General features: G+C 42.8%; 2 protein-coding genes and 1 non-coding gene across 3 annotated transcripts in view; 1 reads left to right on the forward strand and 2 right to left on the reverse strand.

Annotated features, from left to right (window-relative positions):
* Positions 1-4,398: 4,398 nt before the first annotated feature.
* On the reverse strand, positions 4,399-58,415 carry LOC145414385 (long-chain specific acyl-CoA dehydrogenase, mitochondrial-like). The gene is made up of 9 exons (XM_080283923.1): positions 58,265-58,415; positions 46,681-46,863; positions 36,990-37,127; positions 34,351-34,515; positions 33,781-34,012; positions 29,378-29,479; positions 26,953-27,066; positions 12,674-12,801; positions 4,399-6,571 (listed from the first exon to the last, which is right to left on the reverse strand). The coding sequence occupies exons 1-9, from the start codon at positions 58,369-58,371 to the stop codon at positions 6,385-6,387; spliced, it is 1,356 nt and encodes a 451-aa protein (XP_080140049.1). The 5' UTR covers positions 58,372-58,415; the 3' UTR covers positions 4,399-6,384.
* LOC145414466 (5S ribosomal RNA) lies at positions 50,736-50,855 on the forward strand. Its single transcript, XR_013899885.1, has one exon. It is a non-coding gene; the product is annotated as a 5S ribosomal RNA (ribosomal RNA).
* Positions 58,416-62,808: 4,393 nt separating the features above from the next.
* Positions 62,809-72,089, reverse strand: part of LOC145414443 (carbohydrate sulfotransferase 13-like) — a 36,803-nt gene continuing 27,522 nt past the window's right edge. The window contains exons 5-10 of the mRNA XM_080283999.1: positions 71,822-71,932; positions 70,899-71,023; positions 70,404-70,479; positions 68,814-68,945; positions 64,410-64,544; positions 62,809-62,988 (exon numbers count right to left, since the gene is read on the reverse strand). Coding sequence (XP_080140125.1) covers positions 62,809-62,988; positions 64,410-64,544; positions 68,814-68,945; positions 70,404-70,479; positions 70,899-71,023; positions 71,822-71,932 — 759 coding nt within the window. The remainder of the gene's footprint in view (positions 62,989-64,409; positions 64,545-68,813; positions 68,946-70,403; positions 70,480-70,898; positions 71,024-71,821; positions 71,933-72,089) is intronic.

Here is a 72,089-nt window from a genome sequence, read left to right on the forward strand (position 1 = left end):
CACGAGAGAATACTAAGATGTACTGTACAGGTTTTGGAAATTATGGATGAATTATACATACGCCATAGGAAAAAGTTATATGAACAGACGATACAACAGTGTGGGTACAAGTCAGGCCAAAACTGTTGGCCTTAATAATCAGCTTTCTTCATAGCATATGGGTAAATTTTTTTAAAGTTATGACCCTGTTAAATCAATCAGCTTAGGGGTCATTTAGCACCCGTATATTTCTACACGTGGAACGTTAATATTCTCTTGTATGATAATGATGCAAATATGTCAATATTAAAATGTATGGAGAATAATAAGGTGCAATATTCAAGATATATCGCTTAGAGGTGCTAGAATAGCAAAGCTCGCGTGAATACCACCTCAACACACAAGGGGAGAATGCACAGATCTAATTCATAACTTAGACTTGAATTCTGAAAGGAAAACTGCTTCACTAACGAAAAGGAACTGCAATAGTAGTGACGAGGGAGTGAAATGTGGATGTGGATGACGACGAGGGAGTGAGAGGCAGAAAGGGAACAGAAAACGAAACCTGCCTTACTGAATCTGGGGAAAGCTCAGGGTAAACTGAGAAAGAATATCCATCACCATCCAGTCTCCCTGCTTGGCCTTCAGGGACAGTGTTCCCCACAGTGTTAGGGCTTGTACTGAATGGTAAAAAAAAAAAAAAAAAAAAAAAAAAATCCAGCCTACTATTGCCCCATCAGAAGACGGGGCTATGTTACTCTGTCTAGACATTTATAGGACGGGTGACCAGTTGCTCATCCCTGAATGGCATGAGGAGCTGTAAACTTCGGCCATCCTTCAGAATTAGACCCTTAAGAGTCACCAGTTAGAGCTCCTAAACACTCTAGCCACCTGGCACCTAAAAACTGTATGAGGGCGACAGGGCTATTGTACTACATGAATAACCATCACAAAGGTCCACTCTTGATCTCTCTCTGTGTGCACCAAAAAAATGTACCAAAGAAAAATACCCACAAGCGACATGGGGAATGAATTTTTTTTTATTCCTGCATGGCCTTCAATGACAATGTTCCCCAGAGTGTTGAGGCTTTTACATGTACTGAATAATAAATATATTAATTGGCCCTGTATTAATCAATAAGACATCCTACGCTTTAAGGGGCTAAAAAAAAACATACAAGGTGAGGTTGAGTAAGCTGTGGGCAGAAACAGCAGGGTAGGGACTTGCAAAGTATCCTGTTGGTGTGTAATATGAATTTATACTGGGTGTTTGGAGCCAACCTTACAGTGTCCTTGATTAGAAGGTGAGTTAGCCCTTTCAAACCAGTGACATCTTTTAAGTTTACTTTTGCAGTCACCAGTTACCAGAGTATTTAATCCAATTTAAAAATGCACCCTAGTAGGTGTTGCTGCTGCTGGGTTACCCCAGTTTGTTTTGTTGAGCAAATCAATCAACTGCAGGCAAGCAACCTTCCCTGTAGGGCCATCCTGTGCAATGAATAGGTGTTCCCTTGCAGCAGACAGCACCTCGCCAAGGTAGGGCGCAGGGAAGAACAAGGAGGTTTGGTTCCCAGATGAATGCTGTATTTATATTACTCCAACTAAAAGGGGCACCACAGTAGGCTGCACATCACCCCATTATTTGGTTATATGGTTAACAACCAACATTGTACTGTAAATGGTTTCCTGGGTTACAGGAAACCATTAGGCTTGTCACTCTGTGTGGTCATCTGAAGAGTAAAGAAGAGTTATAAGAAGTAACAGGATGGGTAGGTGAAAATAGGAAGAGAGGAGGGCACACAGAAAGAGAATAAATGTGAAGGAAGAAGTGGGCAGCACTACATTGAGTGGACGATGGGCACCTTCACCTACCACTGGAAGTGGAGTGGTAAATACAGAAATATTTGCTTACAAAGTGGTGCTAACACAACAGTACTTGTGTAACCATATACAGTACATGACAAGAAATAAAAAAAAAAAATGTATTGGAATCATCCTCGACAAATGTCTGGAATGTCATATCGTTTCATTTACAAAGGCTCCAACATGCTTGCAAGCATCAGCCTTGGTCACCTAATGGCAGTGCTCCACACTGCTCAATCTCCAGCAGCCTCCCTGTTCAGTCCCTTATCCCTGACGGCACACTCTACGAGCCCATCCCAGGTCTTTTTCTGTTTGTCTCTTGCAACGCTACCCCTGAAGTTCACACTTCTCACCTTCTGCACTCAACTGTCAATCTTCATTCTCTTAACATGCCTAAACCATCTCAATCTACCCCTCCATCACTACATTGCAGTCCCATCTTTCTCTCAATTCTTCAGTTGTAATCCCAGTCACCACAGGCCTTGCATTCAAGGCCCCTAATCATTGTAATTTCTGTACATTTGAGCCTATGAATATCCTCTTCCTTTACTGCCCAGGTCTCACTACCATATAGCACTACATTCCTAACACATGCTACATACAAAGATCCCTTTAACACTCAGGGGGAGCCCTCTCAGTGACAAAAGAGGCAACAGCTCCTTGAACCTCCTCCAACCACTCTATACTCTAGTCACAGAGCTAGCTCCAGCCCCACCTCCAGCATATATCATGTCCCTCAAATAACAAACCTCTTCCACACACACAAGAGAATCTCCAGTATGATCAATCCTTTCACGACTGACAATCTTTAAATGCCCTCTCCGACACACTGCACACACAAAATGTGTGTTATTTTGCGGTCTACCTCTAATACCACATTTCTTAAGCAATCACCTATCACAAACACTGCACAATATAAGAATTACTTCCCACACCTTTTTGGCAAACTGTCAATGACCTGTCCCTCTGCTTTGACAGTACTGCCACCAGCCCTAGATATCACCACTTTTGTTTTAGTCACATTTACTCTTAAGCCCTTGTGCCCCATACCATCACTCCACTTCTAAATCTTTCCTCCAACCCCCTTTCATTTTCTACAATCATCATCATCAGCATACATGTCCCATGACAGTTCATTTCTGAAGTCTCATGAGAGCTTCAGGCATCATGACAAACAAAAGGGAACTCAAGACTGACCCTGATGCACGACAACATTTACGGAACTCATCACTCAAATCTCCATTCACTCCCACCCGGGTGTGAGTATTCACATACATAACCATAACCAGTCTAACCAGCCACTACCTAATCCCAGTGTTTCTCAATGCCCACTTCATTACCTCCCTAGGGAGTCTGTCAAAGGCCTTCTCCAAATCAACAAGGTACAACTCTATTTCTTTCCTATAAATTTTTTCCCTGAAGCTGGTGGAGAATGAATATGGCATCAGTGGTCCCTCTGCCTGACATAAACCCAAACCACATCTCACCAATACTCATTCTTTCCCACATCATACATTCCAGGCTTCGCTCCATTTCCTTCATTACCTGGTCCAAAAGTTTTGTGCCTCTATAATTTCCTCTTTCCAGGGCATCACCTTTCCCTCTTGTACATAATTTACAATCACATTCTTAAACCAGTCATCTCGGACAATACACTCATACAAGTGCATTTATCAAATCAGTAGCTAAATCCATTCCTCTGTCTCCCGAGACCTTCAATATTTCAGCAGCCAACCCAAACACACCTGATATTTTCCCCGGCTGCATCCAGCCTATTGCCCTGCTCACAGTAGCAGCATCAAAGGCCATGATTCAAACAATGGATTCACTATCTTAAAGCCTCCCCTCTTTCAGACAAATGCCTCATTCAGCAACCACTTATAATGCTCTTTCCAGGCATCTTAATCTCCTTACTGATTACTACTAACTTTCCTTCACCATTCTTTACAGTGTTCACCTGCGATAACCCTGTTTTCCCTCTTCATCTTATCTGCCACCTCAAATACCATATTCTTCATTTCAGCGCTATTTAGGTTATCCAGTAAATGTTTCTGAGACTCAGATTTTGCCCGATATACTTCCTTTCTATCCCTGTGCTTGACAGCCAAGTATTCCTCTCTGTTACCACTCCCTTTCTATTCCTGGGAAAGTCTTCTTTTCTCCTTAACTGTGGTTCTACACCCTCATCCCACCACTATGTTACCTTATGTCTTTGATGTCCCCTTGTCCATCCACACACTGAATCAGCAACTCTCAAGTTAATGCAATTTTCTCATGACTGGTGCTGTAAATTAAAGAAATCAGTAAGTTAGCTTCTGAAGTAGTAACAAAAGTGGTAATCACTGTGTAACTTATGACGGCAATCTTTTGTAACTTATTATATACTGGGGGGGGGGGGAAGGACAAAGAAAACAACGACACATAATGAGGTAATACTGTATATGCACATAATTCAGTGGTGAAAGGTATCTTAAGATTATTAACTGAGTAGAACTTTAAAAATAAATTGCACTGACTGTTACAGATAGGACAAGGAACTCATGAATGAATAAGATCTTGTAGTATTGATTTATTTCCCTATGCTGCTCACTAACAATTACAAAGGGCCATTTACAATAGCAGTATTGAACAAAAGATAAGTTTTTAACCATGAACTCTTATCTTCACGAAGGTCTAAGGCATTGCCCCATTCAGAGGACTTGTTGAAGCGCACAGCACTCTCATAATCTACGTGGGTTTGGGGACTACATCTTTTCCTTGGCAATTCATTCAGCATATTACACCTCAATATATTGTTACATGTTATTGGTGCAAGCCAATATTAAGACAATACCCATAACATGCATGGGAAAATTAAGGTACATGCTGAATGTGCTGCTAAGAAAGAGGTGCTAATGTCCTATGCCACTTATCGAGTATAGCCCTCCGTCGCTGGACACCCTTCCTGACAGTAACCAGTAGCCCTTGGATGGAACTGAATGCTTGACCAACCCTGTAACTGATAGCATGTGCTCTAATCCACTACATCATGCTAGCTACAGCACTGAACACAAAGTTACCATACTCTTTTCACCTTAACCTGGCCCAGATTTTTTTTCTTTTGTAGCTTATTTCACATAGCTCAATGGCGGAAAGAAGACAGTGCTACGGTTCTGCATCCATTCCATACTATTGCCCTGTGACTGGCATCATATTCTGGTGTTAACCTATTGTTACAGCTGAGCATTCAAGGTGGAAAGCTGGCAATTTTATGCCAAATTAGAGTAAAATGCAGTTAAGGACTGTATTGAAAGTGGCATTGCAAGTTTTGTCGCACCTCCTATGCAATTTATTCTGTCAGTTACACCTTGATATTCTCCTCTATTTTATCTATATACACGCACTTTTAGAAACAACATATATTGCCTCAGTAATGTACAACATGATGAAAAGGCGTCAAAAACTAAATAAGTTGCTAAGGAAAAGATGTTACGAGGTCTATCAAGCCACCTACAATATGCCTGCAACACTCTTATCCAATCACGTTAACTGCACTGTATAATTACGCAATTTACAAGACAAAATGCATGATAATTATAAAGTATCATACTGTCTATGTCCTTTTCCCCAACACCACTTATCACAGAGAAACTTTACAACAAAACTAAACCCTCTTGCATTGTTATCATTGGCTGATTGGTGCTGGTTTTGCTCCTTTCTGATGATGTATCTATTACCTTTTTTTTCTTACCACCACCAAATAGATTAAAAATTAACATACACCTCCTGTAGTGAGGGGATTAATAAATGATAATGTATAACTAACCCTTCCGTTTAGTAAGTCCCTCCAAAGCTGAATAAAATTTCTGGTAAGAGCAAGAATAAAATCAAAATTAAACCCTGAAATCTGTTGAAATATTATAGTAAATTCCAGCTGCCTCCACACTATTCTATTCAGCTACTGGGAGACTTTTTAATATGGAAGAGGTAAATACAGCTTTTATTACCCTCTTTACTACCAGAGTCATTCTTCACTTGAATAAATTTAAAGATAGGCTGTGTAAGATTAAAAACACAGGGTGGTCCATGTGCCACATATCTCAATTCCTGTGTGCTGCAGATAGCTCAGTCAGCATTACCAGTATCTAGTGTTTTCCGTATAATTTACTAACTCCTATAACCCTTTTCACTTCTTTACATCCACTGATTGTGTGGTTGATTATACACTTTTAACATTAATTTGACCCACATTTTTGTCCTTTTCCAGCTTATTTCAAGTAGATGAGTGACAGAAAATGACATTGCTTTAACTATATATCCTCTCCATACCACTTTCTCATGACTGGCATCCTAATCCAGTGTTAATATACTGACACAACCCAGAGTTCAAGGAGAGATGGCAATATCAGGCCAAGTTAAAGCATACCCTAGTAATTTCAAGAAGCAACCCAAACATACTTACTCCTAAAATCAGCAGACTAAACAGTCCTCACAGTACACAAGAACTGAGTGGACCACCCTCTATATCATCGTAGTGGAGTTAAGTCACCATACTTAAGGGATTTAAATCCTCTTGTCTCCAACAATCTGGCGGGCAATGAGCTCCTTCATGATCTCATTGGAGCCACCGTAAATGGTCTGCACTTTGGCATCGACGTAGGCCTTGCTGATTGGGTACTCCCACATGTAGCCCCATCCACCATGCAACTGAACACATTCGTATCCAACCTTGTTTTGCATATCAGTCATCCTGGAATGAATGTGGTATAATGAACTTTGGTGGAAAATAAGGTTAATATGGTGATGATGATGATGATGTTAACTAACACTTATTAATCTATCATTCATAACCTCTAGCCAAAACCAAACAACTTCTCTTAATACTGAAGGGATAGTCACTAACAAATATCCCTCCATCCTACACCACCCTCAGTAATATATATATCCACTGACTGTCAAACCAAAAACATCTGTATATTGGACACTCCCACAAGTAGCCCCACCCACCACGCAGCTTGAAGAAAATCAATCACAGTAATACCAGTGACTGCAAAAGCGGTACACAGTAGGACATTGTGTTAGAGGCACCTCAACCAGTCCTCAGAATCTTAAACAAGTATGACAGCAAACTACACCAAATATGCCTTGGGAAAATTTAGAAAAAGCCTAATATTACAGCATTTCTATTCCTCATGCAATATACTTATGCATTTTATACTTCCTGCTGTTGTGCATCAACCTATGTCTGTCTGGCTGAGCAGACCCATTAACCAATGGCAAACAACTGCCCCTCCAGTGAACTGATGTTTCCTTGCAGTTGATCCTGCATTTGCTTCTCTCCACCCAGTTAGCGGGGACACCACAGTAGGTTCCTCATCACCTCATTAATCGGTTATATGGTTACCACCCAGCGTTGTGAATGGTTTCCCGGGTTACAGGAAACAAACAGGCTTGTCACTCAGTGTAGAGCCTCATGAAGTGGAAAGAAGAGTAACAGAGACAGTATAGAAAGGGATAAGTGGGAAGCAAGGAGGACAGACACAGAAAAAGAATAACTGAAGTGAGGAAGAAGCAAGCAGTTCTATATTAAGTTAGTGGATGATGGCTTGTACTTGGAGTATGGCATAGCAGCAGTGCACTGACATCTAGCACCCAGCATAGACCTGCTGATAAGGGTGTGCTTATCACCCTTTGTCCATCCTTCGACCCATACTCGAAAACTCAACCTAATTTCAAATTCACCGAGCATGTTTATCCATCCATCATCCAATCCTATGTTGCCCCATGAGCAGTGTAGGAGCCCGGGGATAGGCAAGTTGCTCCTGACATTTAAGATGAGAGTGACCGACCTCACTCATCCCTGAGTGGCATTAGGTGAGCAAAAAACCCCAACCACCTTTTCGATATAAACCATCACTGACTCAATCCGACTGGAGCGCTCTAATTACCCACTAAACCACCAGGCACCAAAATATGGTTATATGGTTACCATCTAGCGTGGTAAATGGTCTCCTGAAGACTTTCCTGGTGTACGGGAAACCATTTGGCTTGTCACTCAGTGTAGTCATTCAGGCAGAAGGAAGAGGAAATAATGAAGAAATGAAAGACAGAGGAGAGAGTGTAAAGTCACCTGCAGGCAGAAGGACAAGAAAAGAATGAAGGAAAGAAAGACGGACGAGGATGGAAGGAAAGAATGATGGAGGAGGGGAATGGGCAGACACCCGTGAGCAGCAGTACATCGAGTGAGTGGATGATGAGCACTCCCACCTACCACTAGAACATGTTTAACATGTTATAATGAAGCCCAAACATGTTTAACCCTTTAAACGCGGATCATTGTGTTTGCGACGCTTGGTGAAAAGGACATGACGGCGGATCGTCGCGTTTGCGATTCTAGTAAATTTTGAATAACTGCAGGCAAGCAGGCTCCAGCTGGTATTGTCTATCAGTACCACCACCCTTTAGCTACAATTAGCATACTTTACCTTTGTACTACTGACCTCCGTTGTTGCCAAGTATCGCGTTTTTCCCCCGTCCCCCCCCCCACCACGGCCCGGCCAGCCTGGCTGTGATACATAGCAGCGCTCTGAGTGCTCAGAACTGTAAATCTGCACTCTCCTCTCACAAGCAGTTTATGCCAATAGGAAATGCTTGTTTCCCCAGTTGTAACACTAGCTTTTTTTTGCACGATTTGCCCCTGTTTAGCGTCAGTTTCCTGCAGGCTTTCAAAGTGACATTATGGCGAGTTCTAGCTCTTCCGAGTCAGTGCAAGCGGCCGACATGAACGAGAATAAAGTGACGGGCGTAAGGCAGAATAAAAAGCGCGCCGCGGTGATCTTTTGGGAAGTAATATGATTGAAAATAATGTAGTATACATGTTTTTAGCTGTGAAAATGGAAATGTTTGTTGAGTGACGGGAAGACTGCCGCCGTGCTGCATGTCGGCCGTACGCTTCGTTGATTTTAGCCTTATTTTCAGTGTTTATTGTACAAATACGGATTCCAAACTACCTTTACGTTGTAGTATAAAGTTTACTGTGACAGAATGGGGCTGTGGTAGAGGGGAAACCGGGTAGCTGGAGGTGTGAAAGTGAAGATTTGGTTACCCAACTTTGCAAGTCTCCACAAGTCCTTGGGTAGTCCACGAAGGCTCAACACCTGTCTCTGGAGAAAGCTGAATGTACGTACTATCTGCCATACCAAGTATAATGTTCTAGGGTTAATCTCTGATTTTTGGCTAATATTTTCCTACAGGTACTCAGACCGCGATACAACCCCGCCACTCGGGGGGGGTCGACTGTTCACGGCCGCGTTTAAGGGGTTAACATGTTATAATAAAGCCCAAACATATTCTTGGTATATATAATTACCTATTCCATTGACTTCAGCTACCAAATAGCCCATAAGACAAAAATATTTCAATAAACCAATATTTAAATGCCCAAACCTTTAAACTGTTTTTTCTTCTCCCAGTAACCCTAGTAGACCCTAGTGGCGCTTCACAATATTCACCTATAAAACATTATACATCGAAAAACACTCAACAGATACAATGCCAAGGACAAAGTATTAGGCAATATACAGACTCTGTAACTAATACAGTATTTCCAATTCCAGTAATGACCTGAATATTATTTATAAAAAAAAAAAAAAAAAAAAAAAAAAAAAAAAATTCTTTTTTCTTCATCCAAACACATATATCCTATTCTACTATGGAATAAAGAACAAATGAATGCATAAAGTGATATATCAAGGCCTTACTGTTATGTACATTTTCTTGTCATTGCCTGAGGTATGTCTATATTTCATCCATCACAAACACTGCTGGGCACCTGTCCTACCATTTCATCCAGCTGATCCTAGAACCTGTCCTTTTCTGCCTCAACCCTATCACAGGACACACACACAACAATTACTACCACTATCGCCTTTTCAAACTGGAAACTGACATATTAACATCTTGAGCTCACACACTTCTAATCTTTCATTCCCCTCTCTCACTCAACATTTATCAACAATGCAACACCCTCCTTGCACCATTCATGTGCAACCATGGCCAACCTTACATATATCACACTCTCCCACTCCACCACTTCACACCCTTCATCTCAGCACTATACTACCATGGCAAATCTTGCACTTTTACACACAATCACCACTTCCACCCTCTTACATTCCCCATTCTTGCCTCTCACATTCCACATGGCGATATGAACCTGCTCACTTTTCCCCATGTCCTGGGCAAGTACTTGACCCTCTAAGGCTCTCAAAAGTTTTGCAAACAAATAGAAATAACACGCAGTGGAACCCCTACCAACCCTCTTCCTATTCTAAAGGCCTGCAGGGAATACAGGATTATAAGGTTACCACCCAGCATTGTAAATGGCTTCCTGGGTTCCATGAAACCATCTGGCTTGCCACTCTGTATAGATTCACCCATAAATAACTGTACAGGTACAGTCACCCCAAGAAGTGATGGCAGAGTTTCAGACTGCTTTGGTCACTCTGCAATGAAGTACATTCAATGAAAACAGTGAATATAAGGTAAACATTCAATGCCTTCATCAGGTCATATAAAATAAATTATATATTATATTGCACTAAGAATGATGTAAAATGAATAACAGGAGGCAGTGATATTAGAAGTTAACACTTAGTTACCTTTCCCGATTTGAATGAATGTGAAATGTATTACTCCGCACGCGGTGGGCAGTAGGCCTGTAACTCCGTGTTCCTGATTTAAATGTTTCCCAAGATTACAAATACAGATGTTGTAGTTTTGAAGACCAGTTAAGGAAAATTATAGTGACTGCAATACACTGCTTTATTTTCAAATGCTATGGTGATGATCCAGCAACAATAAGGATGCCATAATGAAATTATTCTTCGTAATGATGACCCACCTGCAGTAGCAGCAAGACCATACTCTCTTTTATTCCATCTTCCTCTCTCCAATAATAATTATAATTAGCAACTTTATTCTCAATTGATGCAAAATTATTATTAGCTGTAAGGTGGTATGACAGATTCTGCCTTTTTCTCTTCCACTAAACAATAAACAGGACCAAAACATGAGTTCATAAACTCTTGCAATGCAAAACCACGCACTCTTTACTCCATTTTTTAATCTTAAAATCTGTCTTTTTAAATAAACTGTAATGTCCTGCTGAACAGAAAATGCTGATTTGGAAGTTTTGAATTCAATTATTTGTTTATGAACCTCTGCATTTTACTACTCTTGCTAATCGATTATGCACTGAGGATATCAGACTATGACAGAAGTTAGCATTCTGAATGGAGCTCCGACTCTAGGCAAACATCGGTTCTTTTTTTATACTTCTTTTGTCATATAAGACTTTGTAACTCCTTTGTGGTTACTTGTAGTTGAGTTATATATATATTAGACTTGTGGACGAGCGGTTGTTATACTTGAGTAGCTTCGTGAGTAGCTAATCTTCTTTCCCATTTGTCATGTAGTGACAGGAGAGGTAAAGAATAGTATGGGACTATTTTTATTTGTCTTGGAAATATTAACAAGTCTCTCACACAGAGCGACGTATAAAGTAGAGTCCTGCTAGCTATCTCTTTGTCTCTCTCTCAAGTTGCTAAGACCTTCTCCCTGCGACCTGTCTGTTCTATGGCTAGCTTCTTTCTGCCCTCTCTTTCCTAAAATCTGGTGAAACAGGAGACGTATCACGTGTGTTCCTTGTGAGTGGAAAGTTCAAGAAGCCTGTGTGTGAGTATGTGTGTATGTGTGTGTATGGTCACTAAGGCTTTGTTCACCGGTGGATTGCTGACAACTAACTGCATCATCTCCTTACTGGCCACTTCGTAATCTGTCGTCAGCTTTCCTCAGTGTAATTTGCAAGATCATTTCCCATTCCCAGGCTCGCATAGAGCTGTCTATCTATCTATTTATCTACCTATCTATTATGATTTGTAATTATAATATGGAGTCCTAACATATTGCTCGGTCACGCGAAAATGGCGTACCATCGACAGTTAATAGCCCTAACACTTTCACCAACAGCCCTCTGGCTTATATTAAATAATCCTGAGATTTTTCTTAATGGAAAACTGGCCAAAGGCAGTGTAATAACTGCATGTCTTTGAGTAATTGTTCTCTTTTCATGCTTGTTGATCGAAACATTTAAAATAGCTGACTGGCTACGCCGTCTTCCTGCTTTCTGTCGTCGTCCATGGAGACACTGGAAACTGAAAAAACAACTTTAAATCATTCCCTGATATTGTAACGTAAATTATTTTATAAGTAATAATTACTAACTTTTATTGTTTATTGAAGCTCCCTTTTGTTCAGTCTTATGCTACTAAAAAAATATTGCATGTTACCATACTAGACCTGAACTCCGCAATATTCCTGACTGTCCCTGAGCGATAGTTGTGAAATTTCAATTAGTTCCGTTTAGGATCTCCTATTATCGTAACTAACGAACTGCTTCCTACAATTTTGAAATATACAGGTATTTTGGCATTGCTTTATTGTTTTTTGTAACAGTTTTACGTCTTAGGATTCACCTCGTACAGATATAAGGAAGAGTATGTGCACTGTCGCTGACCGAAAATTTATGGATACTCCACCTTCACTTCTTAGGCCGACTGTACACTGCATGGGTGGATGATGGGCACCCCAATCTGCCAGATACTAATTATGTTTTTACAACAGTTACATCACCTTTATTATTTAAATTTTTACATGATTGTACAATAGAAACATAAGAACATATGAAAAAAAGATAACTGTAATATATGGCTGGGTCATGCTAAGTATATACTATACTGTAAAAGATGATCGGACAACAGTAAGACAAAGATAACAAAGAAGTGTCACTTACCAATATTTATTCATGGATGCCATGCTGCCATCAAGTTTGCCTACATTATGCAGGTCAATACACTGGTCCGTAAAGGCTCGACCAACACAGATTTCAGTTTTTAGTTCTGCCAGTTTGTGTTGAATTGTCTGAAGAAGAATTAAAAGTAGCTATCAAAAGTTTGGGTTTTTCAAAACTGATACTTACAAGACTATTGTTAATTCAATGAAGATATGGAACACTGTTCTAATCCGCACTAAAGTACTACAGTATGTATGTGACTGGCTGCTAAGAAATTCAGTAAAACATGTAATTTTGTGTGTGGGAGGGGGGGAAACACCATTCTGACACCATCTCTTATCAAAATACTTTTGAGAAGAATACCTCAATGTGAGCACAAATGTACATACAAATGCATGCATGCACACATACACATTAACTCTCACAAACTCACATACATTTCAAGAAGCAAAAGGAAACCCCCAACAACCATTCCATCAGTCAACATATTAACACCTGTCTATCTTTTTCTGTGTCTATTACACTTACAGAGGCACAGCATACTCTCCTTAACATTTTTCAACACTAAACCTACATGCACAGAAACCAACACACACAGTTTCAAGAATAAAAAGGAAATGATCACAGTGAATGTAAACACTGGGTGGCCATCATGACTTAAATGTTAGACTATCAGTTTGCATGGGAAGAATGTGTACACACAAGATTGTTGTACGTGGCCACCACAATTATCGTACAGTAAAAGTGAATTTTCCCATCATTATCATTAAACTAAGTATAACTTACAGTTCACTGTTCTACGGATTCAGTGCATACCAAACTGAAATGAACTGAAGCCTGACTGTAAGCAGGTCCATTAAAATGAGTCTCATTGTACTGCTGAAATGTCCTTCTTCCTACCAGATGAATAATTTTATGGTCTTTGTTTCGTTTCGTTTAGTTTTTAAAGGCTCCAACATGCTTGCATGCGTCGGCCTTGGTCACCTAATGGAAGCTCTCCATGCTGCACGATCTATTGCAGCCTCCCTGTTCAGTCCCTTAACCCTGAGGTCACACTTAATGACCTCATCCCATGTCTTTCTCGGTCTACCCCTCATAACCCCACGTTTTCGTTTTCGTTTTTAAAGGGGCCAACATGCTTGCATGTGTCGGCCTTGGTAACCTAATGGCGGCTCTCCAAGCTGCACAATCCATTGCAGCCTCCCTGTTCAGTCCCTTAACCCTGAGGTCACACTTAATGACCTCGTCCCATGTCTTTCTCAGTCTACCCCTCATAACCCCACCCCCAATATTAAGACTTCTCACCTTCCTCACCCAATTATCATCCCCCATCCTCTCCACAAGTCCAAACCATCTCAATCTACCTCTCTTCATCACAACACCAATACACTCCAGTCCCATCCTACATCTCAACTCTTCCATCATAAACCCAGTCCCTCCAGGCCTTGGACGCAGGGACACACTGCACATCCACCTAATCATTGTCATTTCTGTACATCTGGGCCGGCATATATCTTCCTCCTTCACTGCCCAGGTCTCACTACCATACAGCATTACACTCCTAACACATGCTGCATACAAAGACCCCTTAGCACGTAGGGAGAGTCCTCTCAATGTCAGGAGAGGCAAGAGCTCCCTGAACTTCTTCCAACTACTTCTCACCCTAGCCACACAGCAAGCTCCAGCCCCATCTCCAGCACACAACATGTTTCCCAAATAACAAAACTCTTCCACACACTCAGGAGATTCAATAGCAAGTTCAATCCTTTCACGTCTAACAATCTCCACCTGCTCACCCCGACACATCGTACACATAAAATCAGCATTATCTCGCAGTCCACCTCTGATACCACTACATCTCTTATGCACCCATTTATCACAAACACCGCACAAGATGGAATTACTTCCCACGTCCTTGTGGCAAACTGCACATGGCCACTCTCCCTCGTCTTTGACAGTACTGCCACCAACCCTAGATATCATCACTTTTGTTTTATCGGCATTAACCCTTAAGCCCTTGTGCCCCATACCCTCTCTCCACTTCCTAAACCTTTCCTCCGCCTCCCTTTCGTTCTCTGCAATCAACACCATATCATCAGCATACAACAACTCCCACGGGAGTCCGTTTCTAAAGTCACGTGAAAGGGCTTCAAGTACCATGATAAACAACATCGGACTCAAAACTGACCCCTGATGCACACCAACATTCACGGAAAACTCATCACTCAAATCTCCATTCACTCTTACCTGGGTGTGAGCACTCACATACACAGCCATAACCACCCTAACCAGCCACTCCTCCAAGCCAAGCTTTCTCATTGCCCACTTCACCACTTCTCTATGGACTCTGTCAAAGGCCTTCTCCAAATCAACAAAAACAAAATAAAGATCCCTTCTCCTACCAATATATTTTTCCTGAAGCTGTCGAACAATGAATATAGCATCACTGGTCCCCCTATCCGGCATAAACCCAAACTGCATCTCATCAATATTCACTCTTTCTCTAATCACACCTTCTAAAATTCTCTCCATTACCTTTATTATCTGATCTAAAAGCTTTATACCTCTATAATTTCCTCTTTCCAGGGAATCACCCTTCCTTTTATACACATTTACAATTACACTCTTCAGCCAATCATCTGGGACAACACACTCATAAATAATCCTATTTATCAGGTCAGTGACTAACCTCACCCCTATATCGCCTGAGGCCTTCAACATTTCAGCAGTCAACCCAGACACACCTGCTGCCTTCCCCACCCTCATCCTGCCTACTGCCTCACTCACAGTAGCAGTATCAATCAAAGGCGAAGGGCCAGACACTGGATCTGCGGGCTCCAAACCTTCCCTATCCCAGTCAAACTCCTCATTCAACAACCGGTTATAATGCTCTCTCCATGCATCTTTAATATCCTCACTGTTCACCACTACCCTTCCTTCATCATTCTTCACACACTGCTCACCTATAATATCCTGATTATCCCTCTTCACCTGACCTGCCACCCTAAATATCATATTTTTCCTTTCCCCATGATTTAGGTTATCAAGTAATAGTCTTTGTGACTCAGACTTTGCCCTGTATACCTCTCTTCTAGCCCTACGATTGGCAGCCAAATATTCCTCTTTGCTACCACCCTTCTTCCATTCCCGGAAAAACCTTCTTTTCTCCTTAACTGCAGCTTCTACACCCTCATCCCACCACCAAGTTACTTTATGTCTTGGTGGTCCTCTTGTCCAACCGCATGTTACATCAGTAACTCTCAAGAAATTGTTCTTGAGGGCTCTGTACTGTTCATTAACGCCTCTGTCTACAACTCCCTGTTCAGCCACCAATCTCCTCAACTTGTTATAGAAGGCATCCCTTACTATTTGGTTTTTCAGCTTCCATATTTTCCTCCTAGGTACATAAGACCTCTTTTTCATCACTTGTTCTTTATGCACCATATCACAAATCAATAGTTTGTGCTGCTGCACACACTCCTCACTTCCTATAACTTTAACATCCCTCACTAACCTCCTATCGGCCCTCCTAACCAGAAAATAATCTATCTGAGTGCTATTTCCCCCAGACTCATACATAATTAACCTACTGTCTCTTATCCTAAAATATGTGTTGCACACAATCATGTCTGTTGCCTCCCCAAACTCGAGTATCCTTTCCCCTTCTGCATTCCTTAGACTATACGCACATCCCCCATGCACTCCTTCGTAACCTTGTGCTGCTTCACCTACATGACCATTTCAGTCCCCTCCTAAAATCACTATCTCATCATCCCGCATACCACCCACTACACGTATTAAATCATCCCAAAATCTATCTTTCTCTGCTTCATCCAATCCTGCCTGTGGAGCATATGCTGATATAATTGCAGCTATCTTTCTACCTAACAGAATTTTCACTACCAATATCCTATCACTTACTCTCAAAACATTCATAACATATTCCACCAATTTCGCCGCAACCATCACACCAACACCTCCACCCCCAATATTAATACTTCTCACTTTCCTCACCCAATTACCATCCCCAAACCTCTCCACATGCCAAAACCATCTCAATCTACCTCTTCTCATCACAACACCAATACATTCCAGTCCCATCCTACCTCTCAATTCTTCCATCGTAAACCCAGCCCCCCCCAGACCTTGCAAGCAGGGACGCACTACACATGCACCTAATCATTGTCATTTCTGTACGTCTGATCCTGCGAATATTCTCCTCCCTTACTGCCCTGGTCTCACTACTATACAGCATTACACTCCTAACACGTGCAGGATACAAAGACCCTTTAGCACGTAGGGAGAGTCCTGTCAGTGTCAGGAAAGGCAAGAGCTCCCTGAACTTTTTCCAACTATAGTAATCACTCTAATATCCGGACACCCAATAACCGAACATCCCCACTACCCGGACATAATCGTCCTGGGATCCAACATTCCCAAAATGGTCCGATTTTTTTTTTTTTTTTTTTCAAGTCCGTAATTTGAACTTACCGCACGCGGCGCGGGAGAGCATTGTTTTGGCGCATCATTCCTCCGATGTCCGATAGAGCGCCGCTGCATCCTCCCCACTTTCCGCCTGTCTCTCGCCGCGAGTTCACGCTCGTCGTAATGGCTGCCTACGTGATCGCTTATGTGGTGGTGCCCTACCTGCTGCAGGGCCTCCTGCTGCTCTCGGGCCTCCTCTTAGTGTGTGTGATGATGGCCCCGCCACCTGAGAAAAGGAAGAGAGTGGTGTTGACTCTGGAGAAGAAACGGGAGATATTGGAGAAAGTCGATGCGGGGTGGTCTTCTTCCTGCATTCTCCCCGAGTTTAACCTGGCCCGGTCTACTCTGTTCGATATCAAGAGGTCCCGAGACAAACTCATGCAGTACACGGCTGACTTCTCGTCGAGAAGCAAACGCAACGTGGAAAGGAAGGTTAGGTTTACCCCCAAGTTTACAGAAATCGACCGATCCACGTTGATTTGGTATCAACAACAACGTGCTGCTGGTGTGATGGTACGTGGAAGGGAGCTGAAGGCTGCTGCTGAGAAGTTCGTCAGGCTTCACGACGCCCTAGACTTCAAGGCATCCGAGGGTTGGCTCTTCGCGTTCAAGTTGCGGCATGGCCTTACCGTAAAGCACATGGCGAAGCATTGGACGCTAACGAGGATGGAGTTGACGAGTTTCGGCACAAGGTGAAGGGCTTGATCGACAGGGAGGGCCTAACTCTCGGTCAAGTCTACAACGCTGACGAAACTGGCCTATTCTATCACTCGCTGCCAACGAACACTCTAGCCGAGGAGACGGAGAAGCGTGTACCTGGCCGCAAGCTTTCCAAGGAACGGATATCTGCTTTGTGTTGTGCCAGTTCTAACGGCATGCACCGGCTTAAGCCCGTTGTTGTTGGCCACGCAAAGCAGCCTCGGTGCCTTCGTGGGGTGATGGATGTCCTTCCTGTCATCTGGTACCATTCTTTGAATGCATGGTTCACAGCTGTGATCTTCAAAGACTGGTTTCACCGTCACTTCGTCAAGGAGGTCATCCATTACCAGACGAAGACACTGGGAATCCCGCGCAACCAGGTAAAGGCCCTCCTTCTTCTCGACAATGCACCTGCCCACCCGTGCGACAAGGACTTGGTTGCTGAAAATGGCCGTATTAGGTGCATGTTTCTGCCACCTAATACGACTGCTCTCATCCAACCAATGGACCAAGGAGTGATCGTGGCAACAAAGCACCTATACCGTCGGAAGTTCCTGGATGAGGTGATGGTTGTTCTCGAGGACGAGGACGAGCGCAGGGAGGGACAGGACACATGAGGCAAGCGGACTTTGGAAAACCTTCGCCGCTACAACATCAAGTCTGCGCTGTACAACTGGGCTAGTGCATGGAAGGAAGTCCCTGTGAAGACTCTGGAAAATGGTTGGTCTCGTCTGCTTCTCGGAACGGATGTGGAGTACAATTTTCTAGGCTTTGAAGTGGATGACTTCCATGCACGGCTACGTACGCACGGCGACGATGTAGATGTGGACGATGTTCGTGAGTGGTTGGATGACGACGAGGGCGATCCTGAGTATCAGACGTTGTCTGATATCGAGATCGCGTCTTCGGTCGCAGGTGTCAGTACCGAACTTGAAAATTCCGACGCTGAAGGCGACGATGATGCGGACTCCTCTCAGCAGGACACTACTCCAGCCATCCCCAAGCTGAGCGCACTCCGGGAACATCTGGAGTTCGTCCTAGACTACCTGGAACACCCGGACTGCGACAGGGAGATGAGGCCCTTGGGACTCATGGAGGAAGTGCGTGCTTTCAGGCAGCGCATCATCAATCGTCAGAATCGTCGGTCATTGCGTCAATCAACCATTGACAGTTTTTTCAAGCACGTGACCCCTGGTGTGCCCAGCCCTGGCTCCACTCCGTTGCCTCCCCAAGACAGGCCCTCATGCTCCGAGCCACAGCCCAGCACATCAGCCACGGTGGAGTCACCGCTCGACGTGAGTTTGTGGCTGTCTTCAGAGTCGTCTGCAGTGGGTACGCCATCACCACGACCCAGCGATGCACCCCTAGGTCGCCTGCCGGTGATACTCTCGGACTCTGACAGTGAATAAACAGCAAGAACTTCTCCACTTGACCACACGGGAATTCAGAGTGTTGTGCAGTGAAAAAAACAGTGTGTTGTGTTAAGGATTTAAAGTTGTGAGAGAAAAGACTCAATAGAAACAAAATTTAACATAAACAGACTTGTTTGTTTTGGCTTCGGAAAATTATATGAATGGGAAAAGTTAAAGTGCAACACTTAGTAAGTTACAATGGAGCATTATTTAGACAAAAGTGCACACTGTGAAGAGAACAGACTTCTGTGTGTTATTGACTAAGTTCAGTGCAAGACTTCAGGAACATTGTACTGCAAGTGCTTCAGGAAATCGTTCTTACTGTCAGAGTCCGAGAGAAGGCGGTTATTCATTGAGGTGGCCAGGGACTTGCTGTACGTAGCCAGAATGTTTCATATTGTACATTTTTCCATACTATACTTACCTCATTTCACTCTTTAATGTCCTTTATTGGTGTGAAAAGGGTGTTAGTAGCTATGCATGTGCAGTAGGAATGTGTTTTTCTGAGTTAGGCTAGGTTAAGGTCCATAAGTACCAGAATGTTTATTAATGTATGAACATACTTCTAAACCCTCATTTTATGTTTCTTTTGCATTTATTTCAGTCATTTATGTGTCTTATTGGTGTGATTTGGGTCTTAAATAGGTGTTATGCAGGTCCAGAGGGAGTTGTATAGGTGTTTCTCTGAGTTAGGGTCCATAAGTACAAGTCCATAAGCTGGGGCCCAATATCCGGACAGAACCAATATCCGGACCTACCTATGGCTCTATTACGTCGGATATTGGAGTGATTACTGTACTTCTCACCCTAGCCACAGAGCTAGCTCCAGCCCCACCTCAAGCACACAACATGTCTCCCAAATAACAAAACTCTTCCACCAGCAAGTTCAATCCTTTCACGCCTGACAATCTCCACCTGCTCACCCCGGCACGTCGTACACATAAAATCAGTATTATCTCACAGGCTACCTCTGATACCACTGCATCTCTTGTGCATCCATTTATCACAAACACTGCACAAGATGGAATTACTTCCCACACCCTTGTGGCAAACTGCACATGGCCACTCTCCCTCGTCTTTGACAATACCACCACCAACCCTAGATATCATCACTTTTGTTTTATCTGCATTTACCCTTAAGCCTTTGTGCCCCATAACATCTCTCCACTTCCTAAATCTTTCCTCCGCCTCCCTTTCATTCTCTGCAATCAACACCAAATCATCAGCATACAACATCTCCCATGGAAGACCATTTCTGAAGTCACGTGAGAGGGCTTAAAGTACCATGATAAACAACATCAGACTCAAAACTGACCCCTGATGCACACCAAAGTTCACGGAAAACTCATCACTCAAATCTCCATTCACTCTTATCTGGGTGCGAGCACCCACATACATAGCCATAACCACTCTAACCAGCCACTCCTCCAAGCCAAGCTTTCTCATTGCCCACTTCACCACCTCTCTAGGGACTCTGTCAAAGGCCTTCTCCAAATCAACAAAAACAAAATACAGATCCCTTTTCTTACCGATAGATTTTTCCTGAAGCTGTCGAACAATGAATATGGCATCAGTGGTCCCCCTACCTGGCATAAACCCAAACTGCATCTCATCAACACTCACTCTTTCTCTAATCATACCTTCTAAGACTCTCTCCATTACCTTCATTATCTGATCTAAAAGCTTTATACCTCTGTAATTTCCTCTTTCCAGGGCATCACCCTTCCCTTTATACACATTTACAATTACACTCTTCAGCCAATCATCTGGGACAACACACTCAACACACGATCAATCAATCCATAGACATACCAATGACGATCTGTGTCATCATGCGTTTGTCAACCTCTAACGTCAGTATGACGACTTTGCCTGCCATCCGATATATATATAGTGTGGTAGGTGGGGGCACTCACCATCTACTCACTTAATGTAGTGCTGCTCTCGGGTGTCTGCCATTTCCTCCCCTCCATCCTTCTTTCCTTCTATCCTCTTCAGTCTTTCTTTCCTTCATTCTTTCCTTGTCCTTGTACCTACAAGTGACTTTACACTCCCTCTTCTGTCTTTCTTTCCTTCATTCTTTCCTCTTCCTTCTGCCTGTGGGTGACTCTGCACTAAGTGACAAGCCAAATGGTTTTCTGTACACCAGGAAACGATTTACTACGCTGGGTGATAACCATATAACCAGATTTTGGCGCCTGGTGGTCTAGTGGGTAATTATGGTGCTCCAGTCGGATTAAGCCGGTAAGGGTTTTTAACCAAGGGATGGTTGGGGTTGATTGCTCACATAATGCCACTCAAGGATGGGTGAGGCTCGTCACTCTCATCTTAAATGTCAGGACCAACTTACCTTGCCCTGGGCTCCTATGCTGCTCATGGGGCAACGTAGGATCGGATGATGGACGGATGGATATATATATATATGTATATATATGTATATATATATATATATATATATATATGTATATATATGTATATATATATATATATATATACAGTATATGTACTGGTATATATATATACTGTATATGTCATCTCATCAGCCGTTTGTGTGTCCACTGCAGGACTGGTCTATCCCAACTGAAGTGTATCCCGATACAGCCAATGTATCTCTACCAAGTGGCTTAGGCTGTCTATGGTCGTACCATTCTAAAGTGGCGGTTTGGGTGGGGCACCAACCTCTGTACAGTGTTGCCACGTTTTCCATACTCGCGATGCCTCTCTCTCTCTCTCTCTCCTGGGGGTCGATGTGAATCACCCTATGGAATTTTGTTTCTTTTGTCTTATAAACTTGTGCTTTCATTTCTTTATTTTGTTTTTTATTATATTATTGTTTTACATATGGCGCCAGACGACCTCGGTGTTGAGGCACCTTGATTTGTTTTCATTCAATAATTCTTGCCCTCCTTCCTTCCCTCCCTTCATCTTTCCCTCAGCTTGACAATGCACTCAACACTGCCCCTTGCCTGCCTTCTCTCTCTCTCTCTCCTGGGGGAGATGAGCATCACCCTTGGGAATTTTGTTTCTTTTATGAGTGACAAACTTGTGCTTTCATTTCTTTATTTTGTTTTTATTATATCTAATTATGTTTAAAAATATTACTGTTTTACATATGGCGCCAGATGACATCGTTGTTGTGGCGCCATGATTTGTTTTCATTCAATCACTCTCTCCCTCCTTCGTTCCCTCCCTTCCTCCATCTCTCACTCAGCTGCACTCAACACTGTCCCTGGTCTGCCTTCCCCCCCCCTCTCTCTCGTCTGTTGTATTTTAGGATACACTTTGGTTATTTTCTTTTACGTTATAATGTACATATTGTAAATATGACTTTATTTCCACACCACCCAGGAGGTAAAAGTCTTGTAGATGTGAGTAGTGAGCTGGCTGAGCTGCCATCTCGTCTGAGTCAAGGACACAAATGAAAGAGATAGAGGAAGCTCTGGCCAGGTCGGGCTGGGTGTGTGTGAGTGTTGCCGCTCACGAGGGTTTTAATGTATATATTTTTTTTACTAAGAAATTGGCATATTTTTTCTTATATTCCTGCACATTATCTTATGATCATAATTGTGACATTATTACCCACCCCAGAAATACGGTAACAGCCAATAAAAGTGACTCCTTTTTCTTAAGCAACACTGTAAAATAATTATGCCACGTTTCTGTATTGACGTATAAATATTTTATGCATAATAAGTTTACTGTTCTTTCATATATTATAATACACACGTTACCATTATATTCTTAAGTGTTTATCTTATTGTGATGCCTATTACATATATATATCAGAGCCGTTCACATAGTGGGTATGGAACTCGTGGCAACACTGTACAGAGGTTGGTGTCCCACCCAAACCACCACTTTAGAATGGTACGACCATAGTAGAGATTGTATGTAGGGTGAGAAGTGCTTGTAAGTGTAATAGCAGTGTTGGAGTGACTTTGGATGTGTGTGTAGTCTGTGAACCAAGTGCAATCGGCCCGTGCAAGCCGACTGGGTGCAAGCATACTTTATAGTATGCGACACTGATTCAACCACAGCACCCCTTGTGTCCGCCAATGCAGTACGTGGCCTGAAGAACGCTCCCAAAGTTTATTACCCTGGTGAGGCGTGAACCCTTGTTCTTCAATGTACGAAAACGCACACTTTACCACTGTACCACAGAGGCTCCATATATATATATATATATATGGAAGAATTATCCATTGCCTGGACCTGGGACTGTGCAGTGAGTGGGACCTGTGCTGTGTCTGTCCCCCTTTATTAATACTGAAGATGACAAAACAAAATAAGTTTCAAAGCAAGCCTGAGGACAGTAAATCACCCATGGGGATGAGGGTGGGTTCATGGAATGTGGGAAGTTTGAGGGGAAGAGCAGGGGAAGTCGTTGAGGCATTCAGTAGGAGGTGGGTGGATGTGGCGTGTTTGCAGGAAGTCCGGTACAGGGGTGGATCAGCCAGAAAGATTGTTGGGAAGGACTGTTGCTATAAGTTGTTTTGGCAGGGGGGGACAGACGGATATGGAGGTGTTGGTGTGATGGTTGCGGAGAAATGGGTGGAATATGTTATGAATGTTTTGAGAGTAAGCGATAGGATATTGGTAGTGAAAATTCTGTTGGGAAGAAAGATAGCTGCAATTATATTGGCATATGCTCCACAGGCAGGATTGGATGAAGCAGAGAAAGATAGATTTTGGGATGATTTAATATGTGTAGTGGGTGGTATGTGGGATGATGAGATAGTGATTTTGGGAGGGGACTTAAATGGTCATGTAGGAGAAGCAGCACAAGGTTATGAAGGAGTGCATGGGGGATGTGCGTTTGGTCTAAGGAATGCAGAAGGGGAAAAGATACTCGAGTTTGGGGAGGCAACGGACATGATTGTGTGCAACACATATTTTAGGAAAAGAGACAGTAGGTTAGTTACGTATGAGTCTGGGGGAAATAGCAGTCAGATAGATTATTTTCTGGTTAGGAGGGCCGATAGGAGGTTAGTGAGGGATGTTAAAGTTATAGGAAGTGAGGAGTGTGTGCAGCAGCACAAACTATTGATTTGTGATATGGTGCTTAAAGAACAAGTGATGAAAAAGAGGACTTATGTACCTAGGAGGAAAATATGGAAGCTGAAAAACCAAGTAGTTAGGGATGCCTTCTACAGCGAGTTGAGGAGAGTGGTGGCTGAACAGGGAGCTGTAGACAGAGGCGTTAATGAACAGTACAGAGCCCTCAAGAACAATTTCTTGAGAGTTACTGATGTAACATGCGGCTGGACAAGAGGACCACCAAGACATAAAGTAACTTGGTGGTGGGATGAGGGTGTAGAAGCTGCAATTAAGGAGAAAAGAAGGCTTTTCTGGGAATGGAAGAAGGGTGGTAGCAAAGAGGAATATTTGGCTGCCAAGCGTAAGGCTAGAAGAGAGGTATACAGGGCAAAGTCTGAGTCACAGAGACAATTACTGTACTTGATAACCTAAATCATGGGGAAAGGAAAAATATATTTAGGGTGGCAGGTCAGGTGAAGAGGGGTAATCGGGATATTATAGGTGAGCAGTGTGTGAAGAATGATGAAGGAAGGGTAGTGGTGAACAGTGAGGATATTAAAGATGCATGGAGAGAGCATTATAACCAGTTGTTGAATGAGGAGTTTGACTGGGACAGGGAAGGTTTGGAGCCAGCAGATCCAGTGTCTGGCCCTTGGCCTTTGATTGATACTGCTACTGTGAGTGAGGCAATAGGCAGGATGAAGGTGGGGAAGGCAGCAGGTGTGTCTGGGTTGACTGCCGAAATGTTGAAGGCCTCAGGCGATATAGGGGTGAGTTTAGTCACTGACCTGATAAATAAGATTATTTATGAGTGTGTTGTCCCAGATGATTGGCTGAAGAGTGTAATTGTAAATGTGTATAAAGGGAAGGGTGATGCCCTGGAAAGAGGAAATTATAGGGGTATAAAGCTTTTAGATCAGATAATGAAGGTAATGGAGAGAGTTTTAGAAGGTATGATTAGAGAAAGAGTGAATACTGATGAGATGCAGTTTGGGTTCATGCCAGGTAGGGGGACCACTGATGCCATATTCATTGTTTGACAGCTTCAGGAAAAATATATTGGTAGGAGAAGGGATCTTTATTTTGTTTTTGTTGATTTGGAAAAGGCCTGTGACAAGAGTCCCTAGAAAGGTGGTGAAGTGGGCAATGAGAAAGCTTGGCTTGGAGGAGTGGCTGGTTAGGGTGGTTATGGCTATGTATGTGGGTGCTCACACCCAGGTGAGAGTGAATGGAGATTTGAGTGATGAGTTTTCCGTGAATGTTGGTGTGCATCAGGGGTCAGTCTTGAGTCCCATGTTGTTTATCATGGTACTTTAAGCCATTTCACGTGACTTTAGAAACGGACTCCCGTGGGAGTTGTTGTATGCTGATGATTTGGTGTTGATTGCAGAGAATGAAAGGGAGGCGGAGAAAAGGTTTAGGAAGTGGAGAGATGGTATGGGGCAAAAGGGTTTAAGGGTAAATGCAGATAAAACAAAAGTGATGATATCTAGGGTTGGTGGCGGTACTGTCAAAGACGAGGGAGAGTGGCCATGTGCAGTTTGCCACAAGGGCGTAGGAAGGAATTCCATCTTGTGCAGTGTGTGTGATAAATGGGTGCATAAGAGATGTAGTGGTATCAGAGGTAGACTGCGAGATAATGCTGATTTTATGTGTACGGCGTGCCGGGGTGAGCAGGTGGAGATTGTCAGACGTGAAAGGATTGAACTTGTTGGTGAATCTCCTGAGTGTGTGGAAGAGTTTTGTTATTTGGGAGACATGTTGTGTGCTGGAGGTGGGGCTGGAGCTAGCTCTGTGGCTAGGGTGAGAAGTGGTTGGAAGAAGTTCAGGGAGCTCTTCCCTCTCCTGACATTGAGAGGGCTCTCCCTACGTGCTTAGGGGTCTTTGTATGCAGCATGTGTTAGGAGTGTAATGCTGTATGGCAGTGAGATCTGGGCAGTGAAGGAGGAAGATATTCGCCGGCTCAGACGTACAGAAATGACAATGATTAGGTGGATGTGCAGTGCGTCCCTGCGTCCAAGGCCTGGTGGGGCTGGGTTTACAATGGAAGAGTTGAGAGGTAGGATGGGACTGGAGTGTATTGGTGTTGTGATGAGGAGAGGTAGACTGAGGTGGTTTGGACATGTGGAGAGGATGGGGGATGATAATTGGGTGAGGAAGGTGAGAAGTGTTAATATTGGAGGTGGGGTTATGAGGGGTAGAACGGGAAAGACATGGGACGAGGTCATTAAGTGTGACCTTAGGGTTAAGGGACTGAACAGGGAGGCTGCAATGGATCGTGCAGCGTGGAGAGCCGTCATTAGGTGACCAAGGCCAACACATGCAAGCATGTTGGAGCCTTTAAAAACGAAAACGAAAATGAATTATCAACAGCATGCCCAATGATATAGGCAAAACACTATTCACACAACATTCAAATCCATGGAAACCTGACCACATCCAACAGGCAAAACCACTGGCACTCCACCCCCCCCCCCCAATAGATGCAGCTCACTACAAGAAAAATAGACATTACTGTACATGGGAATGAAACTGGCTGTACCTCAGAAGTCTACAGTAAACACATGTACAGTCTTCTTTCTGGTATTTTTCTTCATGGATGCATTTTACTGAAGAATAATAACACATTAGGGAATGAAACTGTACCTGTAGGTTTGCTAGAGTCTTGCCAAATGCCTTTCTGTTGCGAAGATACTGCCGGGTTTCCTCAAACTGCCACTCACAATTGGCACACGACATAATGCCGATCAGAAGTCGTTCCTGAGGGGAGATTGCTTTGTTAAATCATCCTCATCGTTATCATCCTGACCTTTCTTGCCACCACCACCATCATTATTCTAATTTTTTTTTTTTTTTTTTTTTCATCAAAAGATGGGTTGAGATGGATCCATAAACAGAAAGAGACAGCATGAAAAGTAACATATTATTTCAATCATCATCATCTTGACCCTTTTATCCACCCTAAAGAAGGGGTGAGTAGGATTCAGAAACAAGGATAAAAAAAATACAAGAGCTGGAGAACAGATAACATCATGCCCTGTGAAATGAACCACACAATCATACACATACCATTCAAACCTGTGGAATCATGGCTCCATCTCACAAACCCTAACGATACGGATGTAATTTCTTGGTATTTTTTAAAGATGCACTTGTCATACATGTACCAGTCAGTCAATCCACTAATCACCAAGTAAAATGGATTACTCAAAATAAACAATACAGACAACACTCCTCAAATCCCATTTTTCTCATCTACCACGAAATGTAAAAGGCAATTTAACAGTCAACTGTTCCTTGCTAAGAGGGATTTAATCCTAAGCTGAATACAATCATGTGGCACTATCAAGAAAATAAGTGAAAGTCATCATTATGCTGTAACCCACGGCTCCTCTGGATATGAATCTGGTGGACTGTAGACTTATGTTGCTCTCCTTTGGCAGTCCACCAACCCTCTTTTATGGGACTGAGAGGGAAGCTGGTGCATTTCCTTCTAAGCAGCAATTCTTCCCTCTTCCTTCTGCCTATGGGTGACTTTACACTCCCTCTTCTGTCTTTCATTCCTTCATTCTTTCCTCTTCCTTCTGCCTGTGGGTGACTCTACACTGAGTGACAAGCCAAATGGTTTCCTGTACACCAGGAAACCATTTACTATGCTGGGTGGTAACCATATAACCAAATTTTGGCACCTGGTGGTTTAGTGGGTAATTATTGTGCTTCAATCGGATTGAACTGGTGAAGATTTATATCCAAGGGGTGATTGGGGTTGATTGCTCACGTAATGCCACTCACGGATGAGTGAGGCTGGTCACTCTCATCTTAAATGTCAGGATCAACTGCCTACCCCCGGGCTTCTATGCTCCTCATGGGGCAACGTAGGATTGGATGATGGATGGATAGATGAAGTAATGCTGCCCAGCTACATCAACCAACACACGAGGGTATCCTTATCCAGCTATCGTCAAGTTAAAAGGGTTAAGTTCCAAGGGTTACAACTCTGTATTAAAGGACATCAATTAAGTATTTAATTCTGGGTAGTGTCAAACAATTTTCTTCCCCTAAGTCAACCCCCTAGTCACTCATAATCTCATTAACCAAATCCTAATTCTATTCTAATTGTTGTTGTTGCTCAACCCCAGTCTGTCTGGCAGAGCAGACCCATCAACCACAGGCAAGCAACTGCCCCTGCAGAGTTGTCCCAGGCAGTGAACCAATGTTCCCTTGTGGGTGACTGCACCTCACCACAACACATCAAAGGGAATAGTGTGGAGGTTTGGTTCCTGCATGGACACTGCACCTGTGTCTCTCCACTCACTTAACAGGGGTACCATAGCAAGTTCCACGTCACCATATAATTTGGTTATAGGGTTACCATCCACCACTGTAAATGGTTTCCTGGGTTACAGGAAACCATTTCTTGGGTTACAGGAAACCATTGGGCATGTCACTCACTCTAGAGCCACATGAGGTGGAAAGAAAAGTGACTGGAAGGAAAGCAAGAAGATGGAAGAGGAGAGCAGACATGAAGAAAGAATGAGGAAGGGGAAGGAAGAAATAGGAAGCACTGCATAAAGTGAGTGGAAGATGGTCACCAGCACTAAGTAAATCCCTGGTACAACACAAATCCAGCCTTTCTGTTATATTTCCCAGGTAAACTAAAAGTGAATAATTACATGGCTATTATTCATCCATCTTAACTTGGTACACATTTAGGTCCTTCTGCTGCATATGTTCCAAAGCTCAATGGCAGAATAAGACTATACTTTGGATCTACTTCCGTTTCATAGCACTTCTTCATGACTAGCATCATATATTTGCATTAATCTCTTGTTACAGCGTTCAAGATGGTGATATGGCAATTTCACACCAGGTTAAAATGAACAGAGTATATTTACCAATCTTGTAGCCATAACTCACACAGTTCCATTATACCTATACCTTCCAGGTCAATGTCTGTCATCCACTTACTACTTTCTCTCTCTCTGTATATATATATATATATATATATATATATATATATGAACTTCAGTGATTCCTTCTATTATTATTTTATGAGGTAATCTTCCCTTACTTGTGGCAATTCATTCATCAGGTAATAAAAGCCATGGTTCTCCTTTCCCAGCAGAGCAGATGGTGGAAGACGAACATCCTCAAAGAACAGCTCTGCAGTGTCCTGTAACATAGTAATTTTATTTAGTTTCAGTCACATAATGCAGAAAGTTCTTCATATCTGGTGAATCTATTTTTTTTTTTTTTTTTTTTTTTGGGGTGGGGGGGGGGGGGAAAAAAGCAGAAATTCATCAGACTTCATTATATGACATGTTTATATGTAAATATGTTTAAGTACTTGGGGAGTGTGATGAGTAAGGATGGAAGTTTGGAGGATGAAGTGCTTGAAAGGGTACAACAAGGAAGAAAGGTTCATGGTTCCATGGACGCAGTGATAAGAAACAGGGAAGTGAGCATGGAAGTGAAAAAGTTATTACATGACAGCATTGTGATACCAACTCTAATGTATGAAAGTGAAGCTTGGACCTTGTTGGAGGGACACAAGTCAAGAATGAGAGCAATGGAAATGAGTTATTTGAGAGAAGCATGTGGAGTCACATGGAGAGACAGACTGACACATGAGGATGTGAAGGAGCGTTGTGGTGTGGATGTGGATGTGATAGAAAGTGTTAGGAGAAACACACTGAGGAGGTTTGGCCATGTGGAGAGGATGGAGGGTGAGAAACTGATGAGACTGTATGAGAATGAGGTGGAGGGGGAGAGAGGGAGGGGGAGGCCAAGGATGAGATGAAGGGATGGAGTGGAAAGGTATATGAGGGACGGGAGTGTGAGCTAGGAGCCGGACAGTGAAATGGCGGGGGACAGGGCGACGTGGAGGCGATTTGTTTGTGGCCCCCCTGTGTGGGATTAAGGCATCTGGCAACAGATAGATAGATAGATACTGTTTTCCATTAAAGTTGAAGAAACTACATTTTTAACCCCTTAACCGTGGGGCGTCACTTTCGTGACGCCTGGGAGCAAGGGATCATACCGCGGGGCGTCACTTTCATGATTCTGTGTTATTTTGAATTCGCCCGGGCTTTCAAGTGGTGGCTTGTATCATCTATCAGTACTGCCAATGTCCAACACTAGTCAGCACTCCTAATCTCATCTGTACTCCCATCCATTGTTGACAATTTTGCCATTTCTCCCAGTTCTTGACTCCCCTCCCTACCTCCCCTCCATTACCCTATCCTCTCGCCTGCCCGGCCGTGCTACGCTAAGTAAATCTTCCCTGGAATTTTTCACTGATTTCATCCATTGAAATAAGCCCTATGCCCTATTCTTATACGATAAAATATATACAAGAAATAAGGTAAGTGAGAGTGCCATACACCTACAATTGGCTAATTATCACCTAACAACACCTCACGTGCACTCGTTCGCTAATTTTCGCTGTTTATTTCCCCTTGAAATATGCCGTATAATCTATTTTCGTAATAAATATATATATAAGAAAGGAAGGGAGAAGCCTAAGTGATATTTACATTCACCTGGGACTACCTAATTTATTATGTATTGTCTTGGTTTCCTGCCAATCATTTCATTGCTATATATTAGCAGGTCTCACAAGGCTGAAGTTGGTAGTATTGCACTCACCCTAGCCAGGCGGCAGGAGGCTACCACTATCAGTTCACTGTCATCTTTCAAGGTGAAAGTATGTCGGATTCGCTCCTGCTAGCTTCCACCGCTTTTTAGCCCCATGCAAAGGGCCCTGTGACCTTTACCCCCTACTAAACCTCGTGTGGAAAGAGGTAAAGGACTGACAATTGAAAAAGAGTGACTATGATCTTTCTGTTGAGTAAAACAGTGCAAGTGGAATTGTAAATAATGTGTAAACAGCAAGTGAAAGCAATGAATGTAAATATAGGCGAACAGTGGAAAATAGTTTTATAAGTTACTTCAAGTGACAGTGCATAACACAGTGTAAATAAAATAGAAATGTAAATAATCTACAGTACCCTCGTGTCCAACACGCGTTAGTCCAGCACGGAGAGCAAATAATTAGTATTATTTAATACGATTTAATTACTGCAACATGAGTGTGTTAGCATAACACGCACAGAGCTCCGAGAAGTGGGCGAAATCCGCAGAGTTCCCCTCTAGGACGATCACCCCCGGTCCAACACGGTCATACTGGACATTCCCATGATGATGATAGCCAATGAAATTTTCTGATCAAGTAGCCTTCCCCGCCCGCTATCGTGACGTGATCATGATGCCGCCCAATTAAAAACACTTCTGCTGTCACGTGATGTTTTGTTTAAATTTCTCCCGCCACAGCGCCACTCAGTCGCATAATTCTCATTGGAAGGTGCTTTTTTCTTGCTGCATTTTCTGCCCTTGTTACTGCATTTTACCCTGCTCACGATACCTAGGAAGCCTTCTGAGAACCCCAAGAAGCGTCGGCACCTCCCTCAGGCCACCAAGCTAGAAAGCATCGAGAGGAAGAAGAAAGGGGAGAGGAAAGTTGACACTGCCAAGGCCTACGACATGAATGAAGCCAACGTGAGGACCATAATAAAAAACCAAGACAAGATCCTGGCAGCCGAAGGCTATCACATGGCACTTCATACCAGGTTTGCCAAGGATACGATGGTAAATCGTAACGGTAACGTGGTAAAATTGCCGATGATACCACAGGCATTTGGAATTTATCTGGATGGATTTCTGCTGAGGATACGACGGGCAAAACAGTGTGACCAAAACCCAGGCGACTCGACAGAGAATGTATCGTACTACAGCATTGAACATTTAGCCTGACACTGAATACATATTAATATTTTAGAATAAATATCAATCGTTTTGAAACCCTTCTCATCGGCGCGTGTACCAGTTTATAAACAAAGTTGCTTCTCCTTATTCTATACCGAGTCAGCGACAGCGATCACTTTCCACAGTCACGAGACGGGGCTCCGGCAACAGTGTGAGAAGCATGTTTGCCGAGAATTACAGAGTGCTAGGACAGGCAGAAGCAGGACCTTCCATGGCTGTGGACGAAGATAGTGATTCTGAGTGTGATTTCGAAGGATTTATGAGGGAGGTTGAGGAGGAGCAACAGCCATTACCCGCTAGTGACGCCAGCAGCCATCCTCCGGGGACCCAGTAGGACTACCTACAGCCTTGGATACCACCTTCCATTCCCAGCAAGCCCACCAACATTATCCTAAAAGGTTAGTTATCATTCATAGCACAGTACCATTTATTATAATTATAATAGTACCAATATATGTATAGATATATGGTAGGTATTTAGGGTGACTTTTCCTAGGGTTGCTGACATAATTCATTTTTCCCCATAAGCTCTATTGTTAGTCCAACACGTTTTTGGTCCAACACATGACCCATGCATGACAATATTACCGTGTTGGACGCGAGGGTACTGCAAATAAAATAAAGAACATAAATAGAAACGTAAATGGGTAGTATTATAAGAATACGAGTATATATACTAGGAGTAATGAAAGTGAAAGTTTCACTCTAGCATGTATGAATACTATGAGTTATGAAAGTGAAGGTGAAAGTGACATTCACTCTCAATGCTAGTATACAGGACGAGAAAGTGAATGCTACGTATTTTACTGAAAGAAATTGAATCCCTACAGTGACAATAAACTACTGTTACTGAAGGAGACTTATGGATAAAGACTGTAGATATATATAAGTGTTATATAGTAACAGAAATATAAACAGTGAGTGTTTTTATGAATAATAAATGACACCACCAGCGGCGAACGATCGGAAGTGGGATGGTCATACGCCCTCGTAATTTTCATTGCTTTCAGTGTTTTTTTTTTTTTGGAGTGTGGATTCCAAACTATTTGAGAATCATAGAATAGTGTTTCTAGTGATAATATCAGGCTGTGGTAGTCATATAACGAGTTGTCAGGAAGTGTCAAGTGGAGACTTCGTTACCCAACTTCAGAGGTCTCCACAAGTCCTACGGTACTCGACGAAGGCTAAACAAACACCCCAGGAGAAAGCTGAAGGTATGTGCCATAAGCATATGTGAGTTTAATATTCTAGGACTAATAACTGATTTTTGGTAAATATTTTAGAGAGTCTGTCGAAGCGCAAATATGCCCGCGGGAGCCGCAAGTCAAAGCAAAACAAGCCTGTGGTTTAAGGGTTAAAGTTTATGAAAAGTTTTAAAAATTCTTCATTAATTTCTACTTTATTTGTATGCCTGCTATTTTCATCAGAATAACATAAAAAGAAATATACGTGTGCCTCCATACCCATCTTCTATCCCCTTCCTGAAGCTAAGCATTATGTGAACAATATATCCAAACATCCCAGTATATTACAGCCACCCCATGGATGTAAACCCTTATGGCCCACACCTCACTGGACTGCCTTAACCCACTACATCACCAGGAGTCAATCATAGGAAACTACATGAGTTACAGAGAGGCATCAACAAACCTGTGCCTTCATGCCCATTTTCTCTAACTTGCGTCCCTTCCTGAAGCCTGGCATGCCCTCCTCCACCAAGAAGAGGGAGATACCATGGGCCCTCGTCTTTGCATCAGGGTTGGTCACAGTCACAACAATAGCGACGTCACTCATGTAACCATTGGTGATGAATGTCTTTGACCCATTGAGAATCCAGTCGTCTCCATCCTTCCTCGCTGATGTACGCACACCTTGTAAATCACTGCGGGAAGGCAACAAAAATACAGTACACTGGTCTCTCTGTTACCACCCAGCATTGTAAATGGTTTCTTGGATACAGGAAACCATTAGGCTTGTCACTCAGTGTTGTACTTAAGGAGGAACCAGATGGCACTACATAGAGAAACTGCATTACTACCAACTACTGTATCATGGACTTTAAGAATGGGCTATAAGCATGAAATGTGGCACTGCTGAACTGATCAATGAAATACAGTGATGGTAAAGCCACATGAAAAGAATGCATATAAGCAAGCTGTCGGTCTTGGAATTTGTGGCCTCGAGTTGAATCAGCTAAAATTTTAAATATTCGTACTGTACCTGCCAGCACCAGGCTCAGTCATGGCAATGGCTCCAATCTTGCGTCCAGCCACCATGTCCGGGATGAACTTGTCAATCTGCTCCTGTGATCCATAGTGGCTTATGTATGGCATCACAATCTGGGAATGCAGTGCAAACCCAGGACCACTGCAGTTTACATACGACCTGACAGACATCAAAAGATCATAGTAATAATGGACACAAAACAAATAATGTGTACAATGAAAAGCCACGTACTGAGCATCTTATATACAACAACCTGAAACAAAATTATTTATCTTTCTACCTACCCACCTACAACTGAAAATGGGTCAAACATTTTGTTCATTGTTTATGGCGATTTATTGCATAGTGAACAACTGTATAACGAGACCCATCTGCACATCAGCCACATTTGCCCTCACAGTTTTTAAATGCTTGGTGGTCTAGTGAGTTAAGGTGTTTCAACCAAGTGTGGCTTAAAAGGGTAATTTCTTAGTTTATAACTGTACTCACATAATGCTGCTACATGAGGAGCAACTGGTTTCTCTTGCTTTAAACATCTGAACTGTGTATCCTAGCCCCAAAACCCTATGCTCCAGATGGGCAATACACGTTTGGATGATGGATGGATGTGTGAGTATGTTTGCGAGATTTTATATACAATGCAATTCCCAAATTCCAAAATGGTCAGGATCAGGGTTTTTTTTTGGAAAACTGGATTGATTTGTCAAAACTCTGGAAAAATATCATTACCATAAGTCATATGTATAGATATCCATGACAACGACGATTATGACGATGACAATGACAATGATGTTGCATAAAGCTTGTGTATTCAAAGTCCATGAATTCTGGATCTCATTTACTTCAAAGACTGAAAGTAAGGCAAAGGCAAACCTTCCTAAAAAATGGAGCAGAAGTCATAGATAATCTATCTATCTATCTATTGCCAGACGCCTCAATCCCGTTTGGGGTGGCCACAAACAAATCGCCTCCAAGTCCCCCTGTCCCCTGCCATTTCACTGCCCTGCTCCCAACTCACACCCACCTCTCTCATATACCTCTCCACCCCATCCCTCCACCTCATCCTCGACCTCCCCCTCCCTCTTCCCCCCTCCACCTCACTCACATACAATCTCTTCGTCAGTCTTTCACCCTCCATCCTCTCCACATGGCCAAACCACCTCAGTGTGTTCCTCATAACGCTTCCTATCACATCCACATCCACACCACAACGCTCCTTTATACCCTCATTCGTCAGCCTTTCTCTCCATGTGACTCCACAGGCTCCTCTTAAATAACTCATTTCCACTGCTCTCACTCTTGACTTGTGTCCTTCCAACAATGTCCAAGCTTCACTTCCGTACGTTAGAGTTGGTATCACAATACTGTCATGTATTAACTTTTTCACTTCCATGCTCACTTCCCTGTTTCTTATCACTGCTTTCAAAGAACCAGCAACCTTTCTTCCCTGCTGTACCCTTTCAAGCACTTCACCCTCCAAACCTCCATCCTTACTCATCACACTACCCAAGTACTTAAACGTACTCACATTTTCCAATTCCTCACCATCCAACCTCGCTGTACATTCACTGACTTCACCTCTCTCAAAGACCATCACTTTACTCTTCCCTACATTCACCTTTAGATTCCGTTTCTTACACACTCTCTCAAACTCATCCACCAAGCCTTGCAGCTCCCCTTCGTCTTCACTCAACAACACAGTATCATCTGCAAACAACAGTACAGGGAGTTTCCAAACACTATCCTCTCTCACCAGGGCCACTCCAACATCCACTACCCTACCTTGTACCTCTTTTATTACCCCATCCATGTACAGATTGAACAACCATGGAGACATGACACATCCCTGTTTCAAACCAACTTTCAAAGAGAAAAATTCACTTAGGTCACCATCCACACGCACTGCAGCCTTCGCACCATCGTACATACTCTTCACAGCATTCAACAACTTCCCATCTACTCCATATATTCTTAACACTTTCCACAATCCTTGTCTATCCACCTTGTCATATGCTTTCTCCAAATCCATGAAAGCCGCATACAACTTCTTTCCCTTCTCTAGAAACTTTTCCACTAAAGATCTAAGAATGAATATCTGATCTACACAACCTCTTCCCTTCCTAAAGCCTCCCTGTTCTTCTCCAACTAATTTCTCTGTTCTTTCTCTAACTCTGTCTATAAGTATCCTACCATACACTTTTCCTATTATACTAAGAAGACAAATGCCCCTATGATTACCACACACTTCTTTTTCCCCTTTTCCTTTGTACAAGGGAATAATTATACCTGACTTCCAATCCTCCGGGACTCTACCTTCCTCCCAGGCCAATCTGCACATCTTCCACATCCATTCTACTACTATCTCTCCCCCATGCTTCAGCATTTCACCACACACTCCATCAATTCCTGGGGCTTTCCCCGATTTAACTTTCTTCATTGTTTCCACAACTTCTATCCTACTGATTTCTTCCTGTCTTCTCACCTCCCTCCTTCTCCCAGCCATTCCCCAGCCACTTATACTCGCATTACTTCCATCCTCTACTGATACAAAAATTGCATTTCAGCCTGGGTGGTGTGTTCATCCAAACTTTTATCAATGTCTCATATAACAAGGGCTTGCTGTACAAACTTACTGTTCTTCCATGATGACGGCTGCATCTTTAAAGTCACCACCAATACCCCCATGTTCAGCAGGTGTGTCTGTACCCAGTAGGCCCTGCTCTCCAGCTTTCGCCCAACATTCACGTGAGATGTTTCCGTCTTTCTCCCACCTGCAACAGTTCACAGTCGTAAGTAAAGTAGCTCCTTAGTTAACATGCTTATCCTTAGAAGGTTTTTCATCATAAAGCTCTTGATCAACAGGGGAATACTTTTAATATAACACAACTGTTCAGTAATAAGCAGTCTTAGCAGTCTGGGTGTGTAACGAGTTAAGACTATATAACTACTCACACAAGTACTTATCTCATTAGGTAACACTTTTTTAACAGCTTATGCTATTTAATAATTATTACCAGAACATACAAATACACAAAATGAACTCAAATATATACTGATACTTACGTGTATTAATGAATATGATTTTTTAATACAGTAAGTGAGGAAAAAGATCTTTCATGCAAGAACATTCCCTTCACTTAGTGATTTTCACTTACCACAGTAGTCATTAGGCACACATCTGTATTGTTGTGACAAATTACAGTACCATACTCTCACACTAGCATGCACCAGACACAATGAACAGACAATGAAGTTACCTGCTATCCAATAAAATCAAACTGTTATGTCATACACTTAGTGAACATAATATTTTAAAAAAACGTGTGTATGAATTACAGTACAATATAAAACTTAAAACAAAGATTATTATAATGGGAAGTAATGAGACTTAATTCAGCATGTATACATGCAGAGTAATTACAATCTGTACTATGATTTGGAGAAAGCATATGACAGGGTGGATAGACAAGGATTGTGGAAAGTGTTAAGAATATATGGAGTAGATGGGAAGTTGTTGAATGCTGTGAAGAGTATGTACGATGGTGTGAAGGCTGCAGTGTGTGTGGATGGTGAACTAAGTAAATTTTTCTCTTTGAAAGTTGGGTTGAAACAGGGATGTGTCATGTCTCCATGGTTGTTCAATCTGTACATGGATGGGGTAATAAAATAGGTACAAGGTAGGGTAGTGGATGTTGCAGTGGCCCTGGTGAGAGAGGATAGTGTTTGGAAACTCCCTGTATTGTTGTTTGCAGATGATACTGTGTTGATGAGTGAAGACGAAGGGGAGCTGCAAGGCTTGGTGGATGAGTTTGGGAGTGTGTGTAAGAAACGGAATCTAAAGGTGAATGTAGGGAAGAGTAAAGCGATGGTCTCTGAGAGAGGTGAAGTCAGTGAATGTACAGCGTGGTTGGATGGTGAGGAATTGGAAAATGTGAGTAAGTTTAAGTACTTGGGTAGTGTGATGAGTAAGGATGGAGGTTTGGAGGGTGAAGTGCTTGAAAGGGTATAGCAGGGAAGAAAGGTTGCTGGTTCTTTGAAAGCAGTGATAAGAAACAGGGAAGTGAGCATGGAAGTGAAAAAGTTACTACATGACAGTATTGTGATACCAACTCTAACGTACGGAAGCGAAGCTTGGACGTTGTTGGAAGGACACAAGTCAAGAGTGAGAGCAGTGGAAATGAGTTATTTAAGAGGAGCCTGTGGAGTCACATGGAGAGAAAGGCTGACGAATGAGGGTATAAAGGAGCGTTGTGGTGTTGATGTGGATGTGATAGGAAGCATTATGAGGAACACACTGAGGTGGTTTGGCCATGTGAAGAGGATGGAGGGTGAAAGACTGACGAAGAGAGTGTATGTGAGTGAGGTGGAGGGGAGAAGAGGGAGGGGGAGGCCGAGGATTAGATGGAGGGATGGGGTGGAGAGGTATATGAGAGAGGGGGGTGTGAGTTGGGAGCAGGGCAGTGAAATGGCGGGGGACAGGGCGACTTGGAGGTGATTTGTTTGTGGCCACCCCAAACGGGATTGAGGCGTCTGGCAATAGATAGATAGATAGACTATGATGTTAGAGCAGGGTACTACACTTTCTACTCAACTTGGCCTAAAATTGTCATCTCTTCCTCATGAATACCAAGTTGTAATATAAGAATCAAGATTATATTATGATGCTGGTCATGAAGGTGTGCTATGTAAAGGATGTTGAGCTGAAGTACTGTCTTACTCTGTCACTGAGGTGCATGAGATAAGCTTCAAAAGAACAAAACTCTGGGCCAGGTTAGAATAAAGAGATTACATGCATAGCATTAAGAATTAAGGCTTTACTGTAATGGTGTTGGTGGGAATAGTAATAGTCCCTGTGATCCTAATGACAAGTGATGACAGCAATGGCACGGATCAAGAAAGTAGCACCACTGATCACAGATGATATAACACTTACATGTACACACCAAAATGCAAACACAGCTGCACACATCATTCAACCTTACCTCAACACACTACATGAATGGTTCACCACAAACAGGCTCAAAATAGCCCCAGCCAAATCTACAGTGACTCTTCTCACAAACTGGACAGCAGAACACAGTCACCTCCCACACCTCACCATAAACAACACTCCCCTACCCTCCCCCCCCAAATCCTTGGTGTAAAATACAATACATCAATGTCATTTAAACAACACATCACAAACATTAAAAATAACACCAAGACTCAGTGCTTTGAGGTCACTTGCCCATACAACATTTGGAAACAACAAAGAAACTACCACCACAGTATACAAACAATACATACGTTCAGTGCCTGGGCTTCTAACCTCACCAAAACACACTACAACACTCTACAGACCATACAGAACAAGGCCCTAAAAATAATCACAGGCTGCACAGCTACTACACCCACAGACCACCTACATCAAGAAACCAAAGTCCTCAAAGTCAAGGATCACCTAGACATGAGAGGCACCCAGTTTCTTGCTGCAGCCTCCACAAACCCACAACATCCACTACAGTACATGGCAGCACATCCACCCACACCAAGGAACATCAAAACAACACCCAGCACACGATACCATACACAAATACTGTCATCTCTCCCCCCTCGCCCAGCTCAGACCAGCTTCCAGAAGCATATCCACGCTCAGATCACTCGCCGCTCCATTCAGTCACTTAAAGACAACACACAGCTGCATGCACGGCCTCCTGACATCCACCCTTCTGAATCCTATCTCCCTCGTGAGGACAGGGTCCACCTGGCCAGGCTGAGATGTGGGCACCATCCAGCCCTCTTAAGCTACCAGAAGAGGCTGGATGACTCCATCGCTGATGCCTGTCCAGGATGCAACACAGCACCCCATACTATTAACCCGCGCCGTCCCGGCGACATGAATTAACGCGGCAACATTGCAAGGTCCCTAATTTGCACAATTTTCAATTTTCGCGAGTGATTTCGCGAGTGATTTTTGGCATGTATACACGGGACACCTTCCTCTATTCCTCTAGAAGATGCCAAGCAGGAACAATGCCTTACACCGCATAATCTCTCCCCCCCCCCCGCACGCCATTGTCTCAGCAATTCACCTGTTACCAGTGACCTGGCCAATAAAGACATTCAGGGCCAGAGTGATTCCCCAATCGATGACAATGTGGGGGACAAAGTTTACACAGCATTAGAGGAAAAAACAGTCAGAAATGACGATCAGGTAATGTGGGAAAAAAAAGGTCATGAATGGTGATGAGTTAGTGAGTGAAACAATGCTTATAATGCCTATATTACTGTTTGAAAACCAATATACTCTTGTACTACATATAAATTCGTACCAAGTAAATAAATAAATACTGTTTATGAGTGGATAAAATAGTTACCCTCCCATAGAACTCGTTTTCTTTGGTGCCAGCCTGTTAGAAAACCCAGTCAGGTAAGGAAGTACTTGTGCCTAAATTGCGTATTTTAAACCTCAGGTGAGCGATTTCTCTATGAATTTTCAATATTTCTCACCAAAAGCGGATGTTTGAGCCAAAAAAAAAAAAAGGTCCAAAAACGTCGGGATGGGGCGGGTTAAGCACATTATGGAAGACTGCATAGCACACAATCACCTATGCCAACAACACAACATACACTCTTTGAGAGCTTTGTGGGAAAGACCGGTCTCAGCCATAGCCTTCCTAAGGAACTCGGGGCTGTTCGGCCAGACTGCCTAGGGAACAACTACTACTACTACTACTACAAACAATCTGCTGGACACTGTATAGTCAGCCTGTTTATACCTGATGAAACTGGCCCACTTCACAACTTGAATACTACACTTTATGAAGTTCAATGCACACAGATATGGCAAAGGAATTAGTCTCCTTAGTTGCAGAAGTAGTTATTCTCTAGGCAGTCTGGCCAAACAACCCCGAGTCCACAAGGAAGGCCACGGCCGAGACCAGGCTTTCCTACAGAGCTCTCATGAAGTGTATGTTGTGTTGCTGGCACAGGTGATTGTGTGTAATGCAGTCTTCTGTAACGTGCTTAACAGTATGGGATGTTGTGTTGTATCGTTGACATGCATCTGCAACGGAGTCATCAAGCCTCTTCTGATAACTCAAGAGGGTTGGATGATGCTCACATCTCAGCCTTGCCAGGTGGACCCTGTTCTTACGAGGGAGATATGGTGGATATCAGGAGGCCGTGCATGCAGCTGTGTGTTGTCTTTAAATGACTGACTCGAGCGGCGAGTGATGTGAGGGTGAATATGCTTCTGGAAGCCGGTTTGAGGCGGGCGAGGGGGGAGAGATGAGAGTATTTGTGTATGATATTGTGTGCAGGGTGTTGTTTTGATGTTCCTTGGTGTGTGTGGATATGCTGCCATGTAGTGTAGTGGATAGTGCGGGTTTGTGGAGGCTGTGGGGAGAATTTGTGTGCCTCTCATGTCTTGATGATCCTTGACTCTGAGGACTCTGGTTTCTTGGTGTAGGTGGTCTGTGGGTGCAATAGCTGTCCAGCCCATGATTATTTTTAGGGCTTGTTCTGTATGGTCTGTAGTGTTGTAGTGTGTTTTAGTGAGGTTAGAGGCCCAAGCAGGGCCTGTGTATCACTGAACATATATATTGTTTGTATAATGTGGTGGCGTTTTTTTTTTCCTTGGTGAGGAGGAGGGCGTAGCACGGCCGAACAGGGTAGTACTCCCGAGGGGAATGGGAATGCTGGTGATAGGGAGAGCTGGAGCTCCTGTTTCACTAGCTATCTAACCATCCCCCTTTGCTGACCTTTTCAGTGTGACAGTAACATGGAGAGTAGACCACCATATTCTCCCAAACATTTCCTCTAACTATCTATGCACTACACCACAGGCACTTTACATTTCACACAACGTATCCCACTACGTTACAGGGGTTGGCGCCAGCAAGGGAATGCGGCGAGAAAACTTTGCCCCCGCTACCTAGTGGCGGACTTCTGGGGGGAGGCGTGGCAGGGGTTCCGCCGGCATAGATCGTGGGTCCAGGGCGAGATGGGGCTCGGGCCTGTGCTAGAGGGTACAGGGCATTGCACTTCCCAGGCTGCCACTTCCGCCCAAAAGAGAGGGGCCTGAACCTGGGAGTAGCGCCCCAGGAGGCTGCCCTATCAGTGGGTGTATAATGGCGGGATAGTTGCAGTGCCAAGGCGCGCTTGGAGGGTGTCCCTGCAGCTGTCCTGGCAGGGTGCACCAAGGCCACTACCACAGCCACTGGTAAGCTGATGGGCTAGGGGTCCCAGATCCATTGCCTGGACCTGGGACTGTGCAGTGAGTGGGACCTGTGCTATGTCTGTCCCTCCTTTATTAATATTGAAGATGACAAAACAAAATAAGTTTCAAAGCAAGCCTGAGGACAGTAAATCACCCATGGGGATGAGGGTGGGTTCATGGAATGTGGGAAGTTTGAGGGGAAGAGCAGGGGAAGTCGTTGAGGCATTCAGTAGGAGGTGGGTGGATGTGGCGTGTTTGCAGGAAGTCCGGTACAGGGGTGGATCAGCCAGAAAGACTGTTGGGAAGGACTGTTGCTATAAGTTGTTTTGGCAGGGGGGGACAGACGGATATGGAGGTGTTGGTGTGACGGTTGCGGAGAAATGGGTGAAATATGTTATGAATGTTTTAAGAGTAAGCGATAGGATATTGATAGTGAAAATTCTGTTGGGTAGAAAGATAGTTGCGATTATATCGGCATATGCTCCACAGGCAGGATTGGATGAAGCAGAGAAAGATAGATTTTGGGATGATTTAATACATGTAGTGGGTGGTATGTGGGATGATGAGATAGTGATTTTGGGAGGGGACTTATATGGTCATGTAGGTGAAGCAGCACAAGATTATGAAGGACTGCATGGGGGATGTGCATATGGTCTAAGGAATGCAGAAGGGGAAAAGATACTCGAGTTTGGGGAGGCAACGGACATGATTGTGTGCGACACATATTTTAGGAAAAGAGACAGTAGGTCAATTACATATGAGTCTGAGGGAAACAGCAGTCAGATAGATTATTTTCTGGTTAGGAGGGCCGATAGGAGGTTAGTGAGGGATGTTAAAGTTATAGGAAGTGAGGAGTGTGTGCAGCAGCACAAACTATTGATTTGTGATGTGCTTAAAGAACAAGTGATGAAAAAGAGGACTTATGTACCTAGGAGGAAAAATATGGAAGCTGAAAAACCAAGTAGTAAGGGATGCCTTCTACAGCGAGTTGAGGAGAGTGGTGGCTGAACAGGGAGCTGTAGACAGAGGCGTTAATGAACAGTACAGAGCCCTCAAGAACAATTTCTTGAGAGTTACTGATTTAACATTCGGTTGGACAAAAGGACCACCAAGACATAAAGTAACTTGGTGGTGGGATGAGGGTGTAGAAGCGGCAGTTAAGGAGAAAAGAAAGCTTTTCCGGGAATGGAAGAAGGGTGGTTGCAAAGAGGAATATTTGGCTGCCAAGCGGAGGGCTAGAAGAGAGGTATACAGGGCAAAGTCTGAGTCACAGAGACTATTACTTGATAACCTAAATCATGGGGAAAGGAAAAATATGATATTTAGGGTGGCAGGTCAAGTGAAGAGGGATAATCGGGATATTATAGGTGAGCAGTGTGTGAAGAATGATGAAGGAAGGGTAGTGGTGAACAGTGAGGATATTAAAGATGCATGGAGACAGCATTATAACTGGTTGTTGAATGAGGAGTTTGACTGGGACAGGGAAGGTTTGGAGCCAGTAGATCCAGTGTCTGGCCCTTGGCCTTTGATTGATACTGCTACTGTGAGTGAGGCAATAGGCAGGATGAGGGTGGGGAAGTCAGCAGGTGTGTCTGGGTTGACTGCCAAAATGTTGAAGGCCTCAGGTGATATAGGGGTGAGTTTAGTCACTGACCTGATAAATAGGATTATTTATGAGTGTGTTGTCCCAGATGTTTGGTTGAAGAGTGTAATTGTAAATGTGTATAAAGGGAAGGGTGATGCCCTGGAAAGAGGAAATTATAGGGGTATAAAGCTTTTAGATCAGATAATGAAGGTAATGGAGAGTTTTAGAAGGTATGATTAGAGAAAGAGTGAATATTGATGAGATGCAGTTTGGGTTTATGCCAGGTAGGGGGACCACTGATGCTATATTCATTGTTCGTCAGCTTCAGGAAAAATATATTGGTAGGAGAAGGGATCTTTATTTTGTTTTTGTTGATTTGGAAAAGGCCTGTGACAGAGTCCCTAGAGAGGTGGTGAAGTGGGCAATGAGAAAGCTTGGCTTGGAGAAGTGGCTGGTTAGGGTGGTTATGGCTATGTATGTGGATGCTCACACCCAGGTAGGAGTGAATGGAGATTTGAGTGATGAGTTTTCCGTGAATGTTGGTGTGCATCAGGGGTCAGTCTTGAGTCCCATGTTGTTTATCATGGTACCTGAAGCCATTTCACGTGACTTTAGAAATGGGCTCCTGTGGGAGTTGTATGCTGATGATTTGGTGTTGATTGCAGAGAACGAAAGGGAGGCGGAGGAAAGGTTTAGGAAGTGGAGAGATGGTATGGGCAAAAGGGTTTAAGGGTAAATGCAGATAAAACAAAAGTGATGATATCTAGGGTTGGTGACGGTACTGTCAAAGACGAGGGAGAGTGGCCATGTGCAGTTTGCCACAAGGGCGTGGGAAGTAATTCCATCTTGTGCGGTGTTTGTGATAAATGGGTGCATAAGAGATGTAGTGGTATCAGAGGTGGACTGCGAGATAATGCTGATTTTATGTGTACGGTGTGTCGGGGTGAGCAGGTGGAGATTGTCAGACGTGAAAGGATTGAACTTGCTGGTGAATCTCTTGAGTGTGTGGAAGAGTTATTTGGGAGACATGTTATGTGCTGGAGGTGGGGCTGGAGCTAGCTCTGTGGCTAGGGTGAGAAGTGGTTAGAAGTTCAGGGAGCTCTTGCCTCTCCTGACATTGAGAGGACTCTCCCTACGTGCTAAGGGGTCTTTGTATGCAGCGTGTGTTAGGAGTGTAATGCTGTATGGTAGTGAGACCTGGGCAGTGAAGGAGGAAGATATTCGCAGGCTCAGACGTACAGAAATGACAATGATTGGGTGGATGTGCAGTGCGTCCCTGCGTCCAGGGCCTGTAGGGGCTGGGTTTATGATGGAAGAGTTGAGAGGTAGGATGGGACTGGAGTGTATTAGTCTTGTGATGAGGAGAGGTAGATTGAGATGGTTTGGACATGTGGAGAGGATGGGGGATGATAATTGGGTGAAGAAGGTGAGAAGTGTTAATATTGGGGGTGGGGTTATGAGGGGAAGACTGAGAAAGACATGGGACGAGGTCATTAAGTGTGACCTCAGAGTTAAGGGACTGAACAGGGAGGCTGCAATGGATCGTGCAGCGTGGAGAGCCGCCATTAGGTGACCAAGGCCGACACATGCAAGCATGTTGGAGGCTTTAAAAATGAAAACAATGAAAACGAAACTACCACTGGTTTGCTTTTACCATTCAATGTGCAAGCACAGTTATAATACAGGAATGAGTATCACTAAGTGAAGGGTATGTTCCAGCAAGAAAGATCCTTTTCCTCATTTACTGTATTAAAAAATCATATTCATTTAATACACGTAAGTATCAGTATGTATGAGTAATACAGGAATGGTTACTATCACTGGTATGTTTTTTACCTGACAGAAGTGGGTTAATCTCGCAAGCTGAATATCAGGTTCTGTTATGTGATGGGGTTACATCAGGTAAAAACCCATCGCATAGCAAGTTATCATACAGAGAGGTTGATATAACATGGGTCCAATGGGGATAGTGAAGGAGGCCTTTGACCATGTAACCTGAGAGAGAGAGAGAGAAAGGGGGGGGGGGCCTTGCCCTTAGCATCCTCAGTAGCAACACACTTTCCACTGGGGGTAGCATCCTTGCCAGACATAATTTCCAAGTTAAGTTTCAGAACTTCACACACAAATGTTACCACTTCACTTAACGTCAAACACTGCAGTATTTGTTACACACTTGCACTGTTATTTGGAGGCAACAATGGTGTCTCAATGGCCTTTCTCACACAAAATGGAACAAAAGACAATCACAGCCAATGCAAATGCATGGCAGCCATCTTGGCCGAACAGCTGACTGGGTGAGATTGTTGGCAAATTTGTGATCATTTCGCCATCATCATTCCAAAAATGACTTTTTGTCCATTATTATTGCGATTTCACATACAGTGAACAGGTGTACAGCAAGACCTGACTGTATTATGAATATGATAAAGAGTAGTAGCACTGTCTTATTCTGCCACTGATCTCTGTGTAATAAGCTGCAAAACAGATGAATATTTATGTCAAGCTGGCATGAAAGAACCGCAGTATAGCATGGACTTACTGAGCATGGTAGGGCAACACCTCCTCGTTGAAGAACTTTCTGACAGATGTTCTGAAAATATCGTGATCCTCATTGAAGATGGTCCTGGTGCCAATGTCCATCATGGAGGGAGCCTGGCATGTGCTGGGCCGGTATGGTGCTGTCTCGACCTCATGCTGCTCAGACGACGGCTCACCATCCCGCCTAAAATACAAAACATCATTATATTCAACTGTTTTCACCCTATAGAACTGGACCACTCCCACGCCTTGAATACCGTCACGTAGGGTGTCTGGCAGATGTTAAGTCAGAAAGAGACCACCATCACCTCCTGGATCTCAGAAGATGGCTGACTATCACACCTGAACAATAAAACATTTAGTTCACACAGTCCTTGTTAAAGAAGTCTTTTTAACAACCTATTTTGGTATGTCCTTAATATTACAGAAAAATTACCAAATCAAGTTCCATTCTACCCATAAAACTGATATGTCAACTTCCCCAACCTATAGATGCAACTGTTAGTATAAATCTGTACAATTCTGGAACCATCACACACATATGGCAAGCACTTACTGTCTTCCTGCCTGTATTACAGTCTATTTGTTTTCATTTGATGGAACTAAGCCATTTCCACAATGTGAATACTAAGCTGTTCTTACATTAAATTCATTGTGCCTTAGTCATGAAACAGGAATGAGTCTCCATGGTTACCAGTCAAACTGATCCTCCAGTATGACTACACTTGCCTATCAACCGCGTTAGAATGGGTTAAGAATCTCTGTTAGGTGAAACCAAACATACAGTACTATAGTACAGTACAGTCAAGCCTTGGTATGCAATGGGGCAATATAAAGTAAAACTTATCGCATAATGATTTTTTTGTATACTTAGGTTGATGGAACATAGGTGTAATGGGAAAAGGGACGGGGTCAAGGATCATGTAACATTAGCAAATTTCGCCACTGTTGTCACAAAATGGGGTATAACTTATTGTTCATTTTTCTATCAATTTATCACATACCAAACTCACGTATATATACCAAAACCTGACTGTATGGTACAACAATGATAATCTCATATTACACCAGGCATTGAGGTGCAGGGGCGTGCTACTGTAGTACAGTACATTTAAGGGTATATGACCAGCCCACTCCCCTTGCTGGCATCACATGACTGAAAAACTGCCATTCATGCCTCAGGAACCAAACCTACTCAACGACATCACTCTAAGCATAGCAAATGTTTCCCAACCAGCTTCCCCTATAGGATATATGCCACCAACAGCTAGTGTTGCCACAATGAAAATAAAAGGTAGCTACCCAATGCTGGTACTGTGTTTTGAATCCCCCAATTTGAATGATGGACATACATGGTTCAAATCCCAAAGGGTGACTGTGATTTATTGATCATGTAATGCCACCAAAGGAAGCAGGCTGGTCACCAACCCTAAAATGTACTGGATTATGGTAGCCTCTCCTTGGACTGGGGAATACCAAGGACCTGACTTACTGTTTAGTATGATGACATCTAATTTTATTCTGTCTACCACCTCATTATCTTATTCAGATTCAGGGAACCCTTTAATGACAGGAGGAGTTAATGGAGTGTTTCTAACCCATTCGCTTTGGTAAATTTTCCCAAAGTTAATGTGAATCATCTCGGAGCTGCGAGAAATATCAGCAACTAATCCCTTCAGTTCAATGAGGTTTATCCTATTTCATCTTCCTATTTGTTAGTGGTAGGTGGTGGCAACCATCATCCACTCACTTGATGCAATGCTGCCTACTTCTTCCTTAGCCTTTATCATTCTTTTTCTGTGCCTGCCCTCCTCTCTTCCTATTTCTCCCATCTATCCTGTCACTTCTTATTGCTTTTCTTTCCTTTACAGGTGGCTTTACATTGAGTGACAAGCCAAATGGTTTCCTGTAAGCCAAAAACCATTTACAATGCTGGGTGGTAACCACATAACCAAACCATATGTGCTCCCTACGTGTCAACAAGTGGGTTGGTGGAGGGTTAGTGCCCCTCCCCGTAAAACAAATAACTCAAAGTCAAATGGCTACCCCTTACGGGATTATGGCGTCTGGCAATAGATAGATAGACAGAACATTTCCTTGTGTCCTATTTACACTGCCTGCTTAATAGTAACAAATTTCATATTTCAGTGAATCCATTTATAATTGAGTAACCAAGTCTGTTCATGCAATACACATATGCTGTGTGTGATACATGCTCAAATTTTTCTTAACACCTTCAATTTTAAGACAATATCTCAATGCTCATATTCATTTGAGTGCCACGGAAGCAGAACCCAAAGATGGAAGTATAATATGAGATAATAAAAGAACTAATAAGTCAGAACTGACGTATGGAATGGTTACCACGAAATTCAATGATGATCACTGGTAACAGGTGCAGGTCAGACTGGGCACACTACATGTGCATCATTTTCACCAAGAGGAAAGGCTGCTTGGAAACAATGGCAACTGGATGCCAAGCAGCATCTGTTCTAAAATATTACATATCTCTTTGAAATACTGTAAGACGCTATTAAAGAAGAAGTCCATAATGTTCAGTGTTCATTACATCAAGGGTTCGTTGAAATAACATGGAAGTGGATACTGAGGTGCAATGTGCAGAATAAATCACTACACTTGAGGTTCTATAAAATCCTATACCGTAAACCACTCACAATATGACCCACAGAATTTATCTGTATCATCTGAGGGCAGTCTCCAGCTTGAAAATAACTGGAAATGGAAAAACTGTGAAATCCAGACAGACAATTCCACATCATTGGTGCTCCCAAGGACTAGCCAAGGCTAGAGTTTTATAGCTATATATACAACATTTTGAGTACTTTGGAGTCACTGTTACCAACCCCCACCATAGGATCTTTGGCTGAACATGCCAATGTCTGTAATATAAAATTTGTATTTAAAAAAAAAAAAAAAAAAAAAAAAAAAAAAAAAGTGTCAGTAACAAAGCATCAAACCCAGATTCAAGCACGTGCCAATGTCAGTCATCACATCTGTGACCTGAATGCTATGAGCAAATGAGGGTGTCTGTTTACCGATGCCCCCTTTACCCTCACTTATTTTACCATACAGTTACGTGGCTCACAGCAATGCCAATGGCAAAAGAAAGAAAGAAAGAAAATGTCAAAGCAGCATGCTCATGCAAGGATGATTTTATTTTCAAAGAAAAGATGGGGAGAAGGGCACAATGAAGAAAGTTTAGACAGTAAGGGGGCACTGTCACCCTCACTGCCCACAAAACTAAATTTCCAGGAATTGGAAGAATTCAGTTTGCAGCAAAAACAGTCAAGCTGGACCATGACTCTAGTTACCAGAAGGCCACAATACTAAGGGCAATGCATTTGGACTCAGATACCCTGCAAAAATCCCTATAGAATACATACATTGGAAAAAAAAAAAAAAAAAAAAAAAAAAAAAAAAAAAAAAAAACCAAGAAAAACCATATCCAAGTACAAGACAGAAAATAGAGCAAAATAATATGAGACAAGAGTATATATATACTGATCAAACAAAGCAACAAAGAACACTTTTACAGCTCCTGACACCCTTTCAGACTGGCTAATGTAACACTCTACAACAGATATGGGGGGGGGGAGGAGGAACATGATGCCTGATCTACTGATGAGTTGGAAATACGAATGTGAATAACCTGAGGGATTCTAAAGAAAAACTGCTTCCAATAATCACTTGCAATTTACTACTTTCTCATAAAGAAAACTCTTTCTTTGTATTTTTCAAAATATATTTTTCAGACAGTGAAACCACATCTCCTTAGCCATTTTTTTTTTTTTTTTTTTTTTTTTAATGAAGCAGAAAAACTCAGACAGAAATCCTTGTTTGACAAACCGGAGCAGAAAGTATTTTATCCTATATGCATTTTTTTTTTTTTGTCTGAGGCATTTTCTGCATTTATTTTAGTGAAAAAAACAGTATAAAATGAAACAAAAATACATGTACAGTATTGCCATACAAGGACGTTACTCTCTAATATTCAAAGATGACATATACCCTATATGGCAAATCAGTACTGTATAAGCCAACGGCCATACCACGTTGAGTACACCGCTTCCCGTCCGATCAGCGAAGTTAAGCAACGTTGGGTCTGGTTAGTACTTGGATGGGTGACCGCCTGGGAATACCCAGATGCTGTTGGCATCCCTAAGTGTCAAGTGGGGTTGGTGGAGGATTAGTGCCCCTCCCTGTAAAACAATTAACTCTAAGCCCTTGGCCACCCCGTGTGGGATACGTGGCATCTGGCAATGAATGAATGAATGAGTACTGTATAATGACAAACTTGTGGTTATAGAGCCTTTGATTTTTAATAATCACAAACAAGTAGGACTTTTATTCATAATCAGGGACTGGGTATGATTAATTTAGTGGGCTATGTATAATGTATATATCAACTTTCACAGATGGGGGAAAAAAAAAAAAAAAAAAAAAGGTTCCCTGAAACATGCTCCCCTTAACATCAACAACATTCACATCAAAATACAAGAGGATAATGGGGTGTAATGTACAGAATAAATCAATATGGAAGAAATTACAAAACTACTCGGGATACAATACTGAGTTGTATTGCCAAGCACCACATTACCTCCTTGTGTAACACCAAGCCCAAACATGTTACCACCGATCTTCTGATGTTATTCTAATTTTTTTTCTTTACATCATTCCTTTCGCCCTTCACTTCTCTTGCATCATTCCTTCAGCCCTTCATTTTTCTTACATCCGTCCTCCAACCCTTATATTTTTCTTACACATTTCCATTTGTGCTTCATTTTTCTTACGTTTTTCCTTCAGCCCTTAATTTTTCTTACATCTTTCCTTCAGTCCATCATCTCATACATTTTTCCTGCAACTTTCCTTCAGCCCTTCATTTCTCTTACATCCTTCCTTCAATGCTTACATTTTTCTTACATCTTTCCAGTAGCCCTTAGTATCTCTTACCGTAAATCTTTCCTTCAGCCTCTCATTTCTCTTACATTTTTCCTTCGACCTTTTTCTCTCATATCTTTCCTTCAGGCATTAATTTCTCTTACATCCGTCTTTCTGACCCTCACTTTTAACTGTTAGCATTTTTCCATTTTCAAGCATTATTTAATTTTTAACATCTCTACATCTTTTCCTCATTTCTCTTATACAGCACAGGTTTCCCTCGTTTTACGATTGGTATACGTTCCTAGAAAGGAAATCGTAAACCAAAATAACGTAAAGCGAAAATAAGATTTAATGGGAAAAATAGGGATGCGTTACTGGACTCATGTATAAGGAACCCAAGACCCATACAAGTGATCTAATATGCAATAATAATGATGATGTTTTATGTATTGTAGTGCATCTGAATCACATATGTATGTACATTTGCAAACATAAAGACATGAAATAGCAAAAACAACATGAAATACAGCTGTACTGTACTGTAATGTACCCTCCTACTGTACTGTAGCTCCGTCCACCCTTAGTCGGTCCCCCCCGAGGCTGGAGGACGTAATGCCTTAATGTCTCCTCCGATGCTAGGAGACATCCTGGGCCAAAGTCCATCACTCGTCAACACAAGAGGTGGAGAGGGAGGAAGCAGGGGTGGAGGAGGTTTGGATGGCAGGGGTGCATGATTCAGGAGAATGAGAGGTGGTGGAGGTGGAGGTTTGGGCGGGTATGCCATGCAACTCTCAGCTGATCTGCCTGTGAGCACGGGATTTCCACATGTCCAATCGTAAATGCGAGGGAGCTCAATTGTAAAATGAACACTTGGTACTAAAGAATAAGGATCGTAAATGCGAAATATTGTAAAACGATACAACGTAAAACGAAGGAGACCTGTATTTGATAGCACCCTACCATTTTCATACTTATATCATTTTCATAATACTTGTAGTCCTTCCAACTGTTTGTAATTTCTTTTACATTTCTTAGCATTCTTCCACTCATTTTTTTTTTTCTTTTTTTACAATACTGTAATTTTTCTATCTGTCAACAGTTCATATTAAATTTGTTAGTATTTCTGAATCTGATACTACACATTCCCCTACAGTATTTTGGAAAGTTTATGTGAGTGAGGTGAAAGGGGAGAGGGGAAGAGGGAACAGAGGATGAGATATATGCATGACTGTGGGGTTAGCTAGAGAAGGCAAGCCTGACATAACCCGTGTTCTACTGAGTGTTATCCAAATTCTGCTGCAAATACTGAGCTTTTTTTTTTCTTTTTTTTTTAAATGCAAGGAAGAAGGAACCAAAGGCTAGAAACCTGCAAGATTGTTCTCTCCAAGGAAAAAAAAACAAACAAAAAAAAAAAAAACATGATAACATGGAGCCAACTTCAAGATCTGTTCATTTCAAGATGCAAGGACACACTACATTTGAAAGACTGGAGGTCATAGGCAGTAGGAAATACAGACAGAGGAAGGCAGTTCCAGAGCTGACCTGTTGCATATGAGAAGGACTGGAAGTAACGGATGATTCTTGGATTAGACAACTGGACAGAAAAGGGATGAAAGTTTGCTGCTAGATGGGTGTTACGCACCTGCTGTAGTGCTGGAGGGATGCAAACAAACAGGTCAGAGGAACAGTGACCATTCAAGCAGAGATAGAAGAGATAAAGATGCAACAGTGTGGCAAAGAGACACTGGCCGAAGGAAGCCAGTAAGAGGAGGAGAGTTAATGAGAAAAAAGCTTTTAACTCTATCTTGTTGAGAAGTCCTGTATGTGGGGAACCTCCCCACACATGAGAGATGTACTCTACATGGGTGAATAAAACCTGTGTATAAAGTCAACAACTGAGCAGGTGAAAAAATGGCACGGAGTTGGCTCAGCTCACTTAATCTCTTGGAAGCAAGTTTTACAAGAGGTCATATGATCTTTCCATGATAAATCCCAAGAGAATGAAACCCTGAGTGTGTTCAAAGATGATGCAGGATGAGCTGGATATTGTTAAAAATTCAAAGATACTCCTGTGGAAGATTCTGATGAGTTGAAATATTTAAGAACTGAGTTTCTGATGCATCAAAAACAAGATTACTTTTCCCCTAATCTGAGATATGAGCCCACTCAGACATTAGGTGTGCCATAGTCTCATCCCCCTTGTTTGTTGAAGTAACTGCTGAGATGGATGCCGTGGGAAGCAAATAGAAAGGTGAAGGGTGAAGTCATCCACTTATGAGTGGACAGTTAGATGTACAGCTAAGAAGGCCACTGATGAATAGAAGGAAGAGTTGGTGATAGGACAGAGCCCTCAAGAACACCACTATCGATACCTCTACGAAAAGAATGGTGGCTGTTTACAGCAGCAGCTACAGAATGACCAGAAAGGAAGCTAGACATGAAGACACAGATAAAGGAATAGATGCAATATGAGGGCAGTTTGGAAATAAAAAAAACTGTGTCTGACTTGACTGAAAGCCTTTGAGATGTCAAGTGTAATAACAAAGCTTTTGCCGACCTTGTGAAAGAAGGATGACCAGAATGAGCGGGAAGAATTTGAGTTGGAGAGTTCAGAGCATTAAGTACGAATGAATAGGGTTGTGATCAAAGGAACCCAACAGTTAGAAAAGATTAACAGTGTAAGCAGAAGGATTATTTGTAAGGAAAAAGTCAAATGTGTTGGAACTCTCTCCAAGGCAGCCAGGGAAACAGGTTGTGCTGTACAGGCTTGCATTAGGTCATTAAGGACAGAAAAGATGTAGGTTTGTTCACCAGATGGATCAGTGAAACGAGAGGAGAGCCAAAGGCGGTGGTAAATATTGAAATCACCTAGAATGGGGATTTCAGAGAATGGAGAAACTGATGGGATGTTTTCCATCTTAGAGGTAAGATAGTCAAAGAATTTTTCATGGTCAGTTGAATTAGGGGATAAGCACACAGCACAGACATATTTAGTCAGAGAATGACTGGATAGATGAAGCCAGCAAGTAGAGAATTCAGAAGATTCAAGTTCAGGAACATGAGAGCACGATAACCCGCTGCATACATGTACACAACAGCCACCTTTGGCTTTGAAGTGAGTACTGTATAGAGAAATTAAGAGGACACAAAAAAAGGGTTTGCTATCACTTGCCTCAGACAGCTAAATCTCAGTGAAAAAGAAAAATGATGTTTAGGGGAGAAGAGGTGACATTCAACAGAGAGAAAGTTTGAGGAAAGGCCACAAATGTTGCAGAAATGAATATGGAAGTGAGTCAGATAGTGGTTCCATGCGTCTCACATGGTCGTCACCGGGAGAGGGGTGGATCTAAGCAACAAGTACAGTATGGTATGTAACTGGACATTTCCTGGGAGAGTGGGATTTTTTAGTTACACAAAAGTAAACCTTTCTGGCCACTTGGCATAACCCCATGTAACTCATGTTACAACCTCGTTGGTATTCAAAAATCACTATCCAAAATAACTTTACTTAAATTAACCCCTTTGGATAATGAGTTGCCTGTGGTTAAGTTATGGTTGTGGGAGCAGGTTTTCTTTATTCAAGGTTTTTGTCTATTCAACTGTGCTGCCAGATAATGAACAGTGTGGAAAGCCGCCATCATTGGCTTTGCAGTTCCAAAAATTTACAGTAGTTACCAGTTTGTGCAAGAGTGGGGCCTTCACGTGGCATTGATAGACCCAAGCGTCTCTACTGTCCAGTTGTACAAACTTCTCTCTTATCATTCCCTATCCTTTGAATGGAGGATATCAGACTGCAAGAGAAGGGGACCTTCTGCCTGCAGACCCCCAGGTTTACATTTCTAATGAACCTGGGACTCCAACTAAAGTACAATACTACTACTAGTACTACTGTACTATTACTACTACCACTATTACTATTACTGCTACTTCTACTAGGTACGGTACTACTACTACCAGTACTACTAGTTACTTCATCTACTACTACTACTACTACTTTTTTTTTTTTTTTTTTTTTTTTTTATGTGTCCGACTCGGGGCATAGGCTTCACAGCCTGCTTTCAAGGCCCAGTAGTCCTCCTACATACCATACACCTCTCTACATGTCACCACTTCGGCGCTAACACCCACCGTCCATATTGAATACATGCTAGGGCTGTCTCATACAGGACTGGTGTACTGGTATTAGCGGGGGTACTTTTATGACATGTCGGCGGGTCATCTGGTAGATCAGGAAAGTCTGCTTTTATGAAATTCAAATCCTTAAACTGTTCCCTGCTCCAGCCGGGATTCGAACCTGCCACCTTTCCAACTTGGGTACTGAATTATAGCAAGGGTAACACTAGGATTCAGTGATAGTCATGAAGGACTATGGATTGGATGCAGAACTGTCATACAGTATGGTACTGTATTATTTTATTCAGCCACTGAACTACAAGAAACTGGGTAAAAATGGAAAAAAAAAAAAAAAAAAAAAAAAAAAAAATCTCCAAATCAATGAACTACCTTATATATGGTATTACAGTATTGTACTGTCAAAGCTGTGGGAAAATGGCTTTATGCAGTGCCAGTTTACCACAAAGCTGTGGAATGTACCGTAACACCATCTTGTGCAGTATATGTGGTAAGTGGCTGCATAAGAGATATGGTGTTATTAGAGGTATCGGTAGGTTGTGAAATACTGTAATGCTGATTTAGTGTTTCAGTGTCAAGGAGAGCTACATGTAGAAACTGTGAGGCGTGAAAAGACTGATCTAGATGAAGTCTCTTGAGTGTGTGGAGTTCTGCTAATGGGGGTACCGGTACATGTTATGTCCTGGAACTGGGGCTGTGGCAAGGGTAATGAATGAGTGGTTTGGAGGAAGTTCAGGGAGCTGCTGCCCTTCCTGACACTAAGAGGACTCTCCCTCTGTGCTAAGGGGCCTTTGTATGCAGCATGCGTTTGGAGTGTAATGCTGCACGGTAGTGAGACCTGGGCAATAAAGGAAGAGGATATATATTTTTTAAATTTTTGAATTATTATTATTTTTTTTAATGCCATGTTCCCTTTTGTTGATATGGGTTATGACATTCCCCCTGGGTAGAGGGCTTTGGTTTTGGTGTGTGTAGCACTTTATGACCGGATGCCCTTCCTGATGTCTACCAATGACCCTTGGGTGGACTCCGACCCTTCGGTCATAGCGCTGTAAACCACTGAGCCACGGCTGCTACAACCTGCCAGGTGACAGGAGAGAACTACCCCTCCTGGCATGGCAGCTTACCCAGGCGCAGCACGAACTCACAACTCTTCAGTCCAGAGTCAGGCAAAGGGGAGGTGGGGGGGAGAAGATTTCAAATAAAAATTCAGAGGAAGACGGGACTTGCATTTATTTGTGTTGTGATGATGAGTAGGTTGAGGTGGTTTGGGCATGCTGTGAGGATGGAAGATGACAACCGAGAGCAAAAAGTGAGGGAGAGAGGAGTAAATGTCAAGGGTAGAATTTCGAGAGGCACACCAAAGAAGACCTGGGACGAAAGGTCATACTGTGACCTCAGGGATAAGGGACAGAGACCAAGTAGTGTGGAGAGCCACCCTTAGGTGACCAAGGTCACCACACACCTGCATGATAGAGCCTTTATATACGGCACTAAACAAAATATACTGTTGCTGTCGTGGCCCATGACTCACCAGGTGAATCCCGTGGACTGCAGGTTAAAGTTACCCTTCTATGGCAATTCACTAACCTTCATTCAGGGGACTGGGCGAAGAGTTAAGAGACATTTGTACAACCAGACAGCAGCGTCATCTGGTCATAACAAAGCCACCAAGGGAAGGTATCCTCTCCAGGATCAATTGCCTACATATACCATATACAGCATGTTTTAATACAGCATGTGGAGAAGATGGAGTGTGAGACTAACAAGGAGTGTATATGAGTGAGGTGGAGGGGGGAAGAGAGAGTAAGGGGGAGGCCATGGATGAGATGGAGGAATGGAGTGAAGAGGTTTATGAGAGAGGGGTGTGAGCTGGGTGCAGGGCAGTGAAATGGCAGAGGACCAGGTGACATGGAAGCAATTTGGATGTGGCCACCCATTACGGGATTATGGTGTCTGGCAGAATACATAAATAGATAGAAATCTGGTGGTTCTAAATAACAAAATAGTGAATTCCACTTTAACCTGTCATTGAATGTTGTTAGCTGCAATAAAGAAGTGAAGAGTGGAGTTGCAGCTTCAACGAGTAAATGAAATAAAGTATCTTAATATTGGAGTAATCATACCGGTACGTTAGGTAACAGATAAGTTCGTCCCAACCTGGGCTGCGTATACGCTAACAGTTGCATAAAGGCAGATTTCATTTTTAGTTAAGCTGTAGAAGCAAAACTGCACCTAATGTGCATCCTGTAACATGTGGTGGAATAACTCCCCAATCGTCCCATTAGAAAGTTAAAACCACCCTTACGAAAAATGTGGTACGCCGAAAAACTTTACCTTGATAACACGTCTAGTCTCTACGTTCTCTCCACAAAACTCAGAGTTTATTAGATACGACAGACCACAAATTATATAGCCAATAACCCTCTTAATTTATGGAATTAGGTAACTCCGATGGGCAGTGTTATATGACGGCCAAGATTCATTTGCGTAACGACGAGGGGCAAACTTCAAAAGGCCTTTCTCCTTCCATCACTTGCATAAAAACTTACTTGCTGGTCGTTTCAATGCTCCTGGTGGTCGCAGCTACAGCCCTAGGAGCGAGGGTCCTGGAAAGGAGCTTGTGGGACAACCCAAGGGACCTAAACAGCTGAGCCATGGCGATCACGATTTCACTGGCACCTCACCCCACCAACACACACCCTCGACTCGTCAGCCGCAGTGCTGTTGTCGCCAAGCAGGGTTGCCAATGGTCTGTAGGGTCTGCAGCTGATCCCAGTCCACCCAATTCTCCCCGTAAAATAGCCCCAAATAGCCCTATCCCCGCGCAGTGAAGAAAAACATCGTTGTTACTTTTTTTGGTAAATTTTTAGAAGTAACCAACGTTTTCTTTTAATATTTTTTTTATGGTTTCCAATGCAACATACTGTGCTGTAATTAGTTTTGACCCTCATTTTTGGGGGAAAATCCCCCTTTTGGAATTTTGAGTAAGATTTCCAAAACTGGGTTTTTCCCCCGAAATCAAGATCAAGATTATTTAAAAATACACTATTTTACATTAAACTAACCCAAACTAACCTAACCTAACCTAACCTAACCTAACCTAGGCCTGATCTAGAGCCTGACATAGACCGAATGCACACGCCTGCACCAGCCAATATGGCGCCACATTCATCCGTTACTGAGCGACAGCCTAACCTAAGTCACTATATCACTATCCCTACAAAATTTGTTCCCCCAACTGAAACTAGGCTTAAAGGGTAAGTCTTAGTTAGAATAGTTCAGGGACATAATATAATGAAAATTGGTAACGTTGGTTACTTCTAAAGTTATACCCCTTTTTTTTTTTTTTTTTTTAACTAAACCAAGCTTTTGCTTCTATCTACCGTGTGTGTGTGTGTGTGTGTGTGTGTGTGTGTGTCTTAAACCTAGCCAAACTGTGCGGGAAAACTGCACCCTTGGCAACTCTGGCATTACGTCTAATGCTAAATTTAAACTGTGAAACGACGGCAAAATAAAAAATCCAGAAAATCGTTCGTGAGGGTAAAGATAATTTAGCATGTCGTTAAAACTTCCCAATAATCTCTATAATACCCATATAATATTATATCCTGCAGCTAGACGTTAAAAACTGCTGCCAAATGTGAAAATTTAAAAATTTCGACAAAATTATACAAAGAAAAAATATTTCTACAGTATAGCTAAAACCTCGTTAAAAAATGACACTACTGTATAGTAGATTTCTTGCAGACAGACATTAAAAACTGTCGCTAAATGGAAACGAAAATCTCCACGCCTAGCAGGCAAAACTAAATGAACACCCTGTCTGTCTTGCTCGTCCCGTTTCCTGAGGCCTGACTTGAGTTCTCTCTACCAAGATCAAGAGATCTCTCTCTCTTGATCTAGCTCTCTACGAGTCGCCATAATCCCGTATGGAGTGGCCGCAGTGGCGGTTTTAGCTCATATGGCGTCCTGGGCGAATAAGACATTTGGCAAGGCACAAATAAATTATCATACCATTTAAAACCATAAAACATTGTTCAGATCCTATATCACACATAAACACAAACAGAATAACACACAGACCTAATTATTACACTATGGTGTATCTCCACCACCACTCACCATCACCAGCACTACTCACCATTACCAGCACTACTAATGTATCTCCACCACTACTACTACTGCAGCTCCATCACTAATGTATCTCCACCATCACCACCACTACTACTTTAACTCCGCCACCACTCACCATCACCACCGCTACTACGGTAACTCCACAACCACTCACCACTGCTATTGTAACTCCACTATTACTGTACCTCCACCACTACTATTGTATCTCCACCACTTCCCACCATCACCACCACTACTACTGGATCCACCACTACTCACCATCACCACCACTACTACTATCTCCACCCCTATCAACCTCACCACCACTACTACTATATCTCCACCACTACTCATCATCACCATCACTACTACTGTATTATTTCTTTTGGGAATCGATGGAACTTTACTGTTGTTTCCGTCTGGCGTGCAACCAAACACAGCAACACTTGCATAGCGCCATACTTAACCCAGAACACCTGTGTAATCAAAAGAACTTTTATGATGCAACGCAATACAATCTACATATATTCATTGACGTCTGATGACAGCAAATACCACAGATGGACACAAGTAACACTGTTTTTCCACACTTGTAAGTAATTCGGTAGTCCCACCGTGACACCATCACACTCGAGTGCTGTTTCCATCTTACTCGTCGCGTGAGGTTACTGTTTCAATAAGAAATAAATAATTTTCGTGCTCCTACTGTGTAATAGTCTGCATACTTTGGACATTGACAGTATATTGTTGCGTATTCCTGAAATGTATGTTACCCCCTAATTTATTTTAAAATAAATAATTACTGATTGGAATTCATTTTCACATCGATAGGCTTGAGACCTTCCCAGCTCACGACAAGGTTAATTGACCCACACGGTGACGTGATAGGCTATCACTGACATGACGTGCATAGGAGCGATGGAAAACCGATCGCGCAAACATCACTATTCCGAATTTTTCGTGCGGATTCCCCGTGCCGCTCTCGGCAAGATGCTGCCCTGGGCGGCCGCCCATATCTAAATCCGCCGTGAGTGGCCGTTTGACTTGAGTTAGTTGTTTTACAGGGAGGGGAACTAACCCTCCTCCAACCCACTTGCTGATACGTAGGGAACACGTATGGGTTGGTTATATGGTTACCCTCCAGCGTTGTACAGTATATGGTCTCCTGGTTTACTGGAAACTATTAGGATTGTCACTCATTGTAATTCTACCTGAAAAGGAAAGATGAATGATAACAAGTGACAGAAAAGATGGAAGAAATAGTTTGAGAGGAGAGCAGACACAGAAAAAGAATGATAAAGGTGAAGGAAGAAGTAGGCAGCACTACATCCAGTGAGTTGATGGTCGCCACCACCTACCACGTCACTGGAGTTGCCAATCTAAAATAACACTTAAAAAAAAAAAAAAAAAAAAAGGGCAGGAAGTGAGACTTCAGACAACTTCAGTAAGTCATGCTACAGCAACAGAAATATTGCTAATAGTAATTAGATTAATAAAACGTTAAAATCTTAAGGTACCACTATAGTCTTGTCCCTAATTGAATAAACTCATCCCATAAATTAAACTACCTCTACTGTATATATAGCGCAAGAAAAGCTAGTGCCAGCTTTCGATCGGTCATAGCATCCTGACCCACACCCAGTGTTCGAAATACGCCACTGTAGGGGGGTTGGCCAAACCTTCGACTGCAGCGGCCTTCCCAACAGGTGGAGGGAAGGTCCGGGCAGGTGACCAATACTGAGTGCTTAATTCCCCCTAAAAAAAAAAAAAAAAAAAAAAAAAAAAAAAAAAAAAAAATTTGGCCATGTGCAGTGCGTAGTTGATATCACAGCACTATTCAAAGTTTCAGGATGCAGTATTTCCGTTATACATCTCACTCTATATATGTATATGTGAGAGAGAGAGAGAGAGAGAGAGAGAGAGAGAGAATTTTCTGGATCGGACTTAAGGCATAGGCTTAACCCGCTTCCTTAAGGCTTAGGGCCTGCAGTCCTATGTGTCAGCACCTTCACATATCACCATGGTGCGTCTGTTCACAAAATATCTCGCAAATGCTGGATCAGATACGGCGCACACTTGGCACATCCGGTGTGTGTGGGTCAGGGAGGAAGTGATTAGCTGTTTGTGCAGGTTGGAAATAATTAGAAGTCTGTGCAGGTTGGAAGCAATTAGGTGTTTATGCAGGTTGGAAGCAATTAGGTGTTTGTGCAGGTTGGAAGTAATTAGGTGTTTGTGCAGGTTGGAAGCAATTAGGTGTTCGTGCAGGTGTTTTGAGGTGACGGCCACGGGGGTAAGTCAAAGTCTGACCAGGACAGCACTGCTCTGCTGCTACCCTGTGTGCACTGGAAACCTTTGGCCAGTCTATCGTAGATCTGTTCTCTCTTGAAATCCGTCTCTGCATCTTGAATGCTGTGCGATAACAAAGAGATCAACAGTGACTAGACTATGGTGCTGGTCACTATTGCTGCGCGAAGGATGCATAGATGTAGTAGTCTTATTTTGCCGCTAAGCCACGAGAACGAAGATGTAAAAGTTAAATATTTCCACCATATTAAATTGACGTAACCGATGTGAGAGAAACCTTGGCAACATTATTAATGTACCGAGCTATTTGTTAGTTGCAAAGAATCTGCATCTGCATTAGACCACATTAGCTCCACGGCAGTTCCTGATCTTTTCCGCGGAGGAAGAGTGATCGCCAAATTAATTCTTCCTCATACTGGCGAAGTATGACTGGGAAGGGGTTTATATGACAGGTGATGGATGCGGATGTCAGAGTGTTGTTTGTATGTGATCTAGTCTGTGTGTCATGGGTGCACATACACAGGAACATGTGAAAGACCATACTACCACCACCCGCTTTTAATGTCCGCTATGACCTGGGTTCGAACCCCTGACTCGGGTCATGTATCAGATGATTACCCTAACCCCGATCCACCCCAGGTTCAGGAAAAAATAAAACCATTAAAAAATTATATATTTAATGGTGAGCATCCTTTGCAAGAGGAAGATAATCATCAATGGTGTAGTTGAAGAGGTCAAAGTCTTTCTTGTAGCTGCGGTGAAGGTCAAGCATCTGGCTGGTCGTGAGCTGGCGGTAGTACAATGGCGCGGCAGTGGCTGACGACACGTTCTGTAGGTGGCGCCACTCCCCACCACTCTGCCAACGAAGTAGACGTTAGCTGCTTTGGTATTCACACTGATGGGTGGGCGTAAATAATTTTCCAGTCTTTGGCCTGTAGTAACAATGTCCCTATCTTTGGGTGGAAGTAACAATTTCCCAGTCTTTGGCCGGTAGTAAATTGGGCTAGAAAAACCTGTCTCTGGATTGTGGGGCGCAATTTTCCAGCACTCTGTAAGCAAGGTATACTATTTTAACTAAAAACTGGCCTAAAACTGCCATCTCTCCATCTTGAATGTTCAATTATAACAACAGATCAACACTAAAATCTGATATTAGTGACGAAGAGTGTTATGGAATGGATGTAGAGCCGCATTATAGTATTGCCTTTTTCTGACAATGAGCTACGGGAAGTTGCAAAAGGATGAAAACCTCTACCAAGTAGAAAACTGATAAGGCATTGTCAACCTAGTTTTTGCCAGTGAGTTGCTGGTGGACATATGGTGCTGCCGTTTTATTAATGCACGGAAGAAAGAACCAAAGACTTCAACCCCAGAATAAAGGTTATTCTTTCCGGGAAACTAAACGAATGAGAGCCAGACTCATGAACAGATGATTTCAAGATGCCAAGACACATTACGTTTAAAAACTTGGGGTCACAGGCATAGGGAAATACAGACTAAGGAAGACAGTTGCAGATTTTCCTGTAGCATAAATGAGTGACAGACCACTGGCTAACTCTTGCTTGGATAGAAAAGGAGTGAGAGTGCACTGCCAGACGGATGCTAAGCGACTGCCGTAATGGAGGAAGGATACAAGCAGACAGTTTAGAAGAGCAGTGACCATTGAAACAGCGATAGCAGAGGTGCAACAGGTGAAGAAAGAGAGAATGAAGAGAGTCAGTAAGAAGTGGGGACATAAAAATGACAGTCCGATGTTATTACAAGGAGAAGAGTGCTGGAGATGAGAAGCCTATGAGTCCACCTGGTTTAAAGAAGCAAACGATCAACTCCTTGGGCGATCCTCAACCCATCCACCAAATTTAATCGAAAGTAGATCAAAGCTGTTTTAGTTGGTTTATTCACACACAAACACACGAATCGAAATTCGATCTTGTCCCGTGACTTTGACTCTTGACAGACTGTTCTTGAAATCGAATCCCTTTACCCACACCTTACCCTGAACCCTTGCACAAAGCTTGGTCTGAATCGAATAAAAGCAGTCCAAGCTGACCTTATAAATCATGTGAACTTGAACTCTGACCTCTTAGTCTCTCTCTCTCTCCACACACACACACACACACACACACACACACACACACACACACTAAGAAACCCATATTATCCGCTCTCGCTCTGCAAGTGTTGTGTAATAAAGGAGAATATCGATGAGCAATATGCATAATAAATCGGTCTAAAAAAAAAAATTGTTACGAAGCCTCCATATCCCATGATGCTTACCTTTTTTAGTTCAGTGAGGTTAGCCAGGGTAACCAGAAATCGTTCATCCTCAGTCATGGTCTCCAGCTTCATGACCAGGTTATAATCAGTGGTACACACGCCACACTGCGCCCAGTACGGGGTCCAGCACCGAACCTGTATTGGGAACACAGGTGCAGTACAGTCAGCCACAAAACTGGCCTCGAGTTTTACCTATTCTGCGTCTTTGATTCCTCTGCTGGATACTATTTCCGAATTGAGTGAAGCTTGGCATGTTTCTCTGCTCTAATATTTCACCGCTTCTACTCATTTTCATTGCTGGCTAACATTTCCAAGCTGAGAGGAGCCTAGTATTTCTCTACTCTAATATTTCACCGCTTCTACTTGTCATTTTCCTTTGCTGGATAATATTTCAAAGTTGTGAGAGACCTGGTATGTTTCTCTGCTCTAATATTTTACCTCTTCTACTTGTCACTTTCCTCTGCTGGCTAATATTCCTAAGATGAGACTGCATGGCTCGGTATGTTTCTCCGGCCATAGATACATACAGTATGTTCGCCTAATGTTTCACCACTTCTAATTCTCACTTTCCTCTGGCAGCGTTTGGTCCTCTGGTGACTATTGTTCCAAAGTTGAGAGAGACTTACCACGTTTCTTTACCCTAATAATTCACCTCTTCTGCTGGCTAATATTTCTAAACTGAGATAGGCTTCCTGCGTTTCTCTGCCCTAATAGTTAATTCACCTCTTCTACTTGTTACTTCCTCTGCTGGCTAATATTCCTCAGCTATAAGAGGCTTGGTTTGTTCCTCTGTCCATTGATGCGTTAGGAAGGAAGGTGACGGATATGATAAGTGTGAAGCAGACAACAATTATCTTCCCAGTTCCGTCTCAAGAGAAATTAAAACTGGCGAAATATAATGAAAACCCTTATCTCTACCAGTGCAGGTTTCATAAGTTCGATTATTTCGTTATGTGTTCGTCACACAAATGGAAAGATATGTGTGTCTGTGTCATCCCGTCTGAAGAAAAATTAGAACCGACGAATTTTTTTTTTTTTTTTTTTTTTTTATGCGAGGAAGAAGGAACCAAAGGCCATGAGCCCGCAGTAACAGTTCCCTCCAATAGAAAAACAAAATACAATAGAGAGCCAAATTCAAGATCCGATCATTTTGAGATGCCTGGATACACTGCGTTTGAAAGACTGGAGATCATAGGCAGCAGGAAATACAGACAGAGGGAGACAGTTCCAGAGCTGACCTGTTGCATGAATGAAAGACTGGGAGTAACGGTTAACTCTTGCATTAGAGAGTTGGACAGAAAAGGGATGAGAGTTTGCTGCCAGACGGGTGCTACGCGCCCGTCGTAGAGGTGGAGGAATGCAAGCAGACAGTTCAGAGGAGCAGTGACCATTAAAGTAGCGATAGAAAAGAGATAAAGATGCAACAGTGCGGCGAAGAGACAGAGGTTGAAGGGAGTCAGTAAGAGGAGGAGAGTTAATGAGACGAAAAGCCTTTGACTCCACCCTATTGAGAAGAGCTGTATGTGGGGAGCCTCCCCACACATGAGAGTTGTACTCCACACAGGGGCGGATAAAACCCCTGTATAGAGTCAACAATTGTGCAGGGGTAAAGAAAGAGCGGAGTCGGCTTAGCACACCCAATCTCTTGGAAGCAGATTTTACAAGAGATGTAATATGATCTTTCCAAGATAAGTCCCGAGTAAATGAAACCCCAAGCATGTTCAAGGATGATGCAGGATTAATCTGAATATTATTAAACATTAGTGGGTATACCTGTAGAAGATTTTGTCGGGTTGATAGGTGTAAGAACTGAGTCTTAGAAGCATTAAAGACAACCATATTATTTTTACCCCAGTCAGAGATATGAGCCAAGTCAGACATTAGGTGTGCCATAGCCTCATCCCTTGTTTCTTGAAGTAACTGTTGAGATGGGCGTTGCGGGAACCGAATGGAAAGGTGAAGGGTGGAGTCATCAGCGTATGAGTGGATAGGGTTAGATGTACAGCTTAGAAGATCATTGATGAATGAAAGGAAGAGAGTTGGTGATAGGACAGAGCCCTGAGGAACACCACTGTTGATAGATCTAGGAGAAGAACGATGGCCGTCTACGACAGCAGCTATAGAACGACCAGAAAGGAAGCTAGCGATGAAGGTACAGATAGAAGGATAGAAACCGTAGGAGGGCAGTTTGGAAATTAAAGATTTGTGCCAGACTCGATCGAAAGCCTTTGAGATGTCAAGTGCAATGGCAAAGCTTTCGCCAAAGTCCCGAAAGGAGGATGACCAGGAGTCTGAAAGGTAGGTGAGAAGATCGCCAGTGGAGCGTCCCTGACGGAACCCATACTGACGATCGGAAAGAAGGTTGTGATAGGAAAGATGCCTTAAAATTTTTTTATTAAGAATTGACTCGAAAACTTTTGAAATACAGGACGTTAAAGCAATTGGACGATAGTTGGAGGGTTGGGAGTGGTCACCCTTCTTTGGGACTGGCTGAATGAGAGCAAACTTCCAGCAAGAAGGAAAGGTACAAGTTGACAGACAAAGGCGAAATAGTTTGCCTAGGCAGGGTGTAAGCACAGAAGCACAGTTTTTGAGAACAACAGGAGGGACCCCATCAGGCCCATATGCCTTGTTAGTACTGAGGCCAGTAATGGCAGAAAATACATCAACTGAAGAAATTTTAATGTCAGCCATGAGGAAGTCAGAGGGGGGAAGTGATGGAGGAACAGCACCGGAATCGTCTAAGGTGGAATTGGAGGAGAAAGTCTGTGCGAAGAGATCTGCTTTATCAGTAGAAGAAATAGCTACAGAACCATCAGAGTAGAAAAGAGGAGGGAAGGATGATGAGGTAAAGTTGTTAGAAAGATTTTTGGCAAGGTGCCAGAAGGAGCGGGAAGAATTCGAGTTGGAGAGTTGAGAGCATTTAGTATGGATGAAATTATTTTTAGTAGAGCGAAGAACAGACTTAGCACGATTCCGGGCAGAAACGTAAAGATTATGTGATTCAGGGGTGGGTTGGCTCCGGTACCTTTTGTAGGCCTTCTCCTTGTTGCGGACAGCATTAGAACAAGCGTGATTAAACCAAGGCTTTCTTGCGTTAGTCAAAGGATATGAGAAAGGAATGTATGCTTCCATGCCCGAGAGAATAACCTCCGTAATGCGCAAGGCACACTCAGATGGCTCACGGCCATGGAAGCAATAATCATTCCAGGGAAAATCAAAGAAGTACTGCCTGAGGGCCTCCCAGTCCGCAGCTCCAAAATGCCAGAGACGACGTTTTCCTGGAGGGTCCGCAGGCCGTACTGGAGCGATAGGACAGGTTAAGGTAATAAGGTTGTGATCGGAGGAGCCCAACGGAGAGAAAAGATTAACAGAGTAAGTAGAAGGATTAGTTGTGAGGAAGAGGTCAAGTATGTTGGAGCTCTCTCCAAGGCGGTCAGGGATACGGGTAGGGTGCTGTACAAGCTGCTCTAGGTCATTAAGGATAGAAAAGATGTAGGCTTGTTCACCAGGTGGATCCGTGAAAGGAGAGGAGAGCCAAAGGTGGTGGTGAACATTGAAATCTCCAAGAATGGAGATTTCAGAGAAAGGAGAAATGGACAGAATGTGTTCCATCGTAGAAGTAAGATAGTCGAAGAATTTTTGATAGTCAGTAGAATTAGGGGATAAGTAAACAGCACAGATATATTTAGTCAGAGAATGACAGGAAAGCCGAAGCCAGAGAGTGGAGAATTCAGAAGAATCAAGTTCAGGAACACGAGAGCAAGATAAGTCGTTGCGTATGTATACACAACAGCCACCTTTGGCTTTGAAATGAGTATAGAGAAAGTAGGAGGATACAGAAAAGGGTTTGCTGTCAGTTGCCTCAGACAGCTGAGTCTCTGTTAGAAAAAGAAGGTGAGGTTTAGAGGAGGAGAGGTGGTGCTCAACAGAGCGAAAGTTAGATGAAAGGCCACGAATGTTGCAGAAATGAAGAAGAAGAGAGTCAGACAGTGGTTCCAGGCACCTCGAGTCGTCACCGGGAGAGGGGCAGATGGCGGGGGCATTTATGGTCCCCCCCCCTGGGGACTCCGAGGCTGGGTGAATTGACGCCATTTTGGTAAATTTTGAATAGGAAGTGTAGTGTGTACTGTGCATGTAGTTTGGTGAAGATAGATAGAGAAATTTGTACTGGAGAGCATGCTGGCCTACTCTCTGTGTAACTGAGACACTGAAATACAACGAAAAACCCAAGCTCTGCCAGTGAGTATTTCAGAGGGTTTCGACTTTTCCGCTATATATTCGTCAGACTGGGAAGAGACCTATTCCTACCTGTACCCCCCTGTAATCCATGCGTATGTGTGTGTTATGTAATCTGTGTGTATCCTGTAATCCGTGTGCATCCTGTAATCTGTGTCTGTATACCTTTTGGCGCCACTCCTTTGTGGTCGTGAATCCTGTCGTCAGGTCGATGATGTGTTGCACGAACTCGGGGAAGGTTGGGAAGGGCGAGGTGTTGTTACTGTTCTTGGGTCGGTACTGTTCGATTATCTTCTTCTGCAAGGACAAGAAACCATGAAAACAACTACATTTTTTTTCTTCCCTATGCCTACCGTGAAAACAACTAGACTCCCATTTTCTTCCCTCTTAAGAAACCATGAAAACAACTACACCATTTTTTTTCCCTAATGCCTACCATGAAAACAACTACACTGTTTTTCTTCCTTCTTCCATCCTTGTATTTTTCTCTTACTTTCCTTGAGTCGGTACTTCTCAATGATTTTTTTCTGCAAGGACAAGACACCATGAAGGCAACTACATCCTTTTTTTCTTCCCTCTTCCTGTTTTCTTTTTCCTCCCTGGTATTTGTTCTCTTCTTTACCTTCCTTCTTCACCTTCTCTTCCCTTTTCCTTGTTCCTTAGTCTTCTTCCTTCCTTGTATATTTTCTCTTCTTTACCTTTTTTCTTCCGCTTTTCTGCCCTATTCCTTTCTTCCTTCTTCATTACTTTTCTTCTTCCTTCCTTGTATTTCTTCTCTACTTTCCTTCTTCCCTCATTCTTCCCTATTCCTTCCTGCCTTTTCTTTGTATTTTTTCTCTTTGCTACTCCTTGTTTCCCTTCACTTCCCTATTCCTTCTTTCCATATTTTTCTTCTTCTTTCTTTGTATTTTTTCTCTGTTACTTCCTTCTTTCCATTCTCTTCCTTAGTCTTTGCTTACTTCTTTTCAACGCCTTCTTTTCTACCTGCCTTCCTCATTCCATCCCTTCTTTTCCCCATTCCTCTGCCGGTGAGCCCGCATTCTCATCGATCAAGGAAGCTCCCTAACACCTATTCCCAAGAGATTTATTTTACTTATGACTTCTTATTATTCTCTTCTGTGTCATTTTATAATCAATATTATTCAGCCTCTATAACATCTCTTCTTAAACGATTTATTTGCTTATTCGTTATTATCCTCTTGTGTCATTTAACCATTCAAATACCACCATATTCAGCATAACATCCAAACTAATATTAACCAGCCGTATCAAAAAATAGATCGTTGAAGAAAAGGTGCCAGGGAGCTTCCTTAGCACGATAATACAGGCCTAAATGTGCGGCCCCACTTGCGCAAAACATGTGACCGACGGGAAGAAGCGAGGCACCGGGTTAGAGTTGAAGAAGTACCCGGGTCTGAAGGCTGGAAGGACCCGGGTCATCGTTTCCTCTCGTCGATCACGTCTGGAGCAAATGTGGTCGTATCCTAACTTTGCCTAAAATTGCCCTGTCTCAATCTAGAACGCTCTGACAATAGATCAATAATAGAATATGATGCTAGTCACGAAGAAGTGCTGTGGAAAGGATGTAGAGCCGTAGCCTTGTCTTATTCTGTCACTACAATTCGTGAAACATACTACAAAAAGACGAACATTCTCTTTCTCGCTCAGTAAATACACAATCTTACACACAAGCTCAGCAAAGCTTGTGGACTATGTTACCTTTTAACAATCTCTCTCCCCCTCTCTCTCTCTCACCTGCAGCTCGCGGAATTTGAACTTCGGCGGCAGTGGATGTTCCTTTATCATCTTGTCACGGTAGGCGGACAACACCCTGGCCACGAAAATACACAATATGGTTATACTGAGGAGCATAGTAGTAACAGTAGTAGTAGCTGTAGTAGTAGTAGTAGTAGCAGCAGTAGTGGTAGTAGTATAGTAGTAGTAGTTATGGTATTAATGGACATATTTATGTGCCGTTAAGACTGTACGGATATAGCAAAAATTGTGATATTTAATTCATAACCTGTTCCCTGCTCTCTCTCTCTCTCTCTCTCTCTCTCTCTCTCTCTCTCTCACACACACACACACACACACACACACACAGCACAATACGTGGTAAATCTAACACAATTATATATCTAATGTGTGTGTGTGTGTGTGTGTGTGTGTGTGTGTGTGTGTGTGTGTGTGTGTGTGTGTGTGTGTGTCTCTCTCTCTCTCTCTCTCTCTCTCTCTCTCTCAGCACAGTACCTGGTAAACGGATGCCTAACAATAATAAGTCTGATGCTCCTCTTCAACACCTCCACCTTCTCCTTCGCCGAGGCTGGTGTGGGGTAGAGGTCATACACAACCCCATGACGGGCTCCGTATTTTGGCTGCAACACAAAAAGTAATATACAGGTATTTCAGTGTTACGTCAGTGTTAGAAATCAGCATTAACACAAAAAGTAATATATTTTAGTGTTACAACTCAGTATTATACAAAAACAATATATTTTAGTGTTACGTCAGTGTTACAACTCAGCATCAATACTTTGGCTGTAACACAAGTAGCAAAATATTCTAGTGTTCAGTGTTGCACTCAACATTCATGATGCGGAGATGATGGCAATTTTACGTCTAGTTAACTGGTAAACAGAGTATACATAACCACAATGACGCGCTCAGCTACGGTATACCGCATTAATGTCTAGAATTATACAATATTTGGAAACTTCTACACTCATTATTTTTTCTTTTTATTCATTCGCACAGCAACCTCCAATCCTCCTATATCTTCACGATTTTGAATCCATGCAATCCTTGATTTTAAATCAGTTTCCGTTCACATTATCTTGCTACTTTATTATCACTGCAGTGTTTACAAAGCTGGATAAAATGATGGCCTAAGGTAAAAACAGGAGTATTCATGCTAAGTCAAACGTTCCCTTTTCTATATAATGATTTCACATATCTAGCTTGTGTGAATGCTGCATGATGCCTTAGCAGAAAAAGAACAGATATCTTAGCCACACTGATTACTAAGGCCTGAGGTTACTACTACTACTACCACCACCACAACAACAACTACTGCTACCACTACCACCATCACTACCACTACCGCTATTACTACTATTGCTATTATTATTATTACCACCACCACCACTCCTACTACTACTACTACTACTACTTACAGAGTACTTCAGCAAGTTCTTCTCAGCATCGGGTACCTCAGGAATGGCGGGGTTGTCATCGTTGAAGTGTGCCAGTTTCAAAAACTTTACCATCCACGTTGTTGACGCTACCTGAAGTGAAGAAACAGTTGACTTTACTTGCAGTCTCATCAGTCTACGTTAGCTGAGGTTAGTTTGCATCAGCTTTGGTTAGCTAGGTTTGGTTAGGTTATATATGGAAGGAGGAGGAGGAGGAAAAAAATAAGACGAAGACAAAGACAACGAACAA

Source organism: Coenobita brevimanus, chromosome 99 (genome assembly GCF_032717465.1).
Source record: "Coenobita brevimanus isolate Jiangsu-jjx chromosome 99, ASM3271746v2, whole genome shotgun sequence".
Classification (NCBI taxonomy): Eukaryota; Metazoa; Arthropoda; class Malacostraca; order Decapoda; family Coenobitidae; genus Coenobita; species Coenobita brevimanus.

Coding starts and splice junctions, on each gene's coding strand:
- LOC145414385 (XM_080283923.1), bottom strand. CDS start 58,371: ATGGCTCAGCTGTTTAGGTCCCTTGGGTTGTCCCACAAGCTCCTTTCC. Junction 29,480..33,780: donor AAATGGGCATGAAGGCACAG/GTTTGTTGATGC, acceptor ACTATGTTACAG/GACACTGCAGAGCTGTTCTT. Junction 27,067..29,377: donor TGATGAATGAATTGCCACAA/GTAAGGGAAGAT, acceptor ATCTCCCCTCAG/GAACGACTTCTGATCGGCAT.